Source organism: Glycine soja, chromosome 7 (assembly GCF_004193775.1).
Source record: "Glycine soja cultivar W05 chromosome 7, ASM419377v2, whole genome shotgun sequence".
Taxonomy (NCBI): domain Eukaryota; kingdom Viridiplantae; phylum Streptophyta; class Magnoliopsida; order Fabales; family Fabaceae; genus Glycine; species Glycine soja.
In genome coordinates, this window is record NC_041008.1 from 43,393,967 (window position 1) to 43,453,606 (window position 59,640).

Here is a 59,640-nt window from a genome sequence, read left to right on the forward strand (position 1 = left end):
TCATCATAATCCTTGGTAGCTAGGGTGGAACCAACGAATGAGAAATGCTCGTAGATCCAACACTAGATAAATTTTCAAACATATTCATTAAAATAATCGACAACATGTAATAACCAACGCTAATGAAATAATATTTTATTAACATCTGAACTAACCTGTAATGGAGTGATATATCCTGCAAGCTGCCTCACCGTGCTCTTTGACGCCTCATTTAAATTATCATACATGTGCACAAGTGCAGCAGTGCCCCAAGCGTAAGTCCCATTCTGCGTCAAGTCACGCAGTACATCCAAGAATACCACGTGCATGTGTGTGACACTCTTGTTATCAAATAGTGTGCATCCAAGCAGATGCAACAAATACGCTCGCGTTGGTACAATCTAGTGACATGCGTCAATTTTCTTTTGATACACGTCTCGTAGCCACAATAGTCGAACATAAGATCCATAGCATTGAATCGTCTCCATTCTCACCTCTGCAGTGCTGACCTCGAGTAATTCCACCAACATATCGATAGTGTCGTTGACATGAAGTTGCTTGAAGCTGTGGAAAGCCCCTACGATAAGCAAATGTAGCAACGACACCACATCATCCAAGGTGATAGTCACCTCTTTGACAGGCAAATGGAAACTACTAGTTTCCATATGTTAGCGTTCCACAAAAGCAGACATTAGTCCTTGATCGCCCGTATTTAGGGAACATGCGATCAAAAGACTTAGTCCGCTAGCAGCCACAAGGCCTTCGATCTCTAGAGCATGCCTCCCAAACTTAGCCATCACTACTACAGTAGTAGTTTTCTACATCAGTTAAATGGGGCGTTCTACATCGATTTATGACCGTTGTCATAGACCGCATCGTAAAAAAGGGATAGCTATTCTACGACGGTCCCTCAGACTGTCTTAGAATGTATATATTTCTAAGATGATCACATCAGAAGGACCGATGTAGAAAGCATTTCATTCTACGATGGTCACATGCGCAACCGATGTAGAATGCTTTTAATTCTACGACGGTCATCACAAAACTGATGTAGAATGCATTTTGAAATTTTTTTCCTTTAAGGACTAAATTGACACTATCTTCTACATAAGTGGTCATTTACCTATTACTATAAAATAAATTAGCACATTTCCTTATAAGCCACAGTTAGAATCCTAATACTCGAACCCAACTTCCATTGGCTCCAATCCTTCTTAACATAAAGGGCAAAAGATGTGGCTTGTATTGCAGCCATCAAGGACATCAATGCAGTGCTTGAGTGATGACTTGGCTATTCTTTACTCATCTTGGACTGTCACATGTGGTGATCAATAACAAAAGAAATCCAAAATGAAACCACAAACTTCACAAATATGTAATGATAAAATAGGAGAGTAGGTACCTGAATGATGAGCCATAATGCAAAACTGAAGCAGCTTCTAAAACCACATAAAACTCCCAGAATTTTTTTACCAAAGTCAATAATGCAAAGCTACTACTTGCTCATTCTTTTGCAAAAGATTAGTACAAAAACTCTTAATGTTAATCTCTTGCCCTTTGAAAAATGTCAGGAACATTGACCTACCAATTCCTATTATTGTTCCCATCACCTTGGCCTTCCCTGTTGTGGTTCACACATTTAACTTTTCCATGTTGAAAAAAATTCAAAAAGAATTAATCCAAACCATGCATTCATGCTCATGTACAATAGAATATTAATTTATATTAGATTAAATTATTCACTAGGTCCCTTATAACCCCATTATAAATTTTAGTACTTATACAAGAAAACTGTAAGTTTTACTCCCAAGAAGAGAGCTGCTTGTTGGGTTCTTCTTTAGCAATTTTTCTTTTATTAAACCATGATTCCTAAAGATTGAATACAACAATTAGATAGAATAGACTACCTACTCCTTGATAAAAGGAAACATGCATTACCACTTAGACCTTAATTTATTAAACTCCCCCCACCCCAACCCAGAAAAAGAAAATAAATACCTAGTTTTCCAAGATCCTTTGAAGTTCCTTTTCCTCTGTTAAAGCTATTTTATTTTTCTTTGTCTCCACACTAATAATGAGATCATCTTCATCTGTTGCACTATCTTTGCATTCATCAGAATGTAAAGCATCAGGTGATTCAAAAGAATCCTTTTCCTCTCCAAGGTTCTTGGCATTGGAAACCTATTCTTTTCCAAATAGTTTGTTCATCACAACATTCATTATGCTAATCTCTTCATCATTTATTCCACCACTTTTAGCTGCCCTATCAATAGATAGCTTTTCTCTTTCAAGGACAAAAGGCTTACAATGCTCCTCACAATCACAAAAATGCACAGGGAGAGGAGGAACTTTAATATTTTGAAAAATATATTTGTGCTTTCCAGTTCCAATGAAAGGTATGGATTTCACCTGCAAAGGTTTATATGTAACATGTAAAAACCGAGTCAAATAATTTAGAACTAATATATTTATACATAATTAGAAATAATGCAAAGGCAAGAATACATTCTATATAATTAAATGATTATGTATGTATACATAATAAATCAATAGAGCAATTTAAAAATCAAAATCATTGCACTGAAAATGCATTTTACATAACTTATAAAACAACAATTTACCATTATGAGTACATACAGATTTTGGTAAGTGCAAATATTGGTGATAATGCATTTCCTTGGCAAAGAAGCAACAACAGAGAGGAGCACTATTTATTAGTTGATTGAAGTAAATCCTCATAGTTGGATCTTGCATCAACAGACAACACTTTATGCAAATAGCAACAAGAAATCTAAAGTGTAAAGTAAAGAGCAAATATTTTCTACATTCTGCACTATACTCACAATTATAGGTTGGTTCCAAAATTGATCGTAGTCAAGATAAGAAATTTTTATTTTGGCATTATTTTATATTTTAGTCCCATCCCAGGGCTATGCAATAATGTCCACATATCCCCATGCGCATGGCTGTATTTGGGCTTGAGTTTATCTTACTTAGGTGTTATTTTATTTACACTATTAGATTGTCTCCATCATTATGTGATTATGTTTCTAATCCAAAATTCTGGGAGACATGTAATGATTTTGTTTAGACCTAAAATTAAGCGTTCGAATATCTAAAAAAATTTCCATTTGCCTAGATATGCGATGCAATCAAGCCTAAATCTATGTTCTTTGTCTTTGATAGAAACTAGATTAGAAACTAGAACAGAATGAGTTTTTTATTGAATGAATCCCTAATGGTTAATCTGCACCAGTGTGGTATCAGAATTCAGAATGAATGAGGGCAAAATCTACAAGAATGACTGCCCCAGGAAAAAGAGAGTCGAGTTTCTCCCACCCAAAACTAATCCTCACCAACTAAGTCCCTTCCCCTTTCATCTTCTGCAGTTCTAAAAAATCCTTCAAATATGATAGTAAAATTAATAGAAATTAAAAAGATAAAGCATATGACAAAAGCAATGCTTTTCAAGATAGATGAGGCAACAAAAATTGACCTCAGACCATAGGTGTTTAAAATTAAAACAAATGAAGTGAAGGCTGACTAAAACACTACAATAAAAGTGGATTAAGAGCAGTAGCTCGATTCACACCAAGTCTCAAACCTCCTTTGTAATGATAATACTAAAAAACAAAATACAAATAATATGTAGAACACAAACGATTCACACCAAGTCTCAAACCTCCTTCGTAATGATCATTTTGCGTTTTAAGATAAGCTAAATCAGAAAGTTGAAGCCTCTCTTTTACTTTTTATGGACTTGGTTCAAAGTTCAAAGAGGTCTTAAAATTATAAACTGGTAGAAATTATAATAGACAGTAAATGCAGCCTTCCTAGTGCATACTATAGAGAAACAGAAATCTATGTTAAAAATAATTCAATGGGGGAAAATAGCAAGAATAATCTGAATTGATACCTCAATCGTTTTCCTCACATCATCATTTCCTTTCAGGAGGGAGTGCACTGGAATGAAGGCTGAAAGAAATATAATCCATCCTAATGGCAACACTAGAATCCTGCAAAGTCAAATAGGACACATCACATGGCCAGGACATTAACATGAAAAGCATAAAAGAGGGACTAATAGGCCAAACACAAACATTACATTTGAAGTCACAAAATTTAAAAATTCATGATTTATACATGAAATTCTTTTTTCAAAAGGAGTTGCTTTGATTTTGAAATCTTTGTGATTTTAGTTGAGTATATGTAGAAATCTGCTCAAATTTGGTTTGATTTGATTTAAGTTTTAACTATTTAAATTGACAACATTGTCCTCATTATAGAGAAATCATATTATTTGAAGGGTAAAAGAGGAAAATTAGCAAGATAACATGAATTCAATTCATTTTTAATGAATTCCAAACATGGGGATTGGTTTCTAAATCAAATTGGTTCTATTTTTTAATGATTACATACACGAGGAAAAGGAAATTTAGTTTAATTGAAACTAAAGTTCAAATAATATCCTAATAACTTTTTTTCTAAAATGCCGCCAATCTTGATGCATATAACAAGCAAATGTAGCATTGGAAATTAGCTAGGCAAACTCTGATTGAATTATTTCAGAAGTACTATCACATCATGCATAACATGTAAGTATGTATAGAAAAGGAATAAACTAACCTAATAGGGAACAAAATCAAATATTGAACCACAACTCCACAGCACCACAAATGAAACAAATAAACATTACAGTTCCAAGGTTCTGGAGGATTTGACTTGAAGCACCTTGTGAATGTATCCTATCCAACATAAAATTTAGAGTCAGTGAGCAAATTTGAAAGATATTTCAAAAAAGATCATGTCTAATGGCTTCAGGCTTGGACATAGAATATGGGAATTGCATAGAATTATAAATATAAGAGATAAGATGATACGTGATGTATCAGAGGTGCTTGCAGAAATGGAAAATAGTAGCTGTGGGTTTTGGTGTTCCAAATTTGTTTGAAGCAGCTGGGCTCATGGGAAAGAAATGCATATTCTAAAAAATGAAGACATGATAAACAAACACCTAAATAAGTGACCTTTCTCAATCTGGGAAAGAAAATATTGAGGTGTTTGGTATTTGACTTGGAAGGTTGTGTGGTGTTGGGCATTTCCTACTCAGAAGCAGCAGTGGGTGGTTTTTGAGTAGCATCATCTAGAGCGCCTTGTTCCCATTCTCTCTTCAAACGCACAAGATAGTCTTCTTTGGCCTTCTCCAGCCTCAACCTTCCACCCTTCCACAGACACCCATTATATTGCCACATCAATAGAAAGTTAAAATTAGTTATAGGAAACAACAAAGTCTTATCTCCCGTTAAAAAACTTATGCACATCACTTGAAGAATCCTATCCCACATGTAGGTTCCCTTAACATTTCAAATCTTACTCATGTACCGTGACATCACTTCATCCTCATCTCATACACATATGCATCATGCATCACATATCAATATATCATATTCGTCTCAACATACACAAGTCACATTCATAGTCAAATGGAAAACGACATTTCCAAACATAATTCATTCACAAACATATTACACATACACAACTAAGTTACATTACACAGAACAAGGCAATTCACAAGAAGAGAGTGGCATACAGTTGTACTTCAATATGTAATTACTATAAAATAAGAATGATACAATGAAAAGTTTGCAGTAGTTAGAAATAACCCACAGTCACATTGAAGTTATGTTTAGAGAAGCCCATTCCTCTGGAATTGTGCCGGTGAAGCAATTGTAAGCAAAGTTGTTTGGCAGCCTCTGTCACCTAATAACATAAACAAGCTTAGAAGACAAAAATTCATCTGATATGGAACACAGGAGATACAAAAAAAATACCAATTGATAAAGAACACAGGGCAAAAAGAAAGTGCAGTTACACTTCACATATAATGCAATTTAAAATTAGAACATACTTATTTTCTTTCACCTACCAACAAATTTTCTTACAATTTAAATTCACCCATAGTAAGTATTCAGTAAAATGCTTACAACTCAAATCAGACAATCTACCTAAAGTTAAATTGCCACACCCTTCTTCCTTACCTTAGAATGAAAATCTTCATTCCAGCAAATTTTCTTTCCATTGTCAACAGAGCCGTACAAGAGGGAGTCTGACTTGTCCCCTTGAAGAATGCCGGGTAAGACACTCTGCAGTACAATATAAAATTTGAAATCAAAAAAACAATTTAAATTTAGAATAAGGGTTCATAAGATTTCAAATTACAAAACAACAAATTAAGCAGATTTTTAAGTAGGTTTGAAATGCAGCACCACTTGCCTCTCCAACCTGTGCACCGTGGCAGGCAAAAACCAATCTGCTCATATAAACCCCAAACCAAAATTAAACATCAACTCAAAGTGTCTAAACCTGAAACACGAAACTGAAGCCAAACAAACACAAGATGGAAATTCAATTCACTTGAATGCATTGGAACTACAAGAGCCTTAGTTCCATAGCGCTTAACAATGCCACGACCTTCCAAAATGGGAGGGGGAGTGATGACAAAAGAGGAATCACCGTCGAAAGCAAAGCTATCGGAGGGAACAAACAACAGTGCTTGAAGTTGGCCATGAGACACATTCTCGAGAACCGGAGCAGCGAGAGCGCTTGGAGCCTTGTTCTCTCCGGACTTGAGGGCACGCTCCAGAGCAACAATTGCGGTGATGGAGGAGTGAGGGCAGTTCACAGAGCGCTTCATCACCGTTGGGAACTGAAAAATCTGAACGCCGTGGTCGGAGAGGACCTCCGTCTCCATGTGAGGTTGCGAATTAGGGTGGTTGTGGTGCATTTGGTCTTCCAAATCGTAGTTGTGTTTGGTGAGGTCTTCCTCCGCATTGGGGTTTTCGTCGTCGTCGTCCTCCTCCTCCTCCTTGTGCTTCTGGTGGCGCCGACTGATTTGCGAATCTCTCTTGCGCTTCCTCCATCTAGTTCGGTTATCTACCAAAAAAAAGAAACAAAAAGAGAAATTAAGAGAATAGTTGTGATAAGAGGAGAAATTGTGGGAATTGGAAGCATAGGGTTGGCATTGGAGGAGTGAGGGTTTTAGAGAGGAATGAATGAATGAATGAAAACCTGAAGGAGAGGCTGGCATGGCAAGAGGAGAGGGGTGGGTTTAAGGGAGGGATAGAGAGAGAGAGATTTGAAAGTGAAAATAATCCAATAAAAATGGAAATTCTTCACAGACGAGTGATTAACAAAACCGTAGTAGTTTATACATGAACAAAGACGGTTTTTATAAAATCGCCTTTGTAACCTACACATCAAAGGCGGTTTTATAAAAACTGTTGTTAAAAACTCTATATACTTGGTATTAATTTCAAAAATGTCATCGCGTCATGTACTACATCAGTTTTTAAATAACCAATGTAGATAGCACGATGTGGAAGCCTAGTAGTGCATCTTCCTTCCATGGGAAGATAGCTTTAGTTCAAGACATTCATGGAAACAATAATATCGATCATGTAAAAAAAAATTAAGTTGTAAACTATGTGCTTTATATTTTTTAACAATTAGATACCTCTCCATTCCAGACTCTCAGAGCAAATTGATTTTCAAAATCTCTCAGAACTGATGTGTCATAGGGTCCTCCTGGAAAACCGTAAATACCAGTAACAACTTCTTCAATAGGTGTTTCCTACTCTCATTCAATTCCTCTGTGACCGTAGGAGGATCCTCAACAACACGCTCATGATGTCGCTGCCTACGGGCAAATGCGATAGGCCTTCGCCGCTAGAGGCATCATTATCATCGTCAGTCGCCGCTCTCAGACTTTTCCTATTGCTCGACCTAAAGCACGACCAACACCTCTCGTTCTAACCATTATCAGCACAATATTTTTTAAAATATTTTGAATTTTTGTTTCATTTTTTTTTTAAAATACTAACTAACAATAGTGTTTTCAATTATTTTTTAAAAATATGGTTTCCTAATTTTTGTAACTAACAATATTGGTTTCAATAATTTTTTCAAATATGGTTTCAATATTTTTTTTAACTGACTAACAATTCTAAAATATTTTAAATTTTTTTTCAATCATTTTCTAACTAACAATTTTAAAATTTTTTCAAATATAGTTTTAGTCTTTTTTTTCAACTAACTAACAATTTTAAAATATTTTATTTTTTTTTCAATTATTTTTTAACAATAACTAACAATTTTAAAATTTTTTCAAATATGCTTTCAATCTTTTTTTAACTAACTAACAATTTTAAAATATTTTAATTTTTTAAAATCATTTTTTAACAATAACTAACAATTTTTTTAAAAAAATAAATATGGTTTCAATCTTTTTTAACTTACTAACAATTTTAAAATATTTTAACTTTTTTCAATCATTCTTTAACAATAACTAACAATTTTAAAATTTTTTCAAATCTGGTTTCAATCTTTTTTTAACTAACTAACAATTTTAAAATTTTTTCAAATATGCTTTCAATCTTTTTTTTAACTAACTAACAATTTTAAAATATTTTAAATTTTTTTCAATCATTTTTTAACAATAGCTAACAATTTTAAAATTATTTCAAATATGGTTTCAATTTTTTAACTACCTAACAATTTTAAATTTTTTTCAATCATTTTTTAACAATAACTAACAACTTAAAAAAAAATCAAATATGGTTTCAATCTTTTTTTTAACTAACTAACAATTTTAAAATGTTTTATTTTATTTTTGCAACCTTTTTTTAAAAATAACTAACAATTTTAGAATTCTTTTATTTTTTAAAATTTTTTCCACCAATCTATTTTTTAATCTATTTTATTCACCAGTACAAATATAACACTATAAAATAATAAATTAACAATTCAAAAAATTTACTAAAACATAACAAACAAAAAATAAATCACAAAATAAATTTACAATTACAAGAATTTAAAAACTAAATAATAAAAAAAACCAATACGGATTACCAATCCATATTCATACGGATTGAAAATTTGTATGACTTTTTAACATAAAATCGTCAGGAAAACCAGCACAAAGAACACAAACGGAGCAGCATTACAATGCACAAATAAGAAGAAGAAAGAAGAACATGAAAGGAAGAAGAATAATTACCTCGAAGGAGAACGAAGAAGACGAAAGGAAAAAGAAGCAGCACGAACGGAGGACCAACACCCACGAAGGAAGAAGAAGAAGCACGAATGGAGGGAAACGACACAGCCAAGAGGAAGAAGAAGAATAGAAGCGGCATAAGAAGAGGAAAGTGGCATAGGAAGAGGAAGAATACCAAGGAAAGAAAAAGAACGAAAGCGGAGGAGGAACAATGACTTATACGGACGAGTCACTTTGATTTTTTTATAAGCAAAAGGTGAATGACATTTTAGTTCTTTCACTTTTGTTGTTGGGTGTCCCAGTAAAAACCTTGGATGCCCAAAGCAACGACCTCAAGTATGCTATGATTGACACCTAAAATTAACTTAAGTAAAGCATGAGGCTCATGTTTGATTATAAGAAATAATTATTTTTTTTAAAAAAAAGTATCTCAAAACGCTGTTAAAAAATATTTTAATTAATCCAAATATGAGGTTCATTTTCAAGCACAACGATAGAGCAATAGTAGTTCGAAACTCGACATTTACTCACCATGAGCTTTGTTGTATCTTTTGTGCTTTTAATTAGTTGTAAGTGATAATAATTACAGCCTTAAAAAAAGGATAACGAGGAAGTTTATCATTCCTTGTTCGTGTATTTTTATTTTTGTTTTTAAACAAAGAAATTATGCCTTCCATATGTTGAAAATGTAAATAATGAAATTAAATGATATTTTTATTTTATAAAATTAGAGCAGCAGACCGTTCCAAATTAATATCATAATTCTGCTCTATTATATTACTCTAGAACCTTGCATTTGCATCATAATTCTGCTTATTTCACATGGTTCAAAAACTTGTCCCTATAGTAATGATCTGCAATGGATTCACCTAACAAAACCAACTAGATGTCCCAATCAAAAAACTAGTATGATACATATCAATTATATTACTGATTATTGCATTTCAAGTTTGCATAACTTTCCTCTTTTGTTTTCTCTGTTCAAAGTTCAGATTTGAGAGAATTTCAAACCTAGCACGAAAATTGGTTAATAAGTTAATGAAATAATGTCATGGGAATGCACGTAAAAATAGTCCAAATGCTTCACTTGATGAGTTAAATGTCTCAGATCGATAACCTACCACTACCAAACATGTCAGCACCTACAACTACATAACTGTCAACATGGTTGTTGCAACTTCCATTTCTTCTCAACTTGAACATTCTCCCATAAAATCTAGCCTACTTAATCTCACTTTTCTCCCACAGAATACACAAATCAACACAATGGCAGCATGCCTGAAGCCACCTAGACTATCCAGCACAGAAGATGACTCTTTGATACTCTTTTCAACTTCTAATTCTCCTGAAGAGTCCAATAGTCCTTCTTCCTCTTTCTACCATTCACCACCAACATCACTTCATCAATTCAGAACTGCAAACAAACTTTCTGTGAGAAATCTCTCCTACACTTTGCTTCCTCACAAGACCACTCCCTTATCATTTTTCCACCTGACTCAAAACCCAAAGCCTGTAAACATACTCAAGTCAGTCTCTTTTGTTGCCAGAAGTTCTGAGGTTGTTGCTGTTGTTGGTCCTAGTGGCACAGGAAAGTCTACCCTTCTGCGAATCATTTCCGGAAGGGTAAAAGATGAAGATTTTGATCCTAAAAGTGTCTCAATCAATGATCAGCCTATGACTAGTCCAGCTCAGTTGAGGAAGACATGTGGCTTTGTGGCACAAGTGGACAATTTGCTTCCCATGCTAACAGTCAAAGAAACTTTGATGTATAGTGCAAAGTTTAGGCTAAAAGAAATGACACCAAAGGATAGAGAGAGGAGGGTAGAAAGCTTGTTGCAAGAGCTAGGCCTTTTTCATGTTGCAAATAGTTTTGTTGGGGATGAAGAGAATAGAGGGATATCCGGTGGAGAGAGGAAAAGGGTGTCTATTGGAGTTGATATGATTCACAATCCTCCAATTTTGCTCCTAGATGAGCCAACATCAGGTCTAGACAGTACTTCAGCTTTGCAAGTCATAGAGCTTCTGTCATCAATTGCTAAAGCAAAGCAAAGGACAGTGGTTCTTTCAATCCACCAACCCAGCTATAGAATATTGCAGTATATTTCCAAGTTCTTGATCCTCTCTCATGGTTCAGTTGTTCATAATGGTAGCCTAGAACAGCTAGAGGAAACCATAAGTAAACTGGGATTTCAAATTCCAACACAACTGAATGCTTTAGAGTTCTCCATGGAAATTATACGTGGGTTGGAAGGTTCTGATTCCAAATATGACACTTGCACCATTGAGGAAAAGGAGCCATTTCCAAACCTCATGTGGCCAGAGGAAGAAAACTGTGGAGTCCAAATTCTCCGATCACAATGTAACAAGGAAAGTTATGGCAGTCTTTGTTATGCAAACTTGATTGAGATATTGTTTCTCTGCTCAAGATTTTGGAAGATCATCTATAGAACAAAGCAGCTTTTCCTGGCCAGAACAATGCAAGCACTAGTTGGTGGCTTTGGGCTAGGAAGTGTTTACATAAAGATAAGAAGGGATGAAGGAGGAGCTGCTGAAAGGTTAGGTCTATTTGCATTTAGTCTTAGTTTTCTCCTCTCTTCTACAGTTGAAGCACTTCCAATATACCTTCAAGAGAGGATTGTTCTGATGAAAGAAGCCTCAAGGGGAGCCTATAGGATTTCCTCTTACATGATAGCCAACACATTTGTCTTCCTTCTATTCTTGTTTGTGGTATCTATACTTTTTGCTGTTCCTGTGTATTGGCTTGTAGGACTAAACCCTTCCCTTTCTGCCTTCACCTTCTTCACTTTAGTGGTTTGGCTCATTGTGCTCATGGCAAGTTCTTTGGTACTCTTCTTAAGTGCAGTATCTCCTGATTTCATTTCAGGTAACTCCCTCATCTGCACAGTTCTTGGAGCCTTCTTCCTCTTCTCTGGATACTTCATACCAAAGGAGAGCATCCCAAAGTATTGGCTTTTCATGTACTATGTGTCTCTCTATAGGTACCCTTTGGATGCACTCCTCACAAATGAGTATTGGAATGTTAGAAATGAGTGTTTCTCACATCAAATAGAGGGATCACAGTGTCTGATCACTGGATTTGATGTGTTGAAGAGTAGAGGACTCGAAAGGGATAACAGGTGGATGAATGTGGGAATAATGTTGGGATTCTTTGTGTTTTATCGTGTGCTTTGTTGGATAATACTTGCACGAAAGGTCTCCAAGACAACAATATAGCAAGAGTTCCAAAGACAACAATATAGCTTACATCAATTAGTTATTACTTGAAAACAAAACATTGGCTTCAAAGACTTCATTAGAGTTCACTGTTCACATAAAGTAGTGCACGTATGACAGAATAGGCCTTGTACTCAAAACCAATCACTTTCAAGTTTCAAGCACTATTAGTTTTATGAAATGGTGAAATTCTATGCTACAAATTTATTCTAGGAATATGCGAATATATGTCTTCCCACTTCTCATAATCACATTATAGTTGTCCTCTTTCCTTTGTCTCTTGAAACGTGAAGGATGAAAATAACTACAAGGTTTTAATATGTTTACAATCCTTACGACAACAATGAAGAACTAAATCAAATCCTTAAACTTGGAAGGCCAGATGGATGAACGTTTGGGCCTAGCCAAATATTGGGCCGAATTGCTATCAAAACACAAATTAATTCATTCTCTATTTTTTTTCTGTAGAAAAAACTTCAATAGTTGTACAAACATTAAATTTCCTGAAAACCTTTCTCACCAGTTTCTGGCACTCCTCTGCGGCAGAAGCCAACTCTCCCTACAATTCTTGTATCTTTCTGCCACACTCTTTCTTGTTTCGCTTCAGCTTCTGCTCCCAAAGGTGGCAAACCGAATCAGCATGAAAATACCACACATTATCTATGAAAACTGTGAACTTATTAAGCGAGCTATTACTATTAGGGGTTCACTTTACATGTACTAGACAGCAGTCAGAAGGAAACAAGGAGTTCACATCAGCAAGTCAAAAGAAATTGCAGTCATTAAGTCTGTGTAATCTGTATAAACATTTGGAATTCTCTGTTCTAGCAAAGACTCCGCACTTACCTGGTTAATATCATATGATCTTTTAGGAGTATTGTCCGTATTCTCCAAACCATACTGCTCCTGAGCACCATAAACATCTCAAGTATAAATGAATGTACTTGAAAACTACTGGATTCAATGTAATAAAAAGAACAAGGTTAAAATTTTCTGAAGTACACACTATACTTTGAAACTGCATATTATCAAATAACAAACATTACTCTTATGGGAGGAACCCTTGCTCAGTCTATCCAGAAATGAATAGTTGAATACAATAAACCATAAAATTTTCATCACACTCACAACAAATCAAACACAAATGATGCACAAATGAATGTACTTCAGAAATGAATGTACTTGAAAACTACTGGATTCAATGTAATAAAAAGAACAAGGTTAAAATTTTCTGAAGTACACACTATACTTTGAAACTGCATATTATCAAATAACAAACATGTACTCTTATCGGAGGAACCCTTGCTCAGTCTATCCTGAAATGAATAGTTGAATACAATAAACCATAAAATTTTCATCACACTCACAACAAATCAAACACAAATGATGCACAAATCAACATGAATGGTGTGAATGGTTTTTCATTGCAATTACTCTGCTCCACAAAGTGAGATAAAGGTTAGGGATTAAAAATATCAAAGCGCAAAAGTAATCACGTTATCTGAGGTGTGTCAAAATCACAATTTAAGATTGATAAGGTGCAGAGAAAATCACAATACTCTGCTACACAAAGTGAGTTAAAGTATGAGAAAATCACAATTGAAGATTGCTAAGGTGCGGAGAAAATTGCAATATCTCTACTCCACAAAGTGAGATAAAGGTTAGGGATTAAGAAAATCAAAGTGAGCAAGCAAAAGTAATCATGCTATTGGAGGTGTGAGAAATCACGACTGAAGATTGCAAAGGTGCATTCAAAATTGTGATTGAAGATCAAAGAAGCATGAATTTGGACATGACACCGACACGGACACACACCTGATAAAAAACATGGGACATGTGAACACGGCGGGAACCTATCTATACGAAAAATATGATCAATATCAACATGACAAATTTAAATATGATCAAACACGACAATAAAATTTATTTATTCATATGATAATAAATCTAAGAAAAAATACTAACTACTAAGAGGCATCAAGAGATATGTCATACGTCTAACAAAAAGTACTAACACCAAGAGGCATCAAGTCTAACAAAAAGTTTAAATACTAGTCTATTAAAGTCCTTGGTCATCATCATTGAAAAAGATAGCTTTTAAAACTGGTTCATCAAGAGATAAATTGACTATTTCAAGGATTCAATCGTCATCAAGTGAAAACCTATCTCATGCAATATCCCACATTCTAATTTCCTCTTCATTGTAGTTTGAGGAATTTCTTGAAATGAGACAAAGATTTCTATGAGCATATACAAGATCATTTGCTCTTTTAGGTGTTATCTTAATTCTTTTCAAACTATGTATGAAAATGTAGGTCTTCCAATTCCTTTCATAGCAAGAAGATGAAGATGGTTACCTAAGTAGCTTAAGGACAAACTCTTGAAGTGTTGGTGCATGAACACCACAAACAAGCCACCAAGATTTTGCATCCAATTCACCTCTATCCCTTAAAGAGTTAACATCATGAAAGCCTTCTCTTCCTCCAGAAAAATTTTGCAATCTCCAAATCGACTTGTCTCCTTACATCCACATCATCAAAGTATCTTCTTAAGCATTTCTTCCTTTCATCAGTATGTTCCACAACTTGATGTGGGGAAATGGATCTTCGCTTAGCTATTCATGACTATAATATCTACAACATTAAAAAAAATATAAACATAAATTAATATAACCCACAAAGAAATGCATGTAAAAAAATATAATCATAAATTAATTTAAGGATATAAAGTATTACCTTGGATTTAAAGAATGTGTTAGACAATGAAGAGGTGTGTTGTGACACCCTCTACCCCACACATATATGTACTAATAATAGAAGGAATAAGAATGCAGAATTAATTAAAAAATTTAAAACACATTTAAATAAAAGCATTTTAAAAGGGTAAAAGGCTCACATTCACTTTTCTAACATCATAATAGAACTTGTACAAATAAATATTAAAATTATTTCAGCTCAAAACAAGGTAGTCCAAAACACTAAAGAATAAACTAAAGACTCAGCATGCGAAACAAAATGATAAAAACTATATGTCGAGAACTTCATGCAATCTATCTTTAGTAATAAAAGAATAACTAGTTCTTCCACGTGTCACCTCCTCTAAAAACAAATAGAAGAGAAAAAATCTCTAAAAAAAGGAAAAACAAATGAAAAAAAGTTAGAGAGGAAATTAAACAAAATTGAGCAATAATTTTTTTTTATTGGTTGTGACATGTGTTTTATAAAAGACCAAATTTTTCTATTTTTATTTAATATAATAATATATAATAGATAAAAGTAAATTTTACTTTTTTTATATTTGTTAATGTAATATAAACTATCTTGTAAATATGAACATTATAACTTAAAATATAGTATTACACAAAAATGAATATTTAATAAAATACATAAATAATAATAATAATAATAATAATAATAATAAAGAAACGAAACATGAAAAAAAAAGAAAAAAAAAAGAAAGAAGAAAAAATAATGGAAAAAATACACTTTGTAACATATTGAACGAGTGAATAGGCAATTTAGTCCCTCAGATTGTACCCATTTTGCATATTAGTCTCTAACTTAATATTAAATTCAAAATAGTCTCTATCTTTGCATAAGTGTTGCAAAATAGTCCTTCCGTTAAATTTTAAAGTAACGTCGTTAGTGAGGTCAATTTTAGTGTCACGTGGACTATCCAACATAGCACTAAAGGATGACATGGCATGACACGTGGACGTGCCTCTTAAAAGATGTCACATCATTTGATGATAACAAAACGAGTAAATAGGCAAGTTAGTCCCTGACTTTGTACCCCTATTGCATATTAGTCCCTAACTTAATGAAAAATTCAAAATAGTCCCTATCTTTTGCATAAGTATTGCAAAATAATCCTTCTGTTAAATTTTAAAGTAACGCTGTTAATGAGGTCAATTTTAGTGCCACGTCATTGGATGATGATAAAATGAGTGGCTTCTTCGAATTTGATGGTTCTGAACCAATTGAGACATATATACGAAAAAGAATTCACACACACTTGCACAAATAAAAAGAACCAAAAATCCACAACAATAACCTTATCTTTGTAGCCGTCAACACCAATGGGCGAGGTCTGCATAACCATTCTCTTTTCCTCTTTTTTTTTCTTCAATTACCATCAATGTATCATTCCGGGTTCTGATTCTTTTTTTTTTTGTGTTTTGAATAGGAAGAGAAAAAACCAGAGGAAAACAAAGTGGAGGAGAAAAAAGCAAATGAAGCAGAAAAGAAAGAAGAAGAGAAAAAACTAGAGGAATCAAAAGATGACAAGGAATCCAAGGAGGAATCTACGCCGCCAGAAATCGTGCAAGGCACAACCTTTGCAATGCATGGACACTTTAAGCACGATTTCTGGCATCTTTTAAGTTAGGGACTATTTTGCAATACTTATACAAAAGATAGGGACTATTTTGAATTTTTCATTAAGTTAGGGACTAATATGCAATATGGGTACAAAGTCAGGGACTAAATTGCCTATTTACTCGTTTTGTTATCATCAAATGACGTGACATCTTTTAAGAGGCACGCCCACGTGTCATGCCACGTCATCCTTTAGTGCCACATTGGATAGTCCGCGTGGCACTAAAATTAACCTCACTAACGGCGTTACTTTAAAATTTAACGGAAGGACTATTTTGCAACACTTATGCAAAGATAGGGACTATTTTGAATTTAATATTAAGTTAGAGACTAATATGCAAAATGGGTACAATCTCAGGGACTAAATTGCCTATTCACTCGTTCAATATGTTACAAAGTGTATTTTTTCCATTATTTTTTCTTCTTTCTTTTTTTTTCTTTTTTTTCATGTTTCGTTTCTTTATTATTATTATTATTATTATTATTATTATTATTATTATTATTATTTATGTATTTTATTAAATATTCATTTTTGTGTAATACTATATTTTAAGTTATAATGTTCATATTTACAAGATAGTTTATATTACATTAACAAATATAAAAAAAGTAAAATTTACTTTTATCTATTATATATTATTATATTAAATAAAAGTAGAAAAATTTGGTCTTTTATAAAACACATGTCACAACCAATAAAAAAAAATTATTGCTCAATTTTGTTTAATTTCCTCTCTAACTTTTTTTCATTTGTTTTTCCTTTTTTTAGAGATTTTTTCTCTTCTATTTTCTAATAAAACACAACTCCTACCAACTCCATTTCACTTTTTTCCTCTCTCATTATTGTTACATATGTAAAATATATTTATAACTTATCAAATTATTATGATATTACATACTATTATTTATGTATTATATTAAATAATTTTGTTGTTTTAATATTACATAATAATTTTTATTTTTTAAATAATATGAATCAATATTTTATTAATTTATTATATATATATATATATATATATATATATATATATATAATTAATTTTATCCTTCTTAGGATACATGTAACTCTTTTAACTTTTTCGTTCGAAAACTTTTCTTTTTAATTAGCTTTTCTCTTATCTTTTTTTCTCTTTCATATTTATACATATATCTATTTCTTATAAATATATTGTTTTAAAGTGATAGCCATTTTTTGGGGAATGATGGGGACGAGACTGATATATCGGACCCCAAATGGTAACATTTTTTACTTATTTTATAAAATTATTTTTACTTAAAAATCATATAAAAAAATTAAAATAATTTCATAAGTAAATATTTTGTTGATTAATATTTGTATTAGTAGGTTAAGATTTTTATACTAAAAATTAATTTAAATCTAATTTAAAATATGACAATATATTATTTTTAAGTAGTGGCTATATTTAATGATTAAGAATGGGGATGAGACACATATAGCCAACCCTAAACAGGAATCTAAACAGGAATGGAGGTGGGTAAAAATTAATTATAAATTAATTAGTTAAGTTTATTTTAACTTTAAAATTTTATAAAATGATTTTTAAATAGACATTGTATAAAATAAATTTAAATAACTTTATAAATAAATATTTTGTTAATTAATATTTATATTATAAAGTTGAGATTTTTATACTAAAAATTATTCTAAATCTAATTTAAAATATCTATAAATATATTATTATAAGGAAATAGCAATTTGACAATGATGGGGACATGGTAAATATACCTAACCCCCAAATGGGAGTGATGGTAGATACCAAATTTTATTTATGATAAAGATTAAGGATGGGGACGAGAGTGGGAACGGGGGAGTGGAGATGGGGACAGGGGTTGGGGTAGGGAATGACATACCATCTTTGTTTTATCCCGTTGTCATGTCTATTCAAAATCATAACTTATATATTTTTTAATATTAAATAATTATAGATTTTGATATGTTTAAAATACATTTTACTCCTTTAATTATTTTGTTTTAATTTTATTGAGTGGAGATGGGGATGGGAACAAGAACAACATCCATGTCTCCACTTTGTCCCGATCTCATATTTATTCACAATCATTACTTATAAATTTTCTGATTTAAAATAATTACAGATTTTGATAAAATTAAAATACCATTTAGTCTTTTAAGTATTTTATTTTTTGGTTTTAATTTTATTTTCAAAATTAAAAAAATGTTATGAATCAATGGAGTAAAAAAAGACGTGTTTTTAATATACAAATTTGTATCCCAAAGGTTTTCATCTTATTGTTTTATTCTTGTTAACCACAAAAAATATAGTTTAGATTTTTATAATCAATATACTCATCACATAAATATTCATTCTAGCATTAACCTTAATATTGATTCTAGCAATAACCTTAATTAATTGGAAATATATTATATTATTTATATTTATTACCTATAAATCTTACAAAAACAGTCGAGTGACCCGTGTAGTGGCAAGGATCTCATATCATGCTAGTTAATCCTAAAATGTTGTTGTTTTGAACTAGGCTCATCAGCCAAACCTGACCTGCGATGGTAGAATAAAATACTCATTCACTCTAATTTGCACTTGTTAACTCTCCTTATTATTGACTCTATTTTGATTTTTCTAATATCAAATAAAAGTCGTGAATCAGCTCACCACTTCCAACTTTTAGTAACTGTTATTGTCATATAAAGCTTGCACGTACACTACTAATCTTTCAGTATCATATATTATTAAATATGTGTATAAAGGCTACACACTACTAATCTTTCATTTTGTTTAATGTACGTACCTCACAATCTTATAAAATATATAAATTTTAAATGATAAGAAGAAAAAAATGTTAAAAAATTGTATTTGATAATATATTAATAATCTCCTCTTTTCTAATTAAGAAAGTAAACAAGATTATTTTAAAGTTAATGATGACAAGTAACAACCTGGCAAAAAAGTTGCAAGTTGAGCCAAAAGACAAAACAAAAGCAACTACCGGACTTGGCGTTGGTACAGTTACACACCTATGAATAGCAAATGCATCCACTTGCACCTGAAGTGGAGAATGCCTTTTGTATATTCACAATAATTTACTTTGATTCTGATGCAGACAAATTGGAATGTTTATGATGATCAAGATTTGAGTCCAGTCAGTCCCAATCAGCAACCTATGATATTCTTTTACTTTTGGGGTGTCATTACCTTTCGTGCTCCACATTGAACAGTGACCACCCACTTATTGTACCATCTTCTTCATTCACTGCCAATTCCACTTTCTCTCAGTGCATGCATGTAATAGTCTTCAGTTCTTGGAGTCCGCAAAGCTAGTTATAGTAACCTCTTCAAAGTTCAAAACTTCCCTTTTTTGTCCTAGCTTGCACATGTTGTCACTGTTGAAAGTACAAGTCTTTTTCTCTCATTTGCAGTTTCATTTGCCCCGCATTTCTTTGCTTTAAACTACTCTTCTCATTGCTTTTGTCCAAAGTTCCCTTCTTTGTCTCGTTTTCTGATTCAAAGTTTGAATTGTGAAATTTTTTTCTAGTTCAAGGACGGGCCTGTGTTATTAATTAAGTTTACATGAATTTCAGTTTCTAGGATTTTTTGTTTTGCACAAATGACCAGTGACAACACTTGAAGCAAGGAAAGATTTCGATTGAGTACATTTTTATGAACAGAACCTATGATTGTGGTTAGCTTTAGTAGGTGTCAATGGGGTTTAATTAACAGCTGTTATAGGTAGCATTGAGTTGGTTTGAGTTTTGGAGATTTAGAGAATTCATATTTGAACAACAGAATAAGTAAAGAATTGAAAGATGATTGTGAGGAAAAACAAGCCAAGTGCAAAGTCACTGCTTGTACTTTTTATTATGGTTCTTGCTTTTTTCTTTGTCACTTATAATTTGGTATTTATGATCAAACACCATAAGGGTGGAAGTTGGGTAGCAGATGAGTTGGGGTTTCTTGATCCTCTGATCCGGAATATTCCTGGAAAGGTGATGGTATTAGCAAATTCCAATTCAAAATTCCATGTTGCAGTGACTGCAACCGATGCGGCTTACAGCCAATGGCAATGCCGGATTATGTACTACTGGTATAAGAAGGTAAAGGACATGCCAGGATCAGACATGGGAAAGTTCACCAGAATAGTGCATTCAGGAAGGCCAGATCAGTTGATGGATGAAATTCCTACTTTTGTTGTTGATCCACTTCCTGCAGGCTTGGATAGGGTACAAAATTTTCTGCTTCTTCTGTCAGAATTTATATCTTCTTAACCTATCGAACTTTTAAGTTAACCTATTCACTTGGTCCCTATAGTTGTTCCTATTTTAAGTTTTAGTTCCTATATGAGAGAATTGTACGTATTGGTCTCTACATATGCAGGCTTGAATAGGATATAAAATTTTCTGCTTCTTCTGTCAGAATTCATATCTTATTAGCCTATGTAACTTTTAAGTTAAACTATTCACTTGTTCCCTTAGTTGTTCCTATTTTAAGTTTTAGTCCCGATATGAGAGAATTGTAACTATTGGTCTCTACATATGCATGTTTGCCTAAGTTTTGGTGCCTCTCGCTGATACCAGAGAAGACTTTCTGGCGGTATAAAACCGCTATGAAAACATTTTGGCACTGACAAATTGCTATAAAAAATTGTGTAGGGACTATAACTTCGGGTTTTCTCATATAGGGACTAAAACTTAACATCGAAACAACCAAATGGATCAAGAGAATAGTTAAACGTAACTTTTACTATTATTATTATTATTATTGTTCTGTTAATCCCCGTTGTATAGGATAGTTCTTTGTTTGGTTAAAATAGTGCATTTCAATCTCTTGCAATGTTTGCGTTTAAGTAATATACATGTATTTAGCAATTTTAGTTGTCTGGAAGGATTCATAGAAAAGAGGTAGTTAAATATTCTGCCAGATCACTTCTAAATGATTGTTTTGCTACCATTTTAAATGTTCCCCTCATCATAAGTAGTAGATTTTTTTTTCTAAAACTTTTGTGGAAATCTGTCTTGCCTTGATAAAAATGCACTTAGTGTAATGAGGAATAGAAATGACTTGCATGATAGATTTGTCCGAATATCCTTAATTCCTTTTGTACATTCATTTTTATTAGTTGAAGGTTTGTTTGCCACATGTTTTTTTTTTCTTGTTTTAATCAAAAAGTAGTTGAGATTCGAAAGTATTCAGTGTGGCTTTGCTCAAGTTCAAATAAGAGATCATTGTGCATGTTAGGTAGGGGCAATCTTCAGATGCACCCAAGCTTTGGATAGTCTACAGTAGGAAAAAGAGGCCTTAACTGTATTCTGTTGGATTAGTTAACAATTGCCAGCTGTTGACAGCTGGCACGTTAGTTGAGGGTTGGAATAAATAGCTCTTCCTTACAGAAGAATGAGTAGGAGAGAATCATTGTAAAACTGAGTAGTGACTCAGTGCAAAGGGAGAGGGTGCTCTACCTTGTGAATGTTTGATGGATTGTCAATAACAAGATACTGTTGGACATGTGTGGCCTCAGTTATCTTAAGAAGGGGTGAATTAATTTTTCACTAACAAACTTTTAACCCCCTTCTAAATGAGATAGGTTCAGAATGCATAAGAAGCATCAATCAATTTAATAATGTTCTTTAAACATGCAAGACAAAATTGATTACAACAAAATAAATGAGATAAAGGAAGAGAGAATACAAACACAGTTTTATACTAATTCGGCAAAGTTCATGCCTACATCCAGTACTCAAACAACCCACTTGAGATTTTCCACTAACTTTGCAAAACTCATTTTACAAAGTCTGAACCACACAGGGACAACTCATCCCTTGTGTTCAGAATTCCTTACAACTTAAGAGACCTTTGGTCCCTTAATCAATCTCTTTAATTGAGAAGAAGAAAGAAGAGGAATTCTCTCTTGAAGAGAAAGATATTACAATTGAAGTCCATGGATGAACTCTTGATGGATTTGCAAGTGTTTGCCCAAGAGTTTCTTTTGAGAGAGCATTTGGCAATGAAGTTCTCTTGGAATATCTCTATCTTTTTCTTTTGAGAGGATAAAACATTTTGGACAAAAAAAACTCTCTACCAATTTCATTTCCAAGTCACTAATTTATATGCCTTTGATAGCCTTTAAAATTCAAATGAAAAGTTGTGACTGTTGGGAATATTTTTCGAAAATCCTCACTGGTAATCGATTACAGCATTCTGGTAATCGATTACACAGTTATATTTTGAAGGGTCATGACTTTTGAATTTGAATTTAAGGAGTTTTGTTGTTGGTAATCGATTACAGACATATGGTAATCAATTACATGTTCAAAATTCAAATTCAAAACCCTTTTCAACAACAATTTCTCAAACTTCCCTTCTGGTAAATCGATTACCAGAGCCTTGCATGACTTTGAAACCCTTTGTTGAGGCAAGGCTTGATCTTGAAGAAATCTTGAATCAAGGCTTTGTTTGTTGAAGCAATCTTGTATTAATCTTGAAACAAATGTAGCAGCCTTGTTTGATTCTTCTTTGGCATCATCAAAATCATCATACATTCACAGATACTTTTTCATTTTGTTGATTGTTCTTGTGTGTGAGTGTAGCCTAACTCAATCTAGAGTTAGAGTGACAAGGAGATTCCTAACAACTGGTCCAACATTCCGGTGGTGCAATCATGGATCGTACTGAAGCACGACTTATGGCCTTGGAATCTTCCGTGGAATCCTTGCAATCGACGACTGGTGAATTGAAATATGTATCCATTGAGTTGCAAAAATCGACAAAGGCCTAGCATACATCGTTCGCAAACTTTTCAAAGAAGCTTGACACCATGGACGACATGCGACGAATGATGAAGACGATGATGGCTCAACAAGGTTTTTGGCGTACAGAGGAAAGTAGTGAGATGGAAGACAAAGAATCAAGAAAAGAATCTGAGTCAGAGGCGAGTGACGCGGAGGATGATGCATCGCAACATGCATGATGAAGCATGTGACCATGCCTTTGTTCGAAGGTGATAACCCTCTCGAGTGGATCCCACAGTTGTGAAAATCTTCTCAACATCAGAAAGCCAACATTTTCAAATAAATATCACTAACACTAAACTTATACAATCAATATTATACAAAGAATAAATTAATTTACCAAGACATATAATAAAATTACACAGTACAAAATTTTCATTGTTTAATCCTTTAATCCTTAATTATATAATTTTAAATGTGTAGAAAAATAAATTAAGAAGGAAATTTCCAACAACGTGAGCAGAGAAATTCTTTGATGTGCAGAAGGTAAAGCCAAATGCAAAATTAAGGTTGGCTTTTATCAGTATGGAGGGAAACTGATATAAGCTTGCTTGAGAAGCTTCTATGGAGGTTGGATCTTTGAGCTTCAATGAGGTCCTTCAACGGTGATTTTCTACCATGGAGATGCAGCGGAAGATAAAGGAGAAGAGGTGAGAGGAGGCACCACCCACTAGGGAATAAGCCATGGAAGAAAGAGCTTCACCACCAAGAGAGTGTCTTGGATAAGAAGCTTAGAGAGGAAGCTTCAATTGAGAAAAAGAGAGAGAGAGAGGGGGAGGGGAGCACGCAATTGAAGGAGGAAAAGAGGGAGAGAATTTGAACTTTGAAGTGTGTCTCATAAGACTCTCATTCATCAAAGTTACAACAAGTGTTACACATGCTTCTATTTATAGCCTAGGTAGCTTCCTTGAGAAACTTCCTTGAGAAGTTTCCTTGAGAAGCTTCCTTGAGAAGTTTCCTTGAGAAGCTAGAGCTTAGCTACACACATCCCTCTTATAACTAAGTTCACCTCCTTGAGAAGCTTTCTTGAGAAGCTAGTGCTTAGCTACACACACCCCTCTAATAGCTAGTCTTCTCTTGCATACTAGCCTTAGGGGGTTGCTTTTCTATTGTCTTTTCCTTATCATCTTTGGGCTTAGAAGGTGCCTCCCCTAAGATGCCTTGACCTTGGTTTTTCTTTGGATATGAGTGAGAGCCATAAGATTTTGAAGCAGACTTCCTTTTAAGTTGTTGCTCTACCCTTATTTCCCAATCTAAGTAAGCTTTTACATTGTTCTTCCCATGGAAGTATGAGAGGTTAATGTTAGCCTCTTAAGGCTTTCTTTCCTTTTCTCTCCTATGGGAGTAAGGTCTAAGATGTGATCTATGCCTTCCTTCATAATAGTCACGAAGTTCTTCACTTAGGCTCTTGCAAGAGCCATGACTACTATAGGAAACATGTTTTTCTTTTCTTAACTCTTTTAGTATTTTCCTTTTTTTCTTCTTCCCTTATTTGTTCCCTCTCATCTTGATTTATTTCTACCCTCTCTTTTCCTTTTTTTTCTTTCTAGTTTTTCTTTCCATAACTTGAGGGAAATCAACTCATCTAAGATTCTAGATAGAGGGTCCTTATGACTAGTACCCTCACCATTAACACTAGATGAATGATGACTCATGTTGGTTCTTAAGTTGTGGTTCTTTCTTGTTGGGGGTTTGAAAAAGTTAAAAGTTGGGGTTTTAAAGAACTCGGGATAAGCGTGATAAGAAAGAAGAAAGTATTATGCAATATCAAGATAAACTAGGCGAGACTAGTAAAGAAAATAAGTTATGTAAATAAGCAAGAAATTAAAGTGCAAGAGATGTAAACTAGGCGGATCCTAAGAGTGTTTGGATGACCTCATTTAACGTTTCCAACAAAACACTCACTATCCTAAAGAAAAATTGCCTAAAATTATTGCACACAAATGGAAGTAGGGTGACCTATTGGAGACTCCCAACTTACTTCCAGTGAAAGGTCTTTTTGTTACACAAATTGAAAGTAATAAAGGTAAACGTACAAGTGTTCAATTACAAATAAATTTCCAATTACAAAAAAGGTCCTCAATTTTGGTGGCTATTTTCTCTTTGGCGTTTCACTCAACTTGGAGAGTTTCTTAGTCCAATAGCTCTTAAGGTGGTTGATCCCTCACTTCTTGACTGAAATTCTTCAATGGATGACACCAATCCTCCTTTCCAATTTCCTATATGGCAACTCACAAACAAGGAAACAAAGAGACAAACAATAACCAAAGACCAAAAAATGAAATGAAAGCTAAACCAATAGAGTTTTAACAAGATAAATTTTCAATGATTATTCAACAATTAAAGCAATGAAAAGGATATAAAAGCAAGCTAGGACTCAAAGATAAACTTAGAATGGCTCTAGAGTAGAGTAAAAAAAACTATAAAAAAAATATTCAACACACCTCTAGTTTTGGATTTTGGAACTTGTTTTCACACTAATTTTCAATTGAAAGTTTAGAACTAAGATTGGTATAAAATATAAACCAATTATAGAACAAATTTTGAGTCAAAACAACAAGCACATTTCCCTTTCGCTTTTTTTCTCCTAGATACTAATTTTTCTGGAAACTTGTGTGATTTTTTGGTATTTTTTCCTTTTATCCAAATTACTTGGTTCTTTTTTTCTATTTTTTTTTTCAAATGTCTAGAAAATTCAGTAAAAATTTCAACTCAAAAATCGCAGTGACCAATTCCTAGTAATTTTTACAAGTTCGTATGTTCAAGTTGTCAGCATCAATGATTTCAGACTTCAAATTTTTTAAGCATGGTGTATTGATTGCCTTGGGCTTACTTTCAACCTTCCTGTGTATGTTGAACTCACTAGGCTTGTTTACCACAGTTTTAGGGGTTCAATATTCACTTAGGATCAAAATTTCAACCAGCAATTCAATCACCAAAACTCAAATTCACAATAGACACAATCATAAGGAAACCTAAAAGTTCAAGAAAAGGTTCACAATCAAAGACTCTCTAAGAATTTTGCAAGAACGTGTTAAGGATTAATTAACATGCAAGATTTCACTCAAATCAACTAATAGGCTAAAAAAATTTCATACACTCATGAACAAATGAGTTATACAAAGAAACAAGAAAAATAAAATTCAGCACAACATAAGAAATCTTATGTGACAAGTTTCATGACTATAGTAAAACCTCTTCCTCATTGCACTGCTGAGCTGCCTTGGTATCCGTGTTAGGAAGTCAAAAACACTCCTTGCCACTACCAAACATGTATGTTGAAGTCTCAAAAACATGTTTAACTCATTAACATTTATCGGAGAATCGACAGTTCGTCTCGGGTAATCCTAGATCAATCATAGAGCTGGGGCCTTCCCTAAGCCAAAAGATACCTTCTCCTATTAATTAACTTCCTTAAAACCTTTCTCCAGCAGTCGATTCTTCTATCATTGGATTTTCAGTCTTGGAAGTGGTGAAGCGAGGGTTTTTACTTTTCTCTTGGCTAGCTAGTAGGGAGAGAACTTATAAAGGGTAACCCGCATTCTTCCTTTACCGAAGCACATGACTTCTATGACAAAACTACAATAGGTGAATAAGTCACTCTAGATTTTTGAGGTTTTTTTTTACTTTAATGTTTTTGTAAAAATTTTATGGTTTAGGTTTCAGCCACAAAAAATAGCAAGACAAAACTCAAAGGAACCTAAACTCAACACAATTCATGGTTCAAGAACAAGAACAAGAAATTTGAACCATAGAAAATCAAATCTAGCTTCTATAGCAAGTTTAATCGGTGGAAATTCTAAAGAATCATGTTAACAAAATTTAGCGCAAGACATGTGAGGAGATACATGGAGAAAAATGAAGAAACAACAATGGAGGAGAAGGTAAAGCTGAAAATTGATGGAGGTTTAAGGAGCACCTACTTGAAGCTCTTGTGCTCTGATACCACTTGATGTAAGCTTACTTGAGAAGCTTCTATGGAGGCTGGATCTTTGAGCTTCAATGAGGTCCTTCAATGGTGATTTTCCATTATGGAGATGTAGCGAAAGATAAAGGAGAAAAAGTGAGAGGAGACGTCATCCACTCGGGAATAAGCCATGGAAAAAAGAGCTTCACCACCAAGAGAATGTCTTGGATAAGAAGCTTAGAGTGGAAGTTTCAATGAAGGAAAAGAAAGAGAGAAGGAGGGGAACACGAAATTGAAGGAGGAAAAGAGAGAGAAGTTGAACTTCGAAGTGTCACAAGACTCTCATCCATCAAAGTTATAACATGTATTACATATGCTTCTATTTATAACATAGGTAGCCTCCGTGAGAAATTTCATTGAAAAACTAGAGTTTAGCTACATACACCCCTCTAATAACTAAGTTCACCTCCTTGAAAAGTTTTTTTGAGAAACTTCTTGACAAATTTAGTTGAAAAGCTTCTCGAGAAATTTCTTTAAGAAGCTAGAGCTTAAGTGTACATCTCTCTAATAATTAACTTACCTCTTTCATATGTAATACAAGGTTAAAAATCCTAAACTACTAGAATGACCAGAATACTTCAGAAACACCCATACATTGGTTCCAATATTGGAAAAAAAATACCAAGGAGTGATCTTGGATAGCTTTCACAGTGGTGCTGTTGTGCCGCTATGGCAGAAATGCTGGCGGGGATGTGTATGAGCGATTGGCGGCTCTGCGTCAAACAGAGAGTGTGACAGACTTTGTGCAAGAATTTGAACTTTTGGTAGCGCAAACATGAGGCGCATCAGAGAAAGCGGTTACTTTCTTGCTGGACTTCGCTCAGACGTTCGTTGCAAGATTCGACCTCACAAACCCAGGGACCTGTCCAGTGCTATGGAACTCGCTGGTGACTTCGAAGAGGCAGGGAAAGCGGAGAACCGTTACAGCAATCCTCACGGCTGCAGGTTCAAGTTTCATCCCAAGAGCGACACGGTGGCGCGAAATTTTGGTGGGAACACTCTGAATCCGGCACAAGGGGCTCCATTTTAGCACAGGTCAAATTGCGGTGTTGTTCGTAACTCCTCTAATGCGTTCAGTGGGAAACAGAGTGAGGGAACGAAATGGGACCAAAGAAAAGGGGTGTGAGGAACCTACCTTACCAGAAGTATCTTCGTAGGAGAGAAGCGAAGCTGTGCTATCACTATGGGGGGCCATTTGTTTTAGGCCATAAGTGTCCTGACATGAATCTTCGATTGATTATATTGGCCGAGGACGAATGTATCAATGCAGAGGGCGAAATCATAAAATTTGAGGCAATTCAGGATTTTGAGGATGATGCAATCCAGGATGAGGAGGTGGAATACCAGTGGATGGACCTTTCCATGTGTTCTGTGGGAGGTCTAACTCAGCCAAGTACAATGAAACTGGAAGGGAGGATTCATGATAGGAAGGTGATGATCTTGATTGATAGTGTGGCAAGCCACAATTTTATCTCTACCATGTTGGTTGAACAAATGAGTCTTCCTATGGGACCAACTAGGTCTTATGGGGTGATATTGGGGGATGGCAATAAAGAAAAACACAGGGGTGCTGTATGTATTTGCAGGTAAGTCTAGGACAGCATGCTGTCAAGGACAATTTCTTTTTATTTGAGTTAGGGGGAGTGGACCTCATTTTGTGAGTGGCTTGGTTAGAAAAATTGGGAGAGGTAAAAATGAATTGGAAGGACCTGACTATGCAGTTTGTCCATCAAGGCAATTTGGTGGTAGTCCAAAGGGATCCAAAGTTAGTTAGATCCTTATTCTCTATTCAAACCCTGCTCAAGACAACTGAAATCGAACATACTGTTCTACTCTGGATTATAGAGGCTGGTGAGATAGAAAGCGCAGGGGAGCAAATTGACGATGTTATGAACCAACAAATCAACAGGATATTGGAGTATGCTGAAGTGTTTTTTGAAAAAAAGGGTCTTCCTCCTAGTAGAAGTGTCGACCATGGAATTCCCCTCAAGACAGGTGCAGATCCAGTAAATGTCCGGCCTTACAGGTATCCCTTTTAACAGAAGAATGAAATAGAAAAACAGGTTAATGAAATGCTGGAATCTGGGATTATCAAACCCGCCAACCGCCCTTACTCCAGTCCTGTTATATCAGTGAAGAAGAAAGATGGGAGCTGGAGGTTTTGTATTGATTATAGAACTCGGAATAAGGTCACAGTACTTGACAAATTCCCTATTCCTCTGATAGAGGAATTATTAGATGAGTTGAAGGGGGCTAAATTTTTTTCTAAGATAGATCTTAGAGCTGGCTACCTTCAAATAAGGATGAGACCTGAGGATATTGAGAAGATTGCATTCAGAACACACCAAGGACATTATGAATATGCCATAATGCCCTTTGGACTGAGTAATGCACCTGCCACCTTTCAATGTGCAATGAACTTGACATTACAGGATTTTTTGAAGAAATTTGTATTGGTGTTTTTTGATGACATACTCATTACAGCCCTACTTGGGAGCCACATTTGGAACATTTGAAGGCTGTGTTGAGTACTCTACAAAGGAATGAGTTCTTTGCCAATATTAAGAAGTGTAGCTCTGGGAAGACAAAGATCGAATATCTAGGTCATATGATTTCAGGAGTCGGGGTGGCAGTGGACAAGAAAAAGGTGCAAGCTGTTCTAAATTGGCCCATTCCTAAGACTGTCAAGGCTTTGAGAGGTTTTCTGGGATTGGCAGGATACTATAGGAGGTTCATCTGTGGTTTTGGAAAAATAGCCAGACCCTTAAATAACATGTTGAAAGCAAGAAATTTCAAGTGGACCACTAAAAGTTCTGAAGCCTTCAAGAGGTTGCAGGAAGCCTTGACCTCTGCACCAGTTTTAACAATGCCTGATTTTGACCAGCCATTTGTGATCAAGTGTGATGCCTCAGAAAAAGGGATTGGTGTTGTTTTATCCCAGAATAAAAAGGCTATTGCTTACTTCAGTAAGCCTTTATCAGAGGTTTATCTAGTTAAGAGTATATGAGCAATAGTTGATGGCATTGGTGTTAGCCATCCAACATTGGCAGCCATATTTGATGGGCAGGAAATTTCTGGTATACACAGATCAAAAGAGCCTAAAGTTTCTGCTGGACCAAAGACTCACCACTCAGACTCAATAGAATTGGTTGGCAAAACTGTTGGGGTACGAATTTGATATTGTGTTCAAAACAGGGGCTTCAAATAGGGTAGCTGATGCTTTGTCACGAAAGGAGGAGGATAAAGAGATTCAAGCGCTGACCAGACCCTATTGGCATGAGGTAGCTGAGATTGACAGAGAAGTTCAGGAGGATCCAGTATTGGCTAAGATTAAAGATGACCTCAGACTCGACCCAAATTCATATGGTAAATATACCCTGGAAAAGGACAGATTATATTACAAAGTGAAATCGGTATTGGATAACTCAGCTGTTTAAGGAATTCCACTCTTCTCTATCAGGTGGACATTCTGGAGTGGACAGAACATATAGAAGATTGGCACAATCATTGTATTGGAAGGGTATGATGAAGACAATACAGGAGTTGGTGGCAAGATGTCAGGTCTGCCAAAGAAACAAATATCAGGCCTCTTCTCCAGCAGGGCTACTGCAACCACTCCCTGTGCCTTATCAGGTATGGGAGGATATTAGTATGGATTTTATTATAGGATTGCCCAAGTCAAAAGGAGTGGATTCTATACTAGTAGTGGTTGACAGACTTAGTAAATATGGGGCATTTCCTGGTACTAAAACATCCCTTCTCTGCTAGATCAGTAGCTGATGTATTTACTAAGGAAATCATAAGACTGAATGGAATTCCAGCATCCATTGTCAGTGATCGGATGCCATTTTTTGAAGTAACTTTTGGCAAGGATTATTCAAGAGGCAGGGCACGAGCTTAAAAATGAGTACAGCCTATCACCCTTAGTCTGATGGCCAAATTGAGGTGTTAAATAGGACACTTGAGACTTACCTGAGATGCTTCTTCTCTAAGCAGATACATGGATCATATTAAGAGCCTCAAATACTAAATGAGATGCTTTGTGTAACCTGAGTTTGACTAATCTTCATTTGGATTCATATTTGACGTGCAGACAGGCTAGGCCATTGGCTTAGTTAAATGATCTTATTTCAAAATAAAAGAACTTCATTTAGCTAAATTACTCTCTAATAGCTTGACTCATGTTTCTATGCACTTAAATATTTTATAAATCCTTTTGCAAATTATAATAACAACCAAGTGCTCAGATACATGGATCATTTAACTCCACTGAAAATTTTATCATCAATTTCATTATTTGTTATATTTCTTTATTATTCCTTACTATTGAATTGATGTCTTAAAAAATTTGTCTATTTATTTTTGGTCAGGGTTATGTTGTCATGAATAGACCATGGGCTTTTGTCCAGTGGCTGGAGAAAGCAGACATTGAGGAAGAGTAAATTTCTTTATTCTTGTTTTCTAGGATGTTATGCTCTCCAGTAACAAAACCTAAGAGGCAGTGCATTTTGTGATTGGTGCAGATATATTTTGATGGCAGAACCTGACCACATATTTGTAAATCCTTTGCCTAATTTGACTAATGGAAACCAACCAGCAGGGTATCCATTTTTTTATATAAAACCAGTTAAACATGGAAAAATAATTAGGAAATTCTACCCCAAGGCGAACGGTCCTATTACTGATATTGATCCCATTGGCAATTCTCCTGTAATCATTCAGAAGGTGAATTCTCAACTCCAGGTTTACACATGTTGCCAGATTGATTTTATTACTAATATTCTAACTGTTATATAGTTATTATAAAGCATAATAGCCTTCCATTGAGGCTTTGGTTTTTCTTTATCATCAGTCCTTGCTGGAGGAAATAGCTCCCACATGGGTGAATATTTCCTTGCAAATGAAAGATGATCCAGAAACTGATGAAACTTTTGGATGGGTACTTGAAATGTGAGTAGTACTATGTGAATTTTCTAAAGCTTATTTCTAATCACAATTACCAATTATGTGATGTTGATTTTGTTTATAACTGTTCCTGACATTTGTCAGTACTGAAAGTTCTAACTTTCTGCTGTAATTATTTTGTTGAACTAAGGTATGCGTACGCTGTAGCATCAGCTTTGCACGGTGTACGGCATATTCTTCATGATAACTTCATGCTCCAGGTTTGTCTATCTGTGAATGGGGTGTTGCATCTTTACTTGAGGAAGTAACATTTAAGTTAATGACATGCATCATTGGAATGTTGCAGCCACCATGGGACTTTGATGTTGAGAACAAGTTTATAATCCATTATACTTATGCATGTGACTACAATTTAAAGGTTAGTTGATTTCTTCTAGCTTTCTATTTTATATTTATGTAAGGTAGCAAGAATGTGGTTCCTTGATTAATATTCCCTTTGTTTTTACATTTGTAACTTTGCTTGTTCCATAAGTTATTTACTCCTACTACTTATCCATTCAGGGGGAACTAACATATGGGAAGATTGGAGAATGGCGTTTTAACAAGAGATTTTATCTAACAGGTCCTCCACCCAAAAACCTTTCCTTACCCCCTCCTGGAGTTCCTGAAAGTGTGGTAAGTCCTTATCTTTCAATTTTCTGCTTTGGATATTACTAATCAAACCCAGCTAGAGAAGGAGTTGGTGGGTTGGAAAGTTGCTAGTTCCGTTCCCAGAAAGTTTTAATTGTTTTGCACCTTTGATCTTCATTTTTGTGAAAAAGATACCAACATAATAACAAAATCAAGCAATAGGATGTTTAACCATGATCACAAATATTGATGGATGAACCATGTTATTAGCTAAATTTGGGCCCAAATTTGTGTAATCTTTAGAAAATGTCTTCCTTGTCTGTAACAGGAAGTTTTATTTATCTTGTCATTTGCATTTCCAAAACGTTCACAATATAGAAAGGATTTTAGAGTTATCTGTACTTGTATTCTTGTAACCGTTTATTTCAACCTCTGATTTAAACTTGTTGCTTCTTAATAACTTCTAAAATATACATGAAAAATTGTCCCGAACTTTTGAATTCTTTTAGAATGAAGTGAGCTGTGTCTTCAGTTTTTATTTATCAATAAATATTTGGTCTAATGCAAATAGTTAATTCCTAAAATTAGACTATAGGGAAAAGGAATTAGTAATATTTATTTTACATTTTTTTCCTCATTGTAATATACTTTTAGACATTAAATAACATGAAGAGCCACATCACTGTGGTAACAGACGTTCTGTTTTGATAAAGCTTTTTGCTTGCTTTCAAACATGTTGAACCCTAAACGGATACTAGGAGGAGGACACCAACTCGCCATGCTCAAACAAACAAATATATATATATATATATATATATATATATATATATATAAAACTAAACTTTTAGAATACCCGTTTTGTTTGCAAAAGAAAAACTCAGTTTCTAAGTGGTTGAATTTGCATCTTGGCAATTTGAAAATGCATCAAAATTTGTGCATTTAACTTTTCCTTTGGTATGCTATACTTATATTTGTTTCATCATTTCATACCTAATTTTTATAAAAGAAATAATATTTTTTTTCTATCAGTATCTCTAGGCTATTTTTTTAATTCCACTGGTATGACCTACTCTGCAACATGTAGTGGACCTCGATGGCTGAGGCATTGGAAAATCAATTGATGACAAACTCTTATCAGATTTAATAAGTGTTTGCTGGAGTTTTGAGCTGATACTGTAAAGTTTTTCTTTAAACTATAAGATTACAATTGTTTTAACTGAAGCCTCATTTATAGTATGGTCATTCTGTGGTTGCTAGTTTTGGCAGCTAATATATACTGTGATGACTATTTGCAGGTGCTGCTAGTAAAGATGATTAATGAGGCTACTGCTAACATACCTAAATGGGATTCCTTAAATAGAAGCTGAGGAAAAGAAAATAACGTGCAAGGTCTTAGGCCCCTCATGCTAGTGACTACTAGATGAGAAACAACAATTATGATTACATGAAAATAGATTAGTTTAACCCAGAGAAGAACTGTGGTGAATACGGAAAGATGTTTTTGTGCTAGCTCTGAAAATAGATTTTTTTTTTTTTATAGCAAGTCAATTGTTGGTATTGAAATTTCAAACATATAAAAACATTTACAGATCGATGGAAACATTTTATTGGAATGTTATATCTACAGATCAATGTATCAAATATGCAGTTAAGGGGGAAAATGATAGTAACCACCAAAATTTTGATTTGATTGATAGTATATTTCTGCATTATACATATCATTTCAAAGTGGTAGTTATTTCCTTTGAGCATGTTTTAAGAAAATTCAATAAATCAGTTGTTGTTTAAAATTGGAGGAACTTGAGAAAGTCAAATGTGATTATCTTTTGATAAAAGAAAAAAAAAAAAGACTTCAAATGCTTTGTGGTGAAAATACACGTCACTAAACCATTATGCATGACTTTTTAAAAGTTTTAAACTTTCTTCAACTAATATACTCCAACTTCTGATGATTTAGATATTAGTCAGTGGAGATCTGTACCATACCTTAGAAAAGAAGAGAGAGTGAAAGAATCTAGAAAACAAATGAAATCCCAAGGATATCATATGAGTTGCCAGCATTTCTATAGAAAACATGTAGCTCTTTTCCAGCTATGTATAGATGTTTGTATTTGCATTAGAATAATTTTTTTCATTACATTCTCTATTTCATGCTACATGCTTTATTATTTTTCTATGGGTTTGTGTTTGAAGATTCGGATGATCTAGTAGTCAAAGAAGGCTTCATCCGAACTATATGTTCTTCATTCACTCCCATTTTCCTTGCGTAACGACCTGCTTCAAAGAACCTTCTCACTGCCTCATCCATGTAATCTTTCCCTTGCTTAACAGTCATGTCCTTCCCTATTGTATCAGGGAAACTAGTGAGGATATTATCTCCTTTAATCACCGCTGCGAGTTGGATCAACTCCTACTGAAATTCACTGAGTCTGGCATCTTCATTAGGCCCTCCCTTCCTGATCTTTAGAGGGGTTGGAAGTTTCTCTGCACCAAAATAACACCAGAAGGAATCAACAAAGTGCAAAATACGCACCGGTGAATGTTGTTTGCATCTACTTACAGTTACCCTTGAGCATTCAAAGGTTATAACAAGTAAGAACTAAGTGTAAGGACCATGTGAAGTAATCAATAAGTTAGCAGTTCAACATTGGTTGTGTTTATTAGAAGTAAGATGACAAAATAGCTCATTAGATTGTTTTTTTGGCTTACTATCTTTTTAGTCCTTAAACTTTTTAAAATTTCTATTTTTAGTTCCTTAATTTTTTTTCGTCCTTATTTTTAGTCCCTTAAAAGGATTAAAAGTAAAGACGGAAAAAAAGTTAAAAAATTAAAAGTAAGAATGAAAAAAAAAGTTAAGGGACTAAAATAGAAATAAAACAATATGGAACAAACAATATGGAACTCCTTAAGATGCTTATGAGGATCTTCATCTGCAAGACTATGAAACTTGGGCAACAAATGTATTAGTCTAGTCTTGAGAACATATGGAACACCCTCATCAGGATATTGAATGCACAAGCTTTCATAAGTGAAATCAGGTGCAGCCATCTCCCTAAAAATCCTCTCACGAGGTGGAGGTTGAGTCATGTTCTCAGTATGAAAATTAGTAGTTGAATGCTCAAAATCAGAATATTCAGAATCACCAGCAACAGAATACTCAGAATGCTCAAAATGCTCACAATGCTCGAAAAGCACAGAATGATCAGGATGCACACTATGCCTAACTAATCTATGAAATTTTCTATCTATTTCAGGATCAAAGGTTTGTAAATCACCTGGATTGCCCCTAATCATGCACTATATGCAGCAATTAATGTGTTCTCAAACAAGCACCAGGGGAGGGTTAAAACTACAACTATAGCCACATATTATCCAAATGAGCTAAAATTTTGTGAGCAACACCCTAAAATCATGAAAAGATAGCACAAAAAATTTCAAACAAAAATTCAAAGTCTAACTATGAAAACTACTTAAGCAAAGTTTAGAAAAATAGGACAATAATACTTGAAAAAAAAACTTAGTAAACAACTGATTTTTCGAGTTTGGGAGACCCCATAGTATGGGAAATTTTTTTCTACCCCAGATGCATATATAATAATAGTCATTTTGATACATGGAGCAAAAGTTAGGGCCATTTTAAGTTTTGCTAAAAACAAGTTCCCAAAATTTTTGTCTCTCTCAAATTCAACCACACCAAGTACTCCTGGTATTTTTCACACAAAATATGGATCAAAAGAAACTACCACACAAAAAATCAGCCAAAAATAACAACTCTAACTATCAAAACAAAAATCGCTAATTAAATTGCAAAATCAATCGCTAATTCCGAGTCGCTAATCACTGTTCACAGCAAAACACCAACTGAATCAGTCGCTAAACAGTCACTAAAAACAGCCGCTAAACAGGGGACGCGACTGAAATGTGAAACAGAACGCTACACAAAACAAAATAACTAAACACTATTATGAACCTTTGGCCCACTGCTCCCCGACAACGACGCCAAATTTGATCGATGTTGTACCCGAATCAAATAAACATTAAAAATGTAGTATCTAGGAAGTGATCCTAGATCGTCTCCCAACGAGCAATGGTCAACCAACGTTCATAATAGATAGTGATAAAACAGTAACGAATTGGGGGGTTTGTTTGTTTTTTGTAATTTAAACAGCAAGCAAATTTTAATTAGAAAATAACAAAATTAAAACATGTTGTTTCCCTTTGATTCACAAGCAAGTCTCTTATCCTAGGTTACGAGGATTTATCCCTAACCAGTTCAACCACTTAATCCAACCCTAAATTAAATTACTAAGTGAAAATTAACATAAGGCTGTCATTATGTGATTAAGCAACACATACACCAATTAATCATGAACGAAATTGATCATTAAGCATGAACGTAAATTAATCGCAGAGACAAATAATCAAGCACTAAGCATGCATGGATTAATAGCAACAAATACATAGTAATTGGTGAAGAGGAAAAATTGATCAGCATTCAATAGTAATAACAAAACCTCAAAGAGAGTTGTGCTTGATCCTCAAGAGAAAACAACGCTAGAGACTTAGCCTTCCATTAATCAGCAAAAAATGAAATTGTAGATTGAAGAAGAAACAAAATTGCAGAAAATGAATTTTATTCTACGTGAACAGTGTGCATGAACAGTAATAAAAACTGGAATTGCCAAAACCCTAAAATTATTCTCCTCTCGAAAAACCTCCTAAACTAAAACCCTGGTGTTGCTATATAGGTTCTCAGCCCCAAAGCTTACAAATCTACTTTCAGTTCAATCCCATAAACGAAATAAAATAAAATCTGAATAAAATAAGATAAGATTCGATGAAATAAAATTTGGACGAAATAAAATCTAGATTAAATAAAATCTGGATAAGATAAGATTTGATAAAATAAAATTATCTGTTCTCTTCAAGTCCAAGCCCAATTCTGGATTCAAGTCCAATTACTTATAATTCTCCTGAAATTAAATTAAAAACACAAAATTAGTCAAGTAGGCCCAAATGATAAAACTACATAATTAATTTGACAATTAAGGCTAATCAGTAATTAAAATGGTGATAAAAAGGGTTAAGAAATAGGAGAAAATAATGACACATCAGTCACCCCAACAACATCGAGCAGTGGGAGTCTGTACCGGTTTGTTTTGTAGGTGTTGTCTATCAAAAACACCAAATTACATGTGTTGAATAACTTCACTGCATCAGGGTGACACCAAAAGATATCACGAACCACGTCTTCATCCTTTATTATGTGCCAATGAATATACTGATCACGTTCAAGAAGCTTCATTAGATGTTGCATTTCAAGATCGCTTCCTCTTATGGAAGAACGGAATGCACTTCTTGCATTGTATATTTGTTTAATGGTCCTACAGGTATTGGCATTGTGTTCCTTCAGAGTTAGCAGAATGTTTCTTGGCTTCACCATGGACTTCGTCATATCAGCAATAAGTGTTTTTTTAGCTTTAGTCAATCGCCCTGCATATGGATGTCCAACTAATGACTTGGCCAATTCATGATTATGCACTCCACAAATCAACTTCATCATCCAGTCTTCTCCTCCAACCACTGGCTTGCAACGAAGCTAGAAGGGACACCCATATTTCCTAGTCTCAATGTCTCTTCTGATAAATTCTTTTTTCCTACACCTATACTCGCCACTCCTTTCATAGCTAATTAACACAAACGTAGTCCTTCCTCTACTACCTGTGTTTGTGTCCGACCTTAAAATCACCGACACAAATCCATTTTCATGAGCAACGGATCGAGCCCACCGCAAAACATCCTCTCGGCACTCAAACACCTACAAAGCAATCCACATAATTTAAGTTTTCTACCAGTATTCATTTTATTAAATTTGTGACAAACATTAACATTATAACCTAAGAAGTATTGAATGCATCCAAACAATCAACATGTGGTTCATTCGCACCATATGCTTCTTCATTTTCATAATCTATATCCACTTGTTTAGACATTATTTCATACATCCACTCATCTTCGTCCATCTAACCAACGCAAACAAAAAATGGCCATACAAACAAATTAATTAATAATTTAAAAAAAATGGAAACTGAATTCAAAAAACATCACACTTTAAAAATAGTTACTCTTCTTATGGATCAAGTTGATCCGTAAGAGACTTATGGATCAACTTGATCCGTAAGTAATCCGTACGTCCGCGACACAGCCACCACCTTCTGCGTACCTTGTTTGCCGCCGCCGACCACCGCAACGCACCTTCACCTTCACCGCACCTAACCATTCACAACGAACCTGAGACAATGCCGCATGAAAACCACAAAAACAGAGAAAAAAAACGAACAAAAATGGCAGCTGTGAAGTGCAGGAAAAAAAAAGCTTTTATAAGGGAAAAAAAACCCAGGGGCATTTTTGGCATTTATAAATTTTGTTGGGTGCACCAGCAAAAATGTTGGGTGTACCTAGCAGCACTCGAGAGGGTGCAAGGGTAGCTTAAACAGAGATCCAATGACCCAACAAAAGCATGCAAAGTAGTGACACAACCCAATACTCTAGAATTTTTTTATTTTCCATGTCCATTCAATTTTTTTGGGAAGAAAAGTGATGGAATGAAGCAAGGAGCAAGGCATGTGTCATGTGTGTATGTGAATGATATTAAGAAACAAAAGAAGAATCATTACTTAAGCTTTACTGCAATAGTCAAGACCAAGGTTAAAGATTGTTGTATAAAAGGTGAGTTTAAATTCAAATGACCTTCACTATTGTATAAAGGAATTATTGAATTTAATTTAATAAATTGTAAATCTTTTGATAGGAATACAAAAAAAGAAGTCAAGGTCAAGCATTATTTTATTTTAAAATATTTATTGGATAAAGGTGAGTTTGGAATTTATACCACGGCATTGGAAGAAAGCTAAGAAGAAAAGCAGTAGCTTGGGCGGGTCAATCACTACATGTTTGATACTATGATCTGTCCAACCTTGGTTCTTTCATCAATGCTTGGGTTACTGAGGCTTCTGTTTTTAATGAACCTTTTGCTGCTATAAGGACTTCATAGTACATATTACTATTCATGAAGCAATACGGATAGCCAAGGTCATAGCATCAAATTGGATTCCGAACGTCTACAATCAACTATCTCGCTCTTTTCTAATTTCCTTGAAGAAGTATGATACTATGACCTGTTTTCTCCTCCCCTATATATGCTGCTACAAATTCCTACATTTTTCTGACTAGTATAACTACTACTTTGGACAGTATTTGGGTCTAAACAATCAATATTTTGGCTCTTAATTCGTAACTCAAGAATCAACGCAGAAAAATATATTTGTATTTATGGTATGAAATATAAACCAATATTGATTTTCATGTGATAATTCTTTTTATTTCAAGGTTTGGATATTCTCTTAATGTTAAAACTCAAAATCCTTAAGATTAATGACATTTCCCTTGGATTACTTTAAACCCCTCCTGGTCCATAGAAAAGGATAAGAATCTGTTATTGATTGATGTAAAATGGAGCCAAACTCCTTATTATCAGAATTGAGGACAACAAAGAAAATAAAAAAAATAACAGCAAATAGAGACTATTGTGAAATAATCCCAGCCTTAACAATTTTTCGTTGACTGGCCTCCACACATAAAAAATAACAACAAAGAAAATAAGAAAAATAACAGCAAATAGAAACAGAATCACACATGAAAAACAAAAGAACAAAATTGGTCTCCACATACCTGAATTTTGGCTTCTCACCATTCATCACTGTCAGCAATGGTTTTCTTCTCCCCATCCCAGCCAAGACTTATGTCTTTCCCAATAAGCTTAGCACATAATTATCATTCTTTTTTCAAAGAATCTCACCTATTTCTGAATTTTTTATATTCATATCTCAAATTTGTTGTCTTATTGAACTTTTCTTGCAATATTTGCCCATCCTAGCTTAGTGAAGTGGTTATGAGGTTTATTTTCAGCATTCACATCTTCTATGCATACTTTCAACATAATCTCAATATTTTTATCACACCATTCTGCTTTCTTTCTTTTTATAGAAACTTGATTGAGGAACATTTCACAAGCTTAATGAAACAAACAAAAGCATAATCCTAATCCATAACAATTCAAAATTTAATGAGAAGAAAAAAAATTATTGAAGAATTGGTTAACATGTGATGCTCACAAAGGAAGAAGAAGAGAGGACGAAGGATGACCGAAAGATGACCAAGGATGATCGAAAAGAATGACGAAGATCGGAAGCACGGGAGAGTAAGGCACAACATGTTGAGGAACAAGAAAGAGAAATTTTGAGGGTTTAGAAAATGAGGAGAGCATGCTTTGTCATTTTGAATTTTTTTTAGGACATAATTGTCCAAGTGTTATTTAGGGAACAGATTCCCGAAAAGAAAATTTCACAAGCTAGAAATCTGAACTTTTCAAAAAAAAAAAAAGATTTGCTGACAGCTTTTATTTTTATAAAAGTTAAAAAAAAATTAATAACCAAACACTCTTAAAAAATAAAAAAGATCTTTTTCTAATAGATAAGATGATAAAAAATCTTTTGGACTGCATCCAAATGGGCCCATAGTATCCGACTACTATTTGATGGAAAAATCATTTTTAATTAGTAAGGTAGAAATTAAACTCAATTTCAAATACTTATTTTAAGTTTATTTTAGGTTTAATGTATTAAAAAGATATATACAAGATCAAGAATTTATGTGTGAACACTTTACATTACTTGCAAGCATTATTTGGTTTGTGATTAAGGAAACTTCGTACGTTACGTACCGCAGCTAAATGATGTATTTTGGAGTTGTTTGATTGCCGAGCAATAAATGGGATCGCTGGGTATTTTGTTTGCAGTGTTGTTTGTTTGTTGGGTGAATGCACCGTGCCACTACCGGTGGGATTTTTTATTCTTTTTTTTCTCTTACCATTTCTTTAGAGTATGTTTGGATGAAACAATTTAAAATTTTAAAAAATTTTAAATTCTAAAAATTTCAAGTACTTCAATTTAAATTTCTTTATTTTTAAAATTCTGTGTTTGGATACACTAACATTCAAACCAGAAAATCAAAGTCAAAATAAAATGATAAAATCGTTAAGAATGAAATGCATGAATTAAGTGGTTGAGATTATGAACGTCATAATGAAATAGATCTTGTTCAGTGACTTGGACTTGGAAATGATTCGCTCGAACTTTGATTTTCCTCCCTACAAGATCGAACCCTGGTCGTTCACTGAACCTCACCGCCTTCCTTGATGACAGCGGCGACGGTTGCATTTCGACCGCAGAAGTGAAAGATTCTGATTCCGCCGCCAGAGACGGTGACACGACACGAAGAGGTGCAGTGCCGCAAGGAACGTCAATGGTGGAAGCCGGAGGAGGAGTGGATGGTGCATTCACCGGAGAAGGAGTGGGAATTGAGGAGGATTCTCCATGCCCACGGCCACGACCGCGTCCTCTTCCGGCGGGAGAAGGCGCCACAGATGGTGGTGTTGGACAGCGTGAATCTGGTTGTTGTTTAGAGCCACTGCGACGAGACATTTTAGAGTAAGAAAAAGACATGTCGTACTTAGAAATGAAAGAGGAATTTCAAATTCACTCCCTTGAAAATAGAATTTGAAATTCTATTCTTTCAACTAACTAAAATCCCTTTTAAAATTCTAAAATTTTGAATTCATTTTACTAATGTATCCAAAGATTTACTTTTAATAAAAAAAATTAATTTCCTATAAAAAATACATTACCTAGTTAAATTACCCTATCCAAACACACCCTTAGGAATTTCTGTTTTCTTAGCAATTATGTTTTTTACCAAAGCTTTGATTATTTCATATTTAGTGGTTGTGCTGTGTTGCTTGCTGCGGTGGTGCCATTTTAGTTTGTTGTTTTTTATTAACTTTTTTAGTTTAATTATATTTTTATCTTCATACTATTGTGTTTATGTAATTTTAATCTTTTATAATTTTGGCTTCTAAAAAAAAAAACTTCTATAATTTGATTGTTCTATTTTGATTTTTATATATTTTTTAATAAAGTGTGTGATTTTAGTTTATATATTTTTTAAATTGAACAATTTTTTTAACTTATCATCCTTTCTCTATCCATCCAACATCATAAATTAGGTGTAGTTTGTAAACAATACAATCATGGTTTAAATATTTGTTAGAAAAGACACTTATATTAGTTTATGATCGATCTCGTGTCTTATGTTGGATTTTTTTTAGAATAAACCATCAATTTGATTTATCAAGTATTATTATCTTTCCTATATAGTTCCTAAATAATAAAAAAAAAATATAAATATATCGTCAAAAACTTTAATGACTGTGCATTGTTACTGTCAAGTGCCTACCAATCAGAAATTAATTTTAGAATAATATTTAAAATAATTATTATAAAAATAATAAATTATATTACATTATAATGTTATAAGATTTTTATATTGTGAGTGAATTTTAATTAAATTCATTTTTATAGAAATTAATATGAATATTACTTTTAAAATCCTTTATTATTTTATATCTTATTTAAATAAAAATATTTAAAAGAAAATAAATTTATTCAATTAATTTCTGTGATTATAATTGTTTAATTGTTTTCTAGCTTAATGTCGTAGTTATATGCAAACACAGTATTTTGTTAGATTATGAAGATGCCATATTCTCTATATAAAAAAATAAGAAAATCATTTTTTTTTCTTTTATGGGTACAAGGAAGAGTATCTTCAACAAGGATTTCTTCCTGGGTGCTTAAAGTGAAGAAACCGTTCCTTAAATGTTTTTCTCACTAGAGCATACCAATATGGTAGAGTGCATTTCTTCACTCTTCAAATTTGTTTCTTATATAAGAAACGACCTCTTAACATTAAAAAATTAATTTCTTTGAAGCTACAAGAGGGAACATAACCGTTCTAGATTAAGAATAATGAACAGAAACACAATTGAACAAAGAACAACCACAATGAATCCCAAATTCATAAAAGTTGAACAAAAAAGTCTAAATCAGGCAATGCAAAACCCAAATTAGAATCACTAAATAGATTCAAATTCAGAACGACACAGTAAAAGGGGAAAAGGGAGAAAGGGGTTTCCATGAAGCAGATTGAAGAGCTCTTTAGTAAAGGGAAAGGGGAAAACTAGATCTCCAACAACATTGATGACCTCGTCGACTTTCGAACCCAACAAAGGTGGCGTGATGGAGACACAATGATGGTTGGAGGCGTTGGCGCAAGACGCATGATGACTAGCGTCGGTGACTTTGAGCTATAGTGGAGAGAATCGATGTTGGTGGCTGATGGAGAGGATCATCGCTGGTGGACAGTGGAGAGGATCGATGCGACGGATAGAGATGTCGAGACGGTGACTGCAGTCACTCAAAGCAGCAACAGTGGTTGCAGTGGCAAGGAGCAGCGCTGGTGATGCGTTAAGAGAGAAAAGGTTTGGACTTATGAAGAGAGAAAAAAGAGAAAGATTAATGCAGCATTGAACTACCTACTGGTGACATTTCTCAAAATTCACAGTTTTTTATGTATCCACTACCCCCAACCAACCCAAACATGTGTTGCAGGCCTTCTTTATTCAATGTTGAGCCCCCTAACAATGAAGTAGAATCACCAACCGGTCTAGAAAATATTCAACTAGATGAAGGAGAAGAAAATTCAAGTAAAGAAAAGAATTGTATGGCATTCTAAGTGAAAGAGGACGTGATTCTCATCTGATCATGGCTCAATCTGTCAAAGGATTCAATTATAGGTGTTGATCAATCATTAACCAAATACTAGGAAAGAATCAAGGAAGTATACAACAACAACGAAGAGCATGGGGAGTTTAAGCAAAGGAAAGTCACTCAATTGAAATCTCGATGGAACAGAATCCACCCTCCAATTCAAAAGTTTAATGATTGCTACAGACAAAGTAGTTACTCATAGGAGAAGTGGAAGTTCAAAAAGACGTCATGACTGATGCACATATGATTTACTCACACAATACGGGTAAAAAATTTGAAGTTAAGCATTCTTGGTTGTTGTTGAAAGATGAACCAAAATTCAATGCAGAATTTATGGGAAAGTCTTCAAAGAGAACCAAAGTTTCTACTTTTAGGTGTTTACTCATCGTCTTCTAACCCAGGGACACCCATTGAAGTTGAAGAATATGGCACGACATCAACAATGTCTCGTTCAATAGGACAAAAAGCAACAAAAAGGAAGAGCAAAGGAAAAAGAGATGAAAACACTTCTAACAATCTCAATCTGTCAAGCATAGAAAGTGCAATGAAGGATAAATATGCCAACATTGCAAAACTTATTGAGTTAAAGGAGGCACAGGAAAGACATCTGCAAGAACATGAGAGGTGTTTGGAGTATGAAATTCTCATGAAGGACACATCTGACATGTCTGAGAAGCAACTCCAAGACCATAAAAAGTATTGTGACTATATTAGACAGAAACAAGGATTTTAAATGAATAGATCAATGTTGCGTTTGTTTTTTAATTTTAGTAGTCTAGGCTGATGTTGTGTTTGTTATTTAGTTTTAGTTATGTAGATCATTGTTATATTTTTATATTAAATTGAACTGTCATGTAATATTTGTCATTGACCTCAGTTTTATTATGGAAAACTAGTCATTGCAAAACTAATAGTTAGAAAACTAACCATTGCAAAAGTAGTCATTAGAAAATTAAGTATTGCAAAACTAGTCGTTACAAAAGTAACCATTGCAAAATTAGTCGTTATGAATCATGCTATATAAATTGTGCAATCTTCTCATTCTCACATCTTCTCATAAAAATCACGCAATATTATTCTTTGATTTCCAACACTTCAATTATTCATATAATGGACCCAAACATCGATTTAGACACACTTTTAGATCAAATGGTAGATGAGGAACTTGAAGACAACACAAAAGAACAACAAGTCGAGGTCACTCGTGGTCACAGATTGAGAAGAAAGGTGGTACATCGGAATCGTGAAGAAGGACATGATCAATTTTTCAATGACTATTTATTTGAAAATCCTATATACACATAGACTCAATTTCAAAGAAGGTTTCAAATGTGAAGACATGTATTCCTTCGAGTTGTAGAGGCCCTTCGCAATCGTGATGAGTATTTCTAAATGAGGATAAATGCATCACATAGAAAAGACCTCTCACTGTTGCAGAAGTGCACTGTTGCTCTTCGTATATTTGCATATGGCTCACCCAGTGATAGTGTGGACGAGTGTATTTGGATTGTTGAAGCCATTGCATCGGAATGCTTACAAAGATTTGTATAAGGAATTTGTGCAATATTTAGGGATGAGTACTTGAGGAGGCCTAATAACAAAGACACTAAAAGACTACTAGAGATGGGAGCGACACGTGGCTTTTTAGGTATGTTAGGTTCCTTGATTGTATGCATTGGGAATAGGAAAATTGTCTAGTTGTGTGGAAAGGCCAATTTTGTCGAGGTGATCATGTAAATCCAACAATCATTCTTGAAGTTGTGGCATCACAAGACTTATGGATTTGACATACATTTTTTGGCACCACATGTTCAAATAATGACATTACCATGTTAAATGTGTCCAATGTGTTTAATGATGTTTTGTCAGGACACATGTCCGTGGTGAAATACATAGTGAATGGAACCCAAAATGATATGTGGGACTATCTAGCAAATGACATTTATCCAAACTTTGCTATATTTGTATAGACCATTTCAATGCTATAATGAGAAGAGAGAAAATTATTTGCACAATGACAAGAATCAACAAGAAAGGATATAGATAGCACATTTGGAGTTATTCAATCTCAATTTGCAATTATATGTGGTCGTCCAACACATTTCTAGGATGTTTCATACAATGAAGAATATAATTTATGCATATATCATATTGCATAACATGATTGTTGAGGACGAACGACACACATCTCAAAATCATATTGATTATGATAATGAAGGTAATGACATGTTGACAAACGAAATATCTTGTGGTGCTCACCCACTTTCATATCAACATACTTCCAAATGAGAGCAAAGGTTCATAGCAGAGAAAAACACCACTGACTTCATGCAAATTTGGTTGAACATATTTGGAAACGTTTTTTAACACAAAATAATGAAAATTAATTTTATGTAGCATCACATATTTTTTCATCGTGATGTATTTTTTTGTTCTTTTCAAGTTCATTGTGTTTAATTATCTATTATTATTATCTATTATTATGTAGAATGTATTTCCATTGTTATGTATTTCTTTTTAATGTTATGTAATTCTCATTGTTTTTAATTGAATATTATTATGTATTGTGTATTTTTTAAAACTTATTATAAAAAAATTGAATAGAATAAATTTTCATCAATAATTAATATTTAATATTTTTATACATAATAATAAAAAAATTATTGTATTTGAACTATAATTAAGTGAAAACAACAAAATATAAAACTTGTGAGTTTCTTGAGATTTTTTTAAATTTCTTATAATGGAGCAAAATTATACATGACACCACCAGAACCACAAATTTTCTCAAAATTTGTGCTAGAAACCCTAGTAAGAAACCCTTATTGAAAAGGCCCTAATAGTCCACACATTAATTAGGGCCTGTTTGGGGTAAAAAAATTCAGTTTCAGATTTTTATGGTTTTCAGTTTTTAAAAAATTGTTATCAATTTTATAACCTTCTTTCAACCGGTTGTTGACAACAATAATAATTCTTTCACGAATCATTATTGTTTTTTAATTCATATTAAAGAAAATAAATAATATATTTCAATTTCTTTTAAGCAATAATTACACAAATAATTATAATAATAAGAATAAATTACACAAAACATCCCAGCCATAAAAAAAAAAAACATAATTGGATGAGTATATTCCACTTCCAAGCTTCTAAGAATTGGGGCTGCAATGATTGTGCGAAATTCTCCATATAGAATAACAGAGGACCAAAGACCCTGTGGTTCCTACTTATAACTTATGAATAGAACATGTGTCATTGTGAAATTTTGAAACTGATAATGCTTCTCTAAACTGATGCATCACCCTTCCCTCTTTAACTACATTATCATCTCATAAACTATGCCCACCACCTGCTTGTGACAATTCTTACATAAAACTGAAAACAATGCTTAAGAATATGCGACTAAAACAAGTATGAACATTAAACAATTCAAGTAATTAAGCATGGCTTCTTCCTCAAATGTATGTTCTGCAGCAAGAACAATCTTTCCCTTAAGTCCTAATTTGGAGAAAAATAAAACTTGGAACTAAAATTGAAAGCTTGCTTTTTGAAAACAACTCCATCTAAATCATAAAAATAATCTTTCATTTATGTCTCTTCCTTAATATCGGGAAATTTTGAAAGGGAAAAAAATAGTTTACAATATTTGGACTATGTTGACTAAGCATGTGTTTAGTTTAAAGCATTTCCGCTTTTCAATGCATGTTGAACAAAACTCCACACACAAACTTTTTCGTTCAACCGAAAAAAACGCTTACATAAACACACTTACACCCTAACCTGTCTAGAAATTATATTTTTCCTATCATATTTTTCATTAAAATTTTCTCTTCTTTCCCTTGCAAACCAAATAAGAAAGGTATATTCATAAATATAATTCAAAATGAAATAGAATAATTAAAAATAATTGTGTTGTAAATTTTAGTAAATATAAAAATTCAATTTATAAATTTTGTAGAGAAAAATGGTAAACATATCATGTTAATCATAATAAACACAATACTCTTAAAGTGAATATTCTCTTGCAAAATTAAATATAATTTATAATAATCATCACCCAAAATTATAATTATAATTCTCTAGTTCAATTTAATTTTAAGTTTAGTCTTCTAATTCTTTATTCAATTTAATTCTATAACTTTTTCTTTTGGACTAATGTTTTTCTCTAACTTATTTTATTTAATTTTCTAATTTTACCATTTCATATTAACATTTTCCTCTAACTTTACTGTGTTTCTCATGAAACTTTACAACATGAAATTTGAAGGTTTTTAATTGATTCCAAAACGTAATAAGTGTTGCGGACTAAGTTTTTTCTTCCATCCATTTCAATCTCACACTACCATCAAAACTCTGAAACCACAACAAAAACCTTTGTAAACCACCTATAGATTGTCCTTATTTAGCCACCTGGTCTTTTATTCTCCACTTAAAGTCATTGTAAAATCCACCTTAATTGGCCTATTTCCATATCTTCGTTAATCATCTTCATCATGAATCCCAAACCACCCTTTGAATCAGCAAAAGCTGATACCCTTAAATCAACAATAGTATGGGTCCTATAGGACCCTCACCACTATTTTGAGAATTACTATTGATCCTGATCTCATTGCTATTCGCCCCACCAATTTTCAATTTCCAAAAATACCCTTCCACACATTGTATCATGGAATTGTACTTACATTGTATTAGTGGGTGGAAAGACAAAATTACATAAGTATAATTCCATTGTGTGAAGGAGTGCAAAATAAATAAAATAATAGAAACATAATGTCGTTGTGTGTTTGTCAATGGAATCGTGTTTCTGTTGTATATTTTTTTTATCCACACTTAGTACAGCGAAAACACAATTCTTTGTGACCAAATATCCATGCAGAAATGCAATTTTGTTGTGGTAGAGGAGTGTGCCGTGGTAAATGTGCACGATAGCACAATGGTGGAAAGGAGTTGTGCATGTGGAGCCTCGAAGGTGAAGGTCGCTCGAGCTAGGAATGTTGTGCGTGACAACAATAATGGTGGAGAGGAGTTACACGTGCGAAGCCTCAAAGGTGAAGGTCACATGCGAGGAGGAGATGAGATAGGGTTGTGCAACTATGGCGAGGGGAGGAAGGAGCCACGATTCTGGACCTGAGGATTGGGTGAGAAGGTGGGGGCAGGGGTGAGAAGATGTGGGAAGAGGGAGGGACAAAATGGACTTTTCATGGAAAGGTTGGGGTCCATTAACAAAGAAGGAAAGGACCAATTGCAGCTCCCCACTATTTTTAATGGCAATAATTGATCAAAACCAAAGCATGCTCGTCACCATCCCAATCTCCAACATCACATTCCCCTCCCATCATGCAAAGCATCACATACCGAGTCATATTAGCTTTCCTTCCCACATTATAGCTTGGTCATGTATGAGGGTCATGTTAAAAAAGAGATAAAAAAAAAAAAGCTATCAATAGAAGGGAATGCCAATGGCATTGGAAAGATCATACGCAAATTTCATATTTAACCACGTCAAATATCTTGTGTAAATTTCGTCAATAGACATTGTAGTTGAAGAAAACAAGTTAACACGAAAAAACACAAAATTAAAAGATAAAGTTAAAAAATCAATCAACACAAAAAAAAAGAACAAGTTTAATAAAAAAAATAAAAAAAGACTTAAAAAAACAATCAATACAAAAAAAAAAGAACAAGTTTAATTAAAATAATAAAAAAAAGACTAACTGAAGCTTTAGAGGACACAAATTTTCCTATATAAAACAATTAGTATAGAATAAAGGATAAACAAAATCTTGTAATAGTCAAAATCATAATAATAAAAGACTGCTTAATAAATAATAAATTTATGAAAAAATAAATAAATAAATAAAGAATTCACCCAAAACAACCTGCGAATCAAACCAACAGAAAAAGAAACATTTTCTCTTTCTTTCCTTTCCTCTTCTCCCTTCACATTCTTTGAAGGGAACTTTGCGTGAAAATTTATATATAATCAGCAATTACTTCATTTTGACAAACTAGCAAACACGGGCAACGCTTGCTTAAAGTAGAATCCGCATCCCCAAAAGAATATGAAAATCATTCACAATTGACTATCCTCTAAACACGACTTAACAACATTAAGACTCTTAGCATGACAACCAAAAAAATATGCTAAATCCGACTATGGGTAGATAAATCATTGTACTCATACAGACCAAGATGGATATGCATTCAACAATCCACCAAAATTTATTTTGAAGTTCGAGTCAACCCCTCGTCTTAGGGAAAAGAGAAATGAACCACATATACCACTCGTCATACACAACACATAATAAGAACCTTAACAAAACACGTGCTCAACAAGTGAGCCCCATAATGTCAATAATATATCATACCCCATTATCCAACTTTGACATCCACTTCTTATCTACCAACCTTCCCAACTATATATAAGTCTGAAGCATTGCGGTAGAAAAAAGGGCTAGCACTACGTATCACTTGCAACCAAATGATAGTAACAACGATTTTTACAGGTGCATCATTATGACATTTCCACTAGAGAAGCGAACAAACCATTGCGACGCCACCAATCCCAGAAGATATAAGCTCCAAGACAACTGAATAGTCTTTTATTTATCACCACCTATCCACCCCAACCAACCAGACAAGGCCATTTACTTCATACGAATTTTGAACGGTAAAGATGCATGTTTATCTTCCTTCGTCTGGGCTAGAGCTCATCATAATCTGTAATGATTTGTCAAAAAAAAAAATTAAGACAACTCGGAAATAAGTGGAAGCAACCATAGTTCCTCAACAGTTTACAACATTTTTTGAAAGCTAGTAGTCCAGACCAAAACAGCAATATTAAGAAATATACACAAAGACCTTTAGTGAAAGTATAGGTGCGACTTACATCCTTGTTTTGAGTTGTATAAAGTTGTAAATATCAACAAATTGAAGAATATGGTACTCACCTTTTGTAGTAGCAAGTGCCTGCAACAAGCCAAGGCCAAAGAAACTCCAACAACATTCAATGACGAGACAGCAATGTTGGAGTTTGTTTGAGTAGCAAAAGGATGCAGCACATTCGCAATATGCCTACAAGGACCTCAAATACATAATTATATTAGCAATCTGAAAAATGAACATAAAAAACAAACAATAAACAAGCAGCAATAAATAAAATCTGTCCCAGAAGCATACCATCTATACTCTCATACTGACATCACACAAAGTAACGACCTGTCCACATTGACTGTCCTTGAAATTGCTCGGGCAGAGGAGAAAACTGCTGATTTCCAGTTGTGAGCTGTTGTGGCTGAAGCTGCTGATCATGATGTGATTTTAAAAGATCATAAGTTTGATAGTCTTGCCAACCATTCTGTTTCTCCACTTGAAGAGGCACAGAAGGAACTTGTTTTCCAGGAAAGGGAAAACTAACAGTAGGATTCAAGCCATTGTTACTGACTTGCTGAGCATTTGACTGAGAGTAGTTAAGAGGGCCATTGGAGCCTAATCCTTTTGTTGATGCATGCAAATGATATCCATCCAACCAACTGTAATCATCCATAATTGGATTCCCACTAATAGCATCTGAAACAGTGGATTCAATACCTTGTTTGGGAGGAACATGACTGAAACCAGGCGGAGGTCCAAGGTGCCTAGTAGGTCGACTGACTGGGGCTTTTCTTGAACCAACTGGCAAAGTTGGTGTTTTTACAGCTAAATTATCAGTAACTACTCCAGAAGATGCAATAACATCAACTTTGGACGGTACTACAGACTCCAAAGCTTTCGAGAAACCATAAAACATGGCATTAGTATCAGCACCTATAGATTGTTGGATAGGAAAAGGAAGTGAAACATGGTTGGAGAAGCCAGCAGCTTCTTGTAGACCAGGTTTCATCACATGTCCATTCTCAAATAACCCAAGACCTTTTAAATTGTAAGCAAGAGAAATTTCCTCCTCTAACCAACTTGATGTATGCGGCTGAACGGGTTGCAGGTGTTGAGGCACCATACCACTACCAGAAACAGATGAAGTTTGATGACTTAGGTTACTTAGAGGATTAGAAGTAGAATTAACATGAAATTTTAAATCCCCTCCAGATGCTTTCGAAACAGGTTCCAAACCCACATGGGGTGCCCATGATGAGGCAATCACATCACCTCGTGTCTCAGGCACTATAGGCTTGAAAACAATAACCTCGTCGTCGTCATCTCCTTCCATATGCTGGTGTTGGTTTGACTGAATAATTTCCATCTTTGATTGGTCTGCAGGATTTTCTTGCCCTAACTGTTTTGCATTAGGCATGCCTGAATCAGTGGTTAGACCAAAATCATCTGTGGTTTGAGGCTCAATACCAATTACAAATTTCTTCGCCTTTGAATCAAAATATATCATTTGTTTATCAACCTTAACCACATTTACTAAAGCCTTCCCAGCAGCTAAAATCCTTTTGACCCGAGCTTTTCTTTCCTTATCACCATCACTTCCAATGGAATGCTTCCTTGAAAAATCCAAGATGGTTTGTGCAGGAAGAAGTGGAATAAATCCCCTTAACTCAGAGTCCTCCCACAAAGCATGTCGGTTTTCAGTTTCCCCTTCCTCGTACCTGCTCATGTTATTAAAGCAAGTCTCCTCTTCATCATCATCAATAGACATAGGCCCAACTGAAAGCAGCTTATTCAAGAAGGATACACAACGATTCCAAAATTCTGATCTCAAATTTGCCTGATTTTCATCCACATCGTTGCCTGCAGCATGATCTGGATAAAAAGCCAACCACTCAACAAAAACCAAAATGCCTGGTAAAAGATAACTAGAAGAAGGATCACACAGCTGTGCACATCTCTCTATTATGTAGCCCATCAATTCAAAAGCTGCTGTAAATGCATTCTGAAGCAGAACAGCACGCTGTACAATTTCTGCATAAGTTTGACCTTCAGATTCCTTGTTCACATTGTAAACTGTGAATACTAGAATGCAGACAATTCTGACAATGACAAGTGCATTCTCAGGAGTATCTGTACCAAAATTCAGCTCTTCATCTTGACCGGAAGACAGAAGCTCACGCAGCCCAGAGCTTACAACAGCAAGAACTTCAGCAAAAGTCTCAAGGCTATCAAGTTATTTGAGAAACAAAGGGGAAAAGGGTCAGAAAAACACATGAATCATCAGCGCAAGTACAAAGAAATGTTAAGAAATACACCTTGTGCGTGTAAACAAGATTCCATTTAGACGGACAAAGCGGGTGCAGAAGTATTTATATGTTTCCTGTATACTGGATGCTCCTGTTCTAGGACTGGCATCAACGCCAATACCCCTTGTTGCAAGTTTTGCTTCCCCTTTTCCTCTTCCTTTGCCAGTTGATCGCCCAGAAGATTCCTTGACTGCAAGAGTTTTAGCATCACCAGAAAGCTGAGAGAAACTTTGACGATTCTATCATGGATTAAAACAATAGCTAGTTAGAATAATTATAATGTAAAGCCTCAAAAGGATCACAGACAATAAATAACAGAAGGGTGAAAACAGGCGGAAAAATTTAACACACCACAGACCACAATATGAAAATAATCATAGAATTGAGTTCAATGACATATTCTTTAAGCCCAAAGTGGTCCAAGGTCAAATAGACAGACTAGCTTTCACAGCATGTTTCTTTAAAGCTTTTTAACCCACCAAATTAATATTATTAAGTACTCAAAATACGTGCATGAACTCCACCTAAGATGTGTACAGATAACATGGCTTTACTAACTTGCAACTGATCTTAAATTTATAACCTCTCATTTTTTTAATGCACTTAATTTTAAGCATCAAACACTAAGAGTAAGAATGACTGAATCTCATCCTCATAATAATACTTTAAGTATGCAAAGCATCAATCAAGATATAAAGATAAGGGCTGGATAACAAGTCAAAACAAAGAATAAAACACAAATTACTTAAACAATAACAAGAGCAAACCCATGGGGACATGGTCACATTACCTTCTCAAATGCAACTATCAAGTTTTCTCTTGCAGTTGTAAATGGACTATCTACAGCCAGACTACGAAAATATCGATAGATAGCCACCAGCTCATCCCCAGAATATGAAGCCAACAAAGCAAGCTGAAAAAACAGACTCATTAAAATGAAATATAAAAACTATGAAACATAAGTAAAAAAAATATAAATCAACCATAAAAAATAAAAATGGATGCAGGACTGCCAAAAACCTGATGATGGGGGTTCCCACTAGAAGGCCAAAGAGATGCAGCTTGCAAGTAATAACTAGAAGCTGCAGTGAACTCCCGGTTTATTGAGTCACCTTCACCATACATTCCTTTATAACGAGCAAGATCACCCAAGTATATAAGACAACGATGACAAGCTACTAAGCCTTTCTTCATCGCAGCAGATTTCTTTCCATCTTTCTCCATCACAATCCGGTTCTCTGAATCGTCAAAGTAACCAAGAGGAAGACCATACTTAGCTCTGATTTTCGTAATAAGATCATGGTAAAATCCAGTTGCTTCTGAAAGGAAAGTCTTAAATTGTAGCCTTATTTTACTTATGCGATCAGGTCGCGCAGGGCCTTTCACTCCCTGAGATGAGTTTGCATTTGTAGAAGAAAGAGCAGCACTGAAGTATGCCCTAAACTCCTCAATCTGCTTATAATGCAACTGCCAAAGAGCATATTCAATATTGTGCTGCTCAGAGAAAGCTTGATCCTCAAGAATTATTGCTTCATAATTCTCACGCATCTGTTGCCAAGCATTAGGATCTGATGGGACACGCACCTGAGCCGACCTCCGACGCTTACTCTCCAACTCCAGGTTCTAAGTAACAAACAATTTTAATGTTACCAAACAGACCTCTAGTATTCATATCACCAAAAAGACCTCATGCAAATCAATATTAAAATTTAAAAACAAGAAAACCATGGAAAACAACAGCAAATTAAAAGTTCTGCTAAATTTTTCATTTGAACGTATAGTCATTCTTTTTTGTGTTTAGTAAGTGACAATCCAAGAACATTAAGAATTCTCAATAAATATATTTATTCGTTTGAGTTTAAAAATGAAGTACTTGAGCTTTGGAATAAAAAATCTCCAGTGTAGCAGTTCAATTCACTGATTGGTGCCAATGTATTGTCATTTTCTTACTTAGTGCCAATTTATTATGGTGTCTTTCACATGGTCATGGTCACTTTTATCTAGAGTAATTTTTGTGAAAAAGAGATTTACTGATTCAGTAAGTAACTTCAAAAAATCTACAAATTTAAAAATCATTAAAAAATATCAGAGAAAGAATAGCATTCAACATTATAGGAAATAAAGGCTCGAATTGAAAATTTAGATAGACCACAATACCAACAGAGCATTTTAATCAACTAAAATTAACCAGATTCATGTTACATTTAGCTTGAAGGATTATATAAGAAATTACACCAAAAAAATGTTGCTTGTTCATCAATTTTTTAAGGTTTCCAGCACAGTGAATGGCCATAAAAGAGAGGCGGGAGGGGGGATACCTTTTCATAGAGGCGTTGTGCACGCTCCCTTGATGAAGGAGCAGACATTTTATCCATTTCTACTATCATCATCCATCAATTATTTCTTGAGTAACCAAACTCAAATCACATGAAACCTACAAAAATAAATTAAAAATTATAAGATTACTAATTGCTCACTTCAATGATTCATTAAATAGTTAGCAAGCAGACATTTTATCCATTTCTACTATCATCATGCATCAATTATTTCCTGACTAACCAAACTCAAATCGCATGAAACCTGCAAAAATAAATTATACGATTACAAATTGCTCACTTCAATGATATCATTATATCCATACCCCTTGAATGTAAAACTGAAAACTGAATTCCACCGAAACAGACGGGACCATTCAACTCTAAAAACGAAGATTGACTTGATCAAAACAAACAAAGCCATATTAAATAAGATACAGCACAAAACATAGATACAAACATGACCATAACAGAACCCTATGAAAGTCAAACTCAAACTCAAAACAAAATTCCAGTAAAACACACAGACTAATTCGACTTATTAACGAAGAAAACTGTCTCAGATGAAAAATCTAAGGCATCAAAAACTGAAGCCACACAAACAAACTGATACAGAGCACAAATCGTAAATATTCATATGAATCAGCACAATCCACGATCATAGAATGAAAAAAAGTAACAAAAAGATTATTAGAAAGAAAATAAACAAAACCAGAAACAATATCAACAACAATAACGATGATCGGAAACCCCTCAATAACATTCATACCCAAAGAAACAAATCATAGACCTAAATTTCATAAACTCTAATAGTTTCACAAACTCTAATAATAAGTTTTGTACAAATTCGAATGTCAAAACCTCCCACTCGCGGAGTAATTTAATAAAATAGAGAAACAAAAAAACGAAAAAAAAATGCAAAAGAACGAAGGCAATACCAGATCTGCAAAATCCATCAATGATACAACATATTAGAACGAATCCGGTCAAAGATTTTATAGAAAAACAGAAAAAGAAGAACAGGAATTGAAGCTTCGCGAAGACAATTCTTTTATTAAATAGAATAAAAATAAGTCAAATAAAAATAAATAGAAAAATAATAAAACTCACCGATGCTGGAAGAGATCGGAGCATGGGATTGAAATCGGGGAGAGAATGAAGAAAAGAGGTCTTCGTTAGGGTTTCGTTAGAGATAGAAAGAAGAGAGAGAGACAGGGGGGTAGGATTGTGTTGTTGGGGTCGAAAAAGAGATGAGAATAAAAAATTCAATTCAAACGTGTTTGTTTATTTCTTTTCTTAGTTTCTTTCTCTATCTATCTCGTTGTTGCGGTGTGTTGTTTTTTCTCATTGCGGGCGGCGATGCCAACGACGGCGTTTAAAGGAAAGGAACCCCTTTCCTATTCTTCTACTGCACTACCTTCAATTGACCTTCCTTCTATTTTCCTTTTTTTTTTTCTTTCTTGTTTGTGTGTATTTAAAAAGTTTTCAATTCATGTACCAAAAAAAAATCCACTTTTCATTGTGTTTATAAGGATATGTTCTGAATGTATTAAATAAATTTTATTGATGCTTTAAAATGTTTAAATATAAATGTAAAAAAAGTATACTTTTAATTTGATGAAAATATTTTTTATTTTCTATAGAAAGGAATCCTTTCCTATTCTACTACTTCCAATCGATCAATCAATCGCCTTTCTATAAAATAAAAGTGCAATAAATATGTCCTATCCTTACTTACGTTCGTTATCATTAATAAAATAGTCTACGTGACACAAAGAGACAAATTTGTCACCAAAATGATTGTCAATGTGGATTATTTTTTACTCTTCGTCTTCCCATCGCGTCGAGAAATACATTCCTAAAAGATGAAAATGCAAAATTTAGGGCTTGAAAATATAAAAAGTACGACAAATATATCTTAATTTTCGCTGTTAAAAAAATTTTATCTTATATCTTATAATTTTATCAATTTTTTACTAAATTTCTCACTTTTAATATTTAAAATTATTCCATATCACAATTCCAACTTAAGTGACCTCATATTTAGATTGAAAATAATATGTCGAGAGTTTTGAGTAGAAAAATACAATCGGCCGCTGGACTAAATTTATTTATTTATTTAAAAAAAAGAATTTAATCAACTATTTTTTAAAAAAAAATCTCACAAAATTTAAACTAGATAAAGTTAAAGTGGAATTATAAGTTTTTTTCCTTAATTAATAATATATATATATAGAGAGAGAGAGAGAGACCTTAAATATAAAAGAATCCTTTGGATAAATCTTATGTGCTTCCATTTGAGACAACACTTATTATACATAATATAAATGAAATGAAAACAGTTACTGACAAATAAAGAACCCAAATAAATTTAAATAAAAAATACAATAATGCTCAAACTAATACAGAGATTAACTTAAAAAAAATTAATACAGAGGTTTATTCTTTGTCTTTAGGACGTAGAGTTGTATCTCTCGCTGATTTAGGGGCTATAGTGACTCTGCATTCCATTTGACATATTGTGTTAGAGTACGTAATAAAGATTAATAATTAATTAAAAAACAAAAAAATCAAGAAATAAAATAATTTCATTTTTTTAAATGGTAACTCGATTTTTTTATATCATAAAACTAAAGAATTTTATTTTATTTTGGAAAATAAGTAGTTATATTGATTAATTAAAAAACTAATTAACAATTTGATAGATGGATAAATAGATAGATAATCAAAATATAAGAGTTCAAATCTTAAACTGTATTTTATTATTTTTAATCTCCTTTTCCATAGCTTCTCTCCTATACAATTCACTATTAACATCCGGATATATTTGTCGCACTTCTTATACTTTCGGAGACTAAATTTTGCATTTTATCTTTCAGAGACGCATTTGTCAGCGGTAGGGGTGGAAATAGGTTAGGCCAAGCTTTGAAAGGCCTGAGCTTAGCCTACAATGAATCTTTGAGGCCTGAGTCTGGCCTATAGCCTATCAAAGACTTTTATTTTGGCTCGGGCTGACCTATTTAAAAGTCTGGTCTGGCCTGATAGCCTTTTTAAAGGAAAAGGAAAGTCAATAAAAATAATGAGGAATATAAAAGGGCACATTACTCACACCTAAATTGTAATTAAAGTCTTACTTATAGGAATAGAAGTTATGGAGCAGTAATGTGTAATCAAAGTGTGATAGTTTAAAAAAAACATTAATTGTATCCAAAAAATAATATTATATATTGGTACCCAAAAATAATATAAGTATATAAGTATATATATATATATATATATATATATATATATATATATATATATATTTAATAAGCCTAAGTCTGGTCTATTTAATTTAATAGGCTTTTAAAAAAGTCTGAGCCTAACTTTTTAATTAAATAGGTCAGTTCAGGTCAGGCTTTATGTAGGCCCCTGTAGGTCGGTCTGGCCTATTCCCACCCCTAGTCAGCGAAGTGGGAAGATGAAAAGTAAAAAAAAATATTATGACAAATATGTC

At 33.9% G+C, this 59,640-nt stretch overlaps 6 protein-coding genes and 1 long non-coding RNA gene across 9 annotated transcripts in view; 2 read left to right on the plus strand and 5 right to left on the minus strand.

Annotated features, from left to right (window-relative positions):
* LOC114417841 (protein MAIN-LIKE 2-like) overlaps positions 1-757 on the minus strand; it is a 1,121-nt gene extending 364 nt beyond the window's left edge. Inside the window, exons 1-2 of the mRNA XM_028382873.1 lie at positions 156-757; positions 1-62 (exon numbers count right to left, since the gene is read on the minus strand). The exon at positions 1-62 is cut by the window's left edge and continues 364 nt beyond it. Of these exons, the coding sequence (XP_028238674.1) occupies positions 1-62; positions 156-308 (215 nt within the window). The 5' untranslated portion in view covers positions 309-757. The remainder of the gene's footprint in view (positions 63-155) is intronic.
* Positions 758-6,260: 5,503 nt separating this feature from the next.
* Positions 6,261-7,086, minus strand: LOC114418411 (SWI/SNF complex subunit SWI3C-like). The gene is made up of 2 exons (XM_028383727.1): positions 7,048-7,086; positions 6,261-6,912 (listed from the first exon to the last, which is right to left on the minus strand). The coding sequence occupies exons 1-2, from the start codon at positions 7,064-7,066 to the stop codon at positions 6,323-6,325; spliced, it is 609 nt and encodes a 202-aa protein (XP_028239528.1). The 5' UTR covers positions 7,067-7,086; the 3' UTR covers positions 6,261-6,322.
* A 3,166-nt stretch (positions 7,087-10,252) lies between these two features.
* On the plus strand, positions 10,253-12,516 carry LOC114419887 (ABC transporter G family member 23-like). The gene has a single exon (XM_028385685.1). The coding sequence runs from the start codon at positions 10,298-10,300 to the stop codon at positions 12,263-12,265; it is 1,968 nt and encodes a 655-aa protein (XP_028241486.1). The 5' UTR covers positions 10,253-10,297; the 3' UTR covers positions 12,266-12,516.
* A 7,240-nt stretch (positions 12,517-19,756) lies between these two features.
* On the plus strand, positions 19,757-34,611 carry LOC114419888 (hydroxyproline O-arabinosyltransferase 3-like). Of its 3 annotated transcripts, XM_028385689.1 has the most exons (9): positions 27,879-30,755; positions 30,850-31,022; positions 31,760-31,827; positions 31,913-32,114; positions 32,242-32,339; positions 32,485-32,554; positions 32,641-32,712; positions 32,856-32,969; positions 34,220-34,611. In XM_028385689.1, exons 2-9 carry the CDS (start codon positions 30,912-30,914, stop codon positions 34,289-34,291), a joined length of 807 nt encoding a protein of 268 aa, XP_028241490.1. In that variant the 5' UTR covers positions 27,879-30,755; positions 30,850-30,911; the 3' UTR covers positions 34,292-34,611. The 3 variants fall into 3 exon arrangements, with proteins under 3 accessions (XP_028241488.1, XP_028241490.1, XP_028241489.1); XM_028385687.1 differs by lacking the exons at positions 27,879-30,755; positions 30,850-31,022 and adding an exon at positions 19,757-20,857; XM_028385688.1 differs by having other exon boundaries at positions 27,879-31,022.
* Positions 34,612-38,364: 3,753 nt separating this feature from the next.
* LOC114417694 lies at positions 38,365-41,301 on the minus strand. Its single transcript, XR_003667883.1, has 3 exons — positions 39,148-41,301; positions 38,872-38,947; positions 38,365-38,742 (listed from the first exon to the last, which is right to left on the minus strand). It is a non-coding gene; the product is annotated as an uncharacterized LOC114417694 (long non-coding RNA).
* Positions 41,302-42,019: 718 nt separating this feature from the next.
* Positions 42,020-42,466, minus strand: LOC114420726 (protein argonaute 14-like). Its single transcript, XM_028386543.1, has one exon. It carries the CDS (start codon positions 42,464-42,466, stop codon positions 42,020-42,022), a length of 447 nt encoding a protein of 148 aa, XP_028242344.1.
* An 8,270-nt stretch (positions 42,467-50,736) lies between these two features.
* Positions 50,737-57,556, minus strand: LOC114419889 (protein SMG7-like). The gene is made up of 8 exons (XM_028385690.1): positions 57,255-57,556; positions 56,148-56,263; positions 54,850-55,452; positions 54,620-54,742; positions 53,839-54,068; positions 51,830-53,748; positions 51,601-51,724; positions 50,737-51,370 (listed from the first exon to the last, which is right to left on the minus strand). Exons 2-6 carry the CDS (start codon positions 56,217-56,219, stop codon positions 51,852-51,854), a joined length of 2,925 nt encoding a protein of 974 aa, XP_028241491.1. The 5' UTR covers positions 56,220-56,263; positions 57,255-57,556; the 3' UTR covers positions 50,737-51,370; positions 51,601-51,724; positions 51,830-51,851.
* Positions 57,557-59,640: the final 2,084 nt, after the last annotated feature.

What these genes read in the sequence shown, in the direction of transcription:
- LOC114419887 (XM_028385685.1), top strand. Translation starts at nt 10,298, where the DNA reads ATGGCAGCATGCCTGAAGCCACCTAGACTATCCAGCACAGAAGATGAC.
- LOC114419888 (XM_028385687.1), top strand. Translation starts at nt 20,444, where the DNA reads ATGATTGTGAGGAAAAACAAGCCAAGTGCAAAGTCACTGCTTGTACTT. An exon ending in TTTGGATGGGTACTTGAAAT is followed by an intron (nt 32,340 to 32,484) that starts GTGAGTAGTACT and finishes TGTTGAACTAAG; the next exon opens with GTATGCGTACGCTGTAGCAT. An exon ending in CATGTGACTACAATTTAAAG is followed by an intron (nt 32,713 to 32,855) that starts GTTAGTTGATTT and finishes TTATCCATTCAG; the next exon opens with GGGGAACTAACATATGGGAA.
- LOC114420726 (XM_028386543.1), bottom strand. Translation starts at nt 42,466, where the DNA reads ATGTCTCGTCGCAGTGGCTCTAAACAACAACCAGATTCACGCTGTCCA.
- LOC114419889 (XM_028385690.1), bottom strand. Translation starts at nt 56,219, where the DNA reads ATGATGATAGTAGAAATGGATAAAATGTCTGCTCCTTCATCAAGGGAG. An exon ending in CACAACGCCTCTATGAAAAG is followed by an intron (nt 55,453 to 56,147) that starts GTATCCCCCCTC and finishes TTTGTTACTTAG; the next exon opens with AACCTGGAGTTGGAGAGTAA. An exon ending in TGATAGTTGCATTTGAGAAG is followed by an intron (nt 54,069 to 54,619) that starts GTAATGTGACCA and finishes AATCCATGATAG; the next exon opens with AATCGTCAAAGTTTCTCTCA.